The sequence below is a fragment of the Scyliorhinus torazame genome, chromosome 13 (assembly GCF_047496885.1).
Source record: "Scyliorhinus torazame isolate Kashiwa2021f chromosome 13, sScyTor2.1, whole genome shotgun sequence".
Classification (NCBI taxonomy): Eukaryota; Metazoa; Chordata; class Chondrichthyes; order Carcharhiniformes; family Scyliorhinidae; genus Scyliorhinus; species Scyliorhinus torazame.
The window spans coordinates 202708318-202780406 of NC_092719.1; positions in this window are offsets into that span (position 1 = coordinate 202708318).

Sequence of the window (72089 nt, forward strand, 5' to 3'; positions counted from 1 at the left end):
ACAAAAGATTTGAATTTATATAGTGCCATTTACATGTGCTTAATGTCTCAAAGGGCACCTTTAGGGTGGGGGTTGGGGTGGGGAGAGGAGGTGGGGGGGGGGGGGGATGCAATTTTGCAATTTAGACTGGAACAGAAGTTTCCTCCCACAGTCCAAAGAGCTAAATTGCCCCTTAGTGCCCAAAAGATTAGGTGGGGTGAGCGGGTTGCGGGGATGGGGCGGAGGTGTGGGCTTAGGTAGGGTGCTCTTTCCAAGGGCCGGTGCAGACTCGATGGGCTGAATGGCCTCCTTCTGCATTGTAAGTTCTATTATTCTTTACTCACTCGCTGAAAATGATTCAGGATGGAACAGGAGTGACAATTCGACACGGGCGCTCACCTTGCAGCTATGTGTCTGTTCATCTCTGTTTGCATTGTTGAGAGTTTAAGAATGGAGTTGAAATTGATAAGAAGTGATGATGACACACACGGTATCCTCCTCCAGTCTTTGCATGAGAAACTGCGGCAGCTGCTTTGAAAATAGAAATCGCTTCTTTGATAAGATTGCTGGTGCCAGCCCTCTCCCTCAGTCTCCTGTGATGTTGCTTGCTCTATTTGCTGATTTGATTTAAAGAGTCAGGCAACAATCTAGGGCACTGGAGCTAATTTGTGATTGCCTTTGAATTTCCCGTTGATATCTCCCTTCAACAAGTCCATTAACTTTGCTGAATCTTCATTATTTCTTTCTTACATTTTGCTGATCAATCTGGCGGGACTGTTTCTCGAGCAACGGGCGGTGCGGAGGCTGCCCTGATTCCGATCTGCACTCAGCGGAGAGCAGGCAACAACAAATTTAGTTCATTTCCGTGCTCCTCTTCTCCCTCTCTCCTCACGCAAGGTTGGGACCCGGTGCAGGGTGGATGGGGTTGGGTGCGGGGGGGCCTTTCTGTCATTGCTCCAGTCAAATGTCCGTCGCTAACATTTTTCTTTATTCGTTCGTGGGACGTGGGCGTGGCTGGGCCGGCATTTATTGCCCATCCCTAATTGTCCTTAAGGGGGTAGTTGAGAGTCAACCACATTACTGTGGGTATGGAGTCACATGTAGGCCAGACCAGGTAAGGACGGCAGATTTCCTTCCCTTAAAGGACATTAGTGAACCAGATGGGTTTTAACAACAATCGACAATGGTGTCATGGTCGTCATTAGGCTTTTAATTACGGATTTTTTTTTTACTGATGAGGTACCCTCAATAACGACGCTTAGAGTGTAAATGGTAAAGAAGGCTTTATTAGACTAAGAACTATGCTAGAGCTGAGACATGTGCTAACTGCTGTACAGCCCACAAGGCAGCCCTTTATATATGGCTCACAGATAGGCGGAGCCAGAGGCGGAGTCTCCAGGGTTCCAAGCCCGGTATTAAAGGGGACATCACCTTACATGATGATAAGGCAGTAACCGTTCATCACAACTGAATTCGAATTTCACCATCTGCAGTTGGGGGATTTGAACCCATGCCCCCAGATCATTACTCTGAGTCTCTGGTTTACTAGTCCAGTGACAACACCACGGCCTCCCCTATTTGGAAACATTGATTTGTCTATCACCGCGCTGTCATTACGGCAAACCTCACTGCCTCCTTGCACTGTGTATGTGGGGAAAGTCACTGCGACCAAACCAGATTCATCGACAATTGATCAGGTCATGGAGCTTTATATGTGGGCAGCACAGTAGCACAGTGTGATGTGTTATATACTCTGGAATAACACAGGCTGCAACTGGATGCAGCTTTAACCAAAAGATACTCCAGATCTTGAAGTTAGTTCAATCTGATTTATTGAACTAGTAGCACAGTTAGCACAGTTCTCTATGAGTTTGACTCTCTGCTAACCTAAGTGTGGTTACTCTGCCTGACTGAACCAGACTAGCTCTTAGCCACGTGCTGGAGGTGTGATACTGTACATACACCCTGACTCACTCTGTAGATGTTCATCAGTGGAAAGAGGCGGAGTGTGAGTGCCTTGTGCCTTTATAGTGAGATACCACACCTGAGTGTCCTGCCTGCTCATTGGTCATGTCCTGTTCTCTGTTTTTATTAGCTGCCTGTCTGTATATCATTATCTGCATGTCTGCATATCATGACACAGTGGTTAGCACTGTTGTTTCACGGCATCAGGGTCCCAGGTTTGATTCCCGGCTTGGGTCACTGTCGGTGTGGAGTCTGCACGTTCTCCATGTGTCTCTGCGTGGGTTTCCTCCGGGTGCTCCGGTTTCCTCCCGCAAGTCCTGAAAGACATGCTGTTAGGTGAATTGGACATTCTGAAATCTCTGTGTACCCGAACAGGCGCCGGAACGTGGCGACTGGAGGATTTTCACAGTAACTCCATTGCAATGTTAATGTAAGCCTACTTGTGACAGTAAAGATTATTATTATTATTGTGACATTTGTCACAAATCCTCCTCGTCATTCACATAGATTTAAATATCTATTAAGTATCTGTTGAGCTGCTCACAGAAAAATACTTTTCACGGTATCTTGGTACACGTGACAATAAACAAAACAAAATCCAACAAACAAAATATAATTTTCAGGCCTTTATATCTGATTATCCCAGCCCATTATTGGATTTTCCATTCATGGCAGCATGACGGCATGGCAACGTGAATCATGACAGGTTACGCCTTACCCCCAACGTGCACCTGGCGAGCAGAACCTGCATGAGGTGCACAGGTGAGTACCGTCACCGGGGGGTGGGGGGGAGGTGAGGAGGGTCAATCCTGGGTTGTACCTGGCACTGCTCCCTGGCATTGCCGTTTCCATGGTGAGGAGGTGGGGGTGGGGGGGCGGGGGGAGGGGGGAGAGAGGTTTGGGCGGCCCCTCATCTTCTTTTGCATTGAGTGCCTCGTCGTGACACTTTGCCCCCCCCCAAAAAAACAGATAATTTTGCCATGAATGCGCTTGTTTTTGTGCCTGTATCCTCGCCATTTGAATCCCCTCCACCGCTGAACAACTCTCTCCCCACCATCGCCTCCTCCCCAATTTCCATTCCTGGGTTGCATCAAGTGCGTAGCATTAAAATAGGGTCAGAACATAAAGTTTGGGAAACATTGCTCTAGTTGATCAATAGTAACAATGGTTATTGAACTTCCCACTCTTAAATATAGTCTTGCACACTTCCCTTCCCTGCTGCCCAGCCAGGTTGAAAACAAGGCTATTTGTATAGACGCAGACATTAATCAGGCCGTGTTTTAAGTGGAAATTAGTCTTTGGGCCTGATCTGCGCACTCGGTGCAAGCTCCACATGAAGCAGTTTGAGGATTGAGAGTGCCGGGGAGTCAGAGAAACGTTCCTGCACACCAGGTTCCACTGGCGAGGGGAAAATGATGCACTTTTGAGGCATCCAGTGGTCATGAAAGGCATTCTATAAACGCAGGCCTTCCTGTCTTTTATACTGGGCGCACAGAGTGAAATCCAGACTCTGGTCACATACACACACCACCTCCTCAGTTAAAAAAATTAGCAGATTGGGCGCAAGCCAGTCCTAAATTCTGTGTTTTACACCCAGAAAATGAATACTAGCTCTACCCCGCCATCTCCTTTTGGGAATTATTTTATAGTTTTTCTCTTTACAATTCTACTTAGTGATTTAATAAAGATTACTCCCCTGCTCCTCTGCATCCCTCCCTCAGCCTCAATGACATCCCAGGTGAGGCCAGATCCGAACTAATTGCCATCGCTATGAGGCCCTTTCGCCGGAGATTGCACACTCATGAGGCCGTGTCGCTGACAACTCCCAATTAAGTTCTTTGCCAGCACTGCCGGTCTTTTGACTTTGAAATCAATGTTCACTGATCCTGTAGACCTCAAGGTTGAAGATTCAAACTCCTCTCTTCTCCCGCATGCTGCCTGTGAATGCAAAAACCTATCTGTCAGCCATGGAGACAATCCCTCGTGCTGCACTTTTTAAGTCTGGAAGTGGCAAAACTGTGCCCCCCGCCTTACCACCTGTTGACGGACAAAGTCTCCTGCTTGGATCTGAAATGAAAACGTAGGGAATGACCCTGCAAGAGAAACGTGAGATGGGATCCAGGGCAGATTGGCAAACTGGATCAAAAACTGGCTGAGTGGCAGGAGTGATGGTTGAAGGCTGTTTTTGGTGACTGGAAGCCTGTGCCCAGCAGTGTTCCGCAGGGATCGGCGTTGGGTCCCTTGTTATTTGTAGTAAACATTAATGATCTGGATGTGAATGGAGGAGGTGTGATAAGTAAATTTGCAGATGAGACAAATATTGGTGGTGTGGTAAATAGTGAGGGAGCAAAGCCTTAGATTACAGGACGATATAGGCGGGCTTTTAGATGGGCAGAAGAGTGGCAAATGGAATTTAACCCATGTAAAGTGCAAGGTGATGCATTTTGGGAGGACTGACAAGGCAAGGGAATATACGATGAATGGCAGACCCTAGGAAGTGAAGAGGAACAAAGGGAACATGGTGTGCATGTTCACAGATCTCTGAAGACAGCAGGGCAGGTTGATAAGATGGTTAAGAAGACCTATGGAATTCTTGCCTTTATTAACGAGGCACTGAATACAATAGTCGACAGGTCATGCTGGAGCTGTATAAAATGCTGGTTAGGCCCCAGCTGGAGTACTGTGTGTGGTTCTGGTCACCACACTCTCTCGCAGGGCAGTGATTGCACTGGAGAGGGTGCAGAGGAGATTCACCACGATGTTGCCTGGGCTGGAGCGTTTCTGCTGTCAAGAGTGACTGGATTGGCTGGGGTTATTTTCCCTGGAGCAGAGAAGGCTGATTGAGGTGTACAAAATTATAAGGGACATAGTGTGGAGAGGAAGGTACTTTTCCCCTTAGAGGAGGTGTCAATAACCAGGAGGCATAGATTTAAGGTTATGAGGAGGAGGTTTAGAGGAGATGTGAGGAAAAACCTTTTCACCCAAAGGGTGCTGGGAATCTGGAACTCACTGCCTGAAAGGTGGTAGAGGCAGAAACCCTCACAACGTTTCAGAAATATTTAGATGAGCACTTGAAATGCTTTGGAATACAGGACTGTACAGACCCAGTGCTGGGAAACGGGGTTAGATTAGTTAGGTGCCGAAGAGCCTCTTTCCGTGCTGTAAAACTCTACTGGCGGGATTCGCTCAGCCCGGGTCGGGACGGAGAATCCCCGCGACCGGTGCGAATCGCGCCACGCCGCAGAACGGAGAATCGGCGGCGGTGTGATTGGTGCGCCGCCGGTCGGGGCACGCTCTACGTGGCCGGGCCGCCTAATCTCGACCCGGGATGGGTCGAGCGGCCGTCGTAAAAACGCGGAATCCCGCCGACGCCGTCCACACCTGCTCTCTGCCGGCGGAAACTCGGCGTGGAAGGGTCGGGGGGCCCGACCCGGGGGGGGGGGCCCTCCGATGTGGCCTGGCCCGCGATCGGGGCCCACCAATCGGCGGGCCGGCCTCTCTGGCTGGGGGCCTCGTTTCTTCCGCGCCGGCCCCTGTAGTCCTGTGCCATGTTGTGTAGGGGCCGACGCGCTGACGGAAGCCACTGCGCATGTGCGCGTAGGTGCCGGCGCCACTGCCCATGTGCTAGTTGGCGCCGGCACCACAGTTTGCGCCGCGAACAGCAGCTGCTGTGCTGTGAACCGCTCCAGTGCCGTGCTGGAAAACGGGGTTTGCGGGTCCAGAATTAGTCGTCGGTCGGCCCGTTCACACCGTCGTAAAACGCGATGGCGTTTACGACGGCGTGGACACTCTGCCGCGGGATTAGAGAATCCCGCCCTATGACTATGACTCTCTGACTAAATATGGTTGAAGGAGATGAATTTTGTTGCAGCATTTTCTGAATGTTAAAATTCAGATGTTTCAGTGTCTGAAGCAAATGTCGATGAAAAGATATGACTTCTAGCTCAAAGATTCAAATCAGGATTTTTTTTTCCAAAGTTTTGTTTCCTCGGATAGCGGTGATGGTGTAATAAACTTGCCGACCTTGAAGAGTAGCAGGCAAAACCCGAACACGGAACTCCTGCCCCCATTTCCGACTGATCCTATTTTTGCCGGTAGGGTAAAGGGAAGGGAATGTGGGAAATCCGAACTCAGCAGGGTTAATTGAACTTAGTGCTAGATTGAAACAGACCCGTGGCACAGTGGTTTGCACTGCTGCTTCACAGCGCCCGGGACACAGCTTTGATTTCCGCCTTGGGTGACTGTGCGGAGTCTGCACGTTCTCCCCGTGTCTGCGTGGGTTTCCTCCGGATTCTCCAGTTTCCTCCCACAGGCCTGAAAGTGGTGCTTGTTAGATAATTTTGACATTCTGAGTTCTCCCTCAGTGTACCCGAACAGGCACCGGAGTGTGGCGAGGAGAGGCTTTTCACAGTAACTTAATTGCAGTGTTAATATAAGCCTACTTGTGACAATAATAAAGATTATTATTATTTTGGCTGTTGCAAGGCCTTAGCCCACAGTGCAAGATTCACGTATTTATGCTGTCGGAGTAAACGCTCCTGAAGGCCAGAAGAATCCTGTTTAAGTCACATGGTCTGAAATGTTTTAAACCCAGTGTCTTTAAACTGTAAAAGAAAACTGGTTGCAGCTGTCAGTGATTGTTTAAAAAAAAACTCTGCTGGACTGCTCTGATTGACAGGTCAGTTGATTTAACATTTGTTTGAGCAGTTTCAATCGAGTTCTTTGTTGATAATTTCCTCAAGGCCTGTGTTAGTTTTGAGATGGCAGGGGGATGTGAGAAGCCATGGCAGTTTTGGAGGGGTGGAGGTGAGTGATGAGGGCCACAGGCTGCAAAACTCTGCTGGACCTCTCTGATTGACAGGCCAGTTGATTTAACATTTGTTTGAGCAGTTTCAATCGAGTTCTTTGTTGATATTTTCCTCAAGGCCTGTGTTAGTTTTGAGATGGGACAGGGATGTGAGAAGCCATGGCAGTTTTGGAGGGTGGAGGTGAGTGATGAGGGCCACAGGCTGCAAGATTTTCTAAAACAATGGGGAACCACCCTCAGAGCGAAAACCTCACGATTTGGGACCTTTTCACAGAGGCGGGTTCAGCTAGTCAGGAAATTTCCCAACTCGAGTCAGTTGCTTCAGTAGCCAAGATCCAGCCCTAAAAGGCCATTGCCCTAAACGAGCACTGTGAGAAAGAGGACCCAAGTGTGAATAAAGATGCCCATCAATGAGCCCCATTTCCTGTATGCAGCTGAAGGCCATGTCCTTCTGCCAGGGGTCAGGGGTCGAACTAGATTGAAGTGAAAGCGAATCTAAAGTAGGGGGAGAGCCAGGAGGGTTAATGACCCCTGAGTCCAGGGTCATATTGTGGAAGGCTCAAGCGATTAAGGATGGAGCACAACAAGGTTTGAAAGACTGAAATCGTGCGTCAGCCATGGCTCAGTGTGTAGCAAGTTCACCGTTAAGTCAGAAGATCGTGGGGCCTAGTCCCGCTCCAGGGGCCTGAATACAGGATCTAAAGTGACTGTTCAGGACAAGGCAAGTGTAATGTGGGAGATGCTGCTACTGGAGGTGAGATGATAGGCCCAAAGCCTGTTCAGGGGAGTACACAATGGGTTGCCGCTCCAGCATCAGTGCTGTCAGAGGTGCCATCTTTTGGGTGAGATGTTAAACCGAGGCATCTGCCCTCTCGGGTGAACGCAAGATTTCCTGTGGCGCTATTTTAAAGGAGAGCAGGGGAGTTCTCTGTGGTGTCCAGGCTAACATTTATCCCTGGTCTAACATTGCTAAAATCGGATTGTCTAATCATTATCACGTCGCAGATTACGGGATCTTGCTCAGCATAAATTGGCCGCTGCACTTTTGAAATTAGAATATGCAGTGACTATACTTCAAAATGATGTAATTGGCTGGAAAGTGCTGCAGGTTGTGCAGGGCGCTTTATAAATGCATGTTTTTCTTTCTGAGCTTCTTATATTTAATTGGTTTAGTACCCCAGTACCAGACCTTTGTTTTTATGTTAACTTAGCGCGTTTACATTAAAGCGATAAATGCTTTATCTGCACTTTGCCCGTTGTTTTCAGGTTTATAAAGAAAATCAGAACTCCATCTGCTTTCTCTTTTCAATCACACATCCAGAGATATAGCTTTAACGAAGAGGAGATGATAGGTACGCCATAAATCATGTGATGGAACAGTATGTCGCAATTAGGGAAGAGGTGGGGGGAGGTTGAGAAAAAGTAGTTTTGGGTGGATACATTGCGGTACTGGATTACAAACAGACATCTTGTCATTGTTAAGTAACATCTAAACCATGCTGGGAAATAGCTTCCAGCTGGCAACAGGAGCTCGGGGGCCATGCGAGGCTAACTTTATCCTTTTAAAACAGATTTAACCCTTGAGAAAGTGTTAGAAAACCATTCCACGGTGCTCATTTATTGCTTCAGTTTGTTGGGAGATTGACACACCTATGACACGGAACAGCCAAGCAGGAGTAGGCCTCGAGCCCATTCTGCCTTTCAGATTGACCATAGCTAATCTGGACCTTAGCTCCATTAATCCACCTTGGTCCTATAACCTTCAAAACACCTGCGTAGCAAAAATCTATCATTCTCAGTTTTGAAATTCGTAATTGACACCCCCCCCCCCCCCAACCCACACACCCACCCATTGCCCAACACCCCCACCAACCCAGTTGCGACAGCGTTTTGAGGGAGGCAGTTCCAGTCTACTGTCCTTTGATGGACAGATGGTTCACCCTAAACAACATGAAACATTAGGGAATAAATTACTTCACAATAAACAGAGGTCAGTTCAGGAGAAATAGGGTAAGTTACAGTATTACTATACACCCCAGCAGCCACTCAACACCAATCTGAGCCTAAAGATGCATCCAAAACATTGTAAAATCAACCTGCCAGGCACAGTCAAATCTAAAAGACAAACCAGTGAGGAATCTGACTATTACCTTAGAACGTCGAAACAACCCAATACTGCTCGATAGTTTGATCGTTCCTCCTCCCACCCCTCCAAGGAAACATGCATCATAAATGAAAACAGTTCTGTGATCAGATCTTCAAGACTACAGTGGGTGTCATGGGATACTGCCAAGCGCTCGATGAAAATATCGCCCATCCTCTGTATCAAAAACAGCTTACACGCCCAAGTCTTCAAGAAGCCACATAAGCAACAACCAAACATCAAGCTTGTAAAAACATGCTACACGCAAGCTCCCGAGGGCTCGTGAAATGCAGAAAGACCTGTTGGAACAGAAAAAGCTACAACAATCTAGCTTAGAGGCATGATCCATGTTTTTACAATATTCCGAATTCTGTGCATGGCCCACCCGGCACAATCTTTGCCCCTGTCCTAACAGGTGCTGGAAATACGCTCCTCTCTAAGGCAGCCAGAGTGGAAGGTGGCTTCAGCACTTCCCGAGCTCCTGAGCAGAAACTCCCACATTCTCTGCACCAAATTGAGCAGTTGGGTGAGAAAGAAACCTGCCTCTTCCTCCTTTCACTGAAGAGGTGATGGAGGCATTCAGACCAACCAAACAAGGCAAGGCACCAGGCCCGGATGGCATCCCAGCAGAGATTTGGAAGTGTAATGATACAGAGATTGTTAACAAATTTGGGAACAGGAATAAGTTCCACAGGAGCTCATGGATGCCGTCAAGATCAACATCTGGACACAGAAAGGATCCAAAAGCGTACACAGCAACTAATGGTTAAGTGTTCCCTCCATCATGTGCAAGACAGCCTCATTAAATAATGCCCTCCCAGAATCATGGAATGGTTTTAGAGCTACCCATTGGGATATGGCATTTGTAACAGGACAATTATAAGAGAGCAGAGAGCAATATCAGGGTCTATATGTGCAGCTCGTAGACTTAACTAAAGATTTTGACAGCGTAAAGCGACCTGGTTTATGGCACTTGCTCTCCAAGCTAGGATGTCCAAACAAGTTTGTCAAAATCTGGGTCTACTGCATGATGGCATGGTTGGCTGCGCAAATGCCTATGGTGAGATGATCGATGCATTGTCGTAACCAGTGGTATAAAGCCAGGATGTTTCATGGCTCCCCAACAATGAGGCATTACATGGTGCTGGGTCAACAACATGGAGAACCACCTTCCAGAAAATTCAACTTGGACAGGTGTCTTCTGCAGAACCCCCAAGTAGATTTCCTGTTGGGAGCTGTCGGAGGACAAATGACATCAGGGTGGCCAGTACAAACGACGCAAGGACGCCCCTCAAGAGCCTTAGAAAGTTCTATATTTCAGACCACCATTGGAAAACAATGCACCTAGCGGCCCTTTCGGAGGCAAGCACTGAGATTTGATACAGCATGAACCATAGAATTCCTACAGAGCAGAAGGAGGCAATTCGGCCCATCAAGTCTGCACCGACCAACTGAACCATCCCCCACCCTATTCTTGTAACCCCACTTAACCTACACATCTTTGGACACGAAGGGGTACTTTAGCATGGCCAGTCCACCTAACCTGCACATCTTCGGACTGTGGGAGGAAACCGGAGCACCCGGAGGAAATCCACGCAGTGACAGGGAGAATGTGCAAACTCCACACAGACAGTTATCCAAGGCCGGAATTGAACCGAGGACCCTGGTGCTGTGAGGCAGCAGTGCTAACCACTGTATGACCATGCTGCCCTTCAAGGGCCATTTATGTCAAACTCGCAACATCCAAAGGGCCCTGACAAAGGCCAGACTGGACATACTGAGGAATTTACCTTGACCATTTCGCTCCCGCCAGATCTTTCCAGCTCCGGCTTCAACCAAGAAACACTCATTTTGTAATGCCTCCTATTTTAGTGAATAGTAAACAAGGGGCTGTTTATTTCTGAATGAACATTCTGACTACATGAAAACAGGCCATCTAGCCCTAGACAGCACTGTCTGTGTTCATTCTTCACACAGGCAACTACTTTTAATCCTATTTACCACAGTGATCTCATATACCTCAACCCCCTTTCCTCAACCACTCAAAGCCAACGTAATCTTGAAAGCTGACAGGTGATCAGAATCTTCTGAATGTGACGGAGGTCGCGGCTGCCATCTGGAGAACCAGCGAGAACTCTACATTGCCTCCTTCCAGGGAGGTCTGCTACATTTTGTTCCATTCAGACACTTGACGGGGTGGGGCAGGTCTCACCCACCATGAGCTGTTGGCCAGCCAGAAGCCTGAAGCTCTATTGATTGGCCGCGCCATCGAGGAGGCAGTGGCTGCTGTCGATATGTCACCCACCCAAGGCCCAGGATCGCCACTGGATCTCAGGCCACAGGAGAGAATGATGGTGGGAGGGGCACAGAGGTAGTCGGGAGGCTCTCCTTCTGAATGACAAATCCTTCGAGGGACTTGAATGAGGGACCCACCTCCCAGAGGCCTACAAACAATCATGCATATGTTTGCTTGTTGTGATCCCTGGATAGTGTGCCCACCCTCGCCGAGTAATGGATTAGTGCCAGCGATGGTGGGATGAAGCCCTTAAGTGGGAATTAATTAGACACTCAAGAGCCTCAACTGGCAGCGGGGTGGGTAGGTCATCCAAAGGTCTTCACACCCTGACCTTCATTACAGTGGAGGCAGGAAGCAGTCGCGGTACCTAGCTGCCCACCTCCAGTCTGATAACATGCTCCCCCCCCGAGCATCAATCATTCTCCAGCAGAAACCCTGGAATAAATTCCAATGCATGACAACTGCTTGTGAAACAGTTTCTCTTGCTATCTGTAATCTCTTAAGTCTAATCTTGTTGCTATGGGCCTTCAGTCACAACATGTTGACAGGCTCCGCCAATTTAAAATTAAGAAAGGGTGGGCAGGGTCATCACTTCTCTTATGTTGACATGCTGGGCGGAATCCCGGTGAGAAAGGCAGGGAGAATCCTGTTGGCGCCTTCGCAGGAAAATCCGGCGTAGGTTCAGTCACTTTAACAAAATGTTTTTTCTCCACGTGATTCACATTGCGTTCGTGGCGGCTTGCCTCTGATTAGCCCGCCCGGGGAAAACTTAATCCCTGTAAATCGCTCTGGGGCGCTCCTTTGAAACTTCTCCTCAGCACTTGTTCCAAGTCCAGTCAGGGGAAATGTCTGCCAGAGCCACGATTCACAGAGGGAGCCCTCACCAAACCGCTGGGTGGTGTGGAGCAGAGGCATGACATCCTCAACCCGCGATCGGCCAGACGTCCAACAAGCGAGGTCACCAACCCCGGCTGGGAGGCTGTGGCCGTGACAGTGGGTGCCAGCTCTCTCCACAAGACGGCTGGGCTACAGTGCCCAAAGAAGATGAATGACATTTTGAATGGCCAGGGTAGGCCTGCCTCCTCATATCTGCCGCTGCACCCCTTCACACACCCTCACACCTCCGCGGTGATCTCTCACCCTGACACCTCACAGGGTCCCAATACTTATCAAGCTGCCCTCCCCATGATCTCTCTGGTAGATAATCTGCTCCTCACATCCCTGCTCTCACCCACTTCCCACGCATGCCAGACTTCATCACCATCTGACCTGGCAGGATCGTCGCCTGCCCTCTCCCCAGTTGTCTCATTACAGGACAAACCGGAGCACATTGAGTCATGCCCGAGCTCAGAACCCCAATGCCCTGAGAGAACCCTCAAGCTACCTGGCGAGCAGCAGGACTGCAGATGTGCAGAGGGCGAGGTGGGCATAACAGGGCAAAGTTACAACCCTCAACCCCTTAATGTCACAGTTCAAACCTCACGTGAATTAACTTCTCCAATCAGTCTGCCTCTGTGATGCATTAATGCCATCTCGCTTCCCTTGCAAGTCTATCGGTCGCCCAGCCCAGATCATCCCCGCTCCCTCTGGAGACCGCAGACCCGGGCGGCTCTGAGATAGAAATCGTGGCGACAAGCACGGAGGAGGCATCACAGCTGCCAACCTCACCCTCCACCAGTGCAGATACGCACACCTCAGTGGGGTTAATTAGTCGGCGGGCTTCTGGGTCACTCACTAGTGAGCACCTCACAGCTGAAGATCCACAGCAGGTGCAGGCAGGACGTCCCAGGGATCAGGGATTCGGAGGGATGCCGGAGTCCAGACCCTGCGGAGTCCCGGGCTGATAACATGTCCCTGGGTACGGTCGTCTCAGATCTGCTGGAGCGACAAAGGTAGAGTCGGGAACATCAGGAAGGGATGACAGCATCCCTCCTCGGATTGCAAGGCTAACTAGAGGTGTCCCATCGCCTTTTGTCCGAGGAGATGATGCCGTCACACCTATGCAACAAGTCCCACACTGGAAGGGTGACACAGACCTTAGCACAGGGTATGCACTCCATGGTTCAGCTCTTGACCTCGATGGCGGACGGCATGAGCTCCATGGTACAGGGCTTCAACTGCATGGTGCAGGCACTTGTGGAAATCGATGAATGTCAGAGCCAGAGGATGGTGGGGCTTCTAGATCTCACAGTAGCTGCCCCTTTATCCCACTGAGGAACCCAGGGACACCCGGGCACTGGAAGGGAAGAGGATCGGCAGGAGCACATCCTGGTGCCTTCCACCCAGGAGACCCTGGGAGTGTCCAACCACCTGACACTCCCTTCCCTGTGAGCGACACATCTCCAGCTCCGCACATCGAGGAGGGCAGCAATGCAACACCTGTGCAGCCTAAAAGTACACCTGGACCATTAGGGTCCAGGCCTCCCAAAGGACACCGGCGAAGGTTATCTCAGCCAACAGGGCATGGGAGTCAGAAGGCCCCCTCAACATCAGCTGTGGATCTTGGAAAGACACCTAGATGGAGCGGGAGGGTAAGAGTCAGAAAGGATAGGTACCTAGTGGTTATGGGTGTACCTGGGCACTAATAGAGATAAGTCACCATGGTAACAATTCACTTTGTTCACCATACGGATCCTCTACAATGTCCCCCCATCAACGTTCAGGTCTCTCCCGTCTGCCAACATTCTGTAGTTATGAGGATGTCAAGGGCTGAAAACGTGTTGGGAGTCTGTCCACCTCGTCAGCAGATGGAGCAATACACCATGACCCCTGACCTCTGAGGAGGCAGTAGCAGCTGAAATGTGTTATTCAGCCTCTCTGGGCCCCTAGCTCACCCCGTTCAATGGCAGGTCGCACTCAGCTCTCTGTTAGGCAGGAGTCAGACATTTCACAGAGAATAAGGGGAGCATCCTTCTGTCCTCACTGAAAGTTATCATCATTCTCCTGCAGCGTCTGGCCAATCACTTTAGCACCCTGCCCATGAATGGGGCGACCATCATAATGACCTCCTGCAGGCACCACAGAAGTGAAAGGATTGAAGACCCCATGGTGGGAGAGGTCTTCACACTCTAGTCCTGGTGATCCCCAAACGAGAGGTCATGAGGGCGCCCCTAGCCCTGGGTCCCAATGGAGAGCTGGCCATCACCGGAGATCCTTCCTCCCCATCCTCCGCGGGTCGCCCCTCACCGCCCTTCGTAACACTCCCCTCATCCAAGGAGATGTGACACATCTCTATATCCTCCCGGCCCAATTGCTCTGCCCACCACAGCACCAGGTTGTGCAGAGCCCAGCACGACACCATGATGGGTAACACCCTCTGGGGACTGTACTGGAGGGCTCCCCCAGACTGATCCAGGCGCCAGAACCGCATCTTGAGCAGTCCAATCACCTGCTCCACCAATGCACGCGTTGACGCATGAACCTTGTTATAGCGAGTCTCAGCGGCTGTTTGCGGCCTCCGCACTGGCGTCATCAGCCACCTCCTGAGTGGGTACCCTTTGACCCGGGAGGAGCCCTCCCCCTCCAACTGCTGCTCTCCCTTGAAAATGGCACCTGGTGAATGACATCCCTGTAAACTAAACAGGATAAGAATTGAGAGGGGCAGGAGTAGGCCACTCGGCTCCTTGACGCTGTTCCGCCATTCAATAAGATCAGGCTGATCTGTTTGTAACTTCAAACCCCACATTCCCGCCTACCCCCCGATAATTTTTGAAAGTTTCTGAGCTCACTTAGTTGGTGGTATCATGGTGTTGAGTGAAAGGTGTCCCGACCTATGGCCCTCTCAGGGATTCCCAGGGCAAATCGGTTTATTTAGGAAGGATGTAAATGCTTTGGAAGCAGTTCAGAGAAGGTGTGCTGGACTAATACCTGGAATGGATGGGTTGTCTTATGAGGAAAGGTTGGACAGGTGAGGATTGTATCCGCTGGGGTTTAGAAGTGTAAGAGGCGGACTTCCGGTTGCGGCTATGCTGAGCTAAGTCGCACGTTCGGCAGCTCCTGCCAGAAACGGACTTTTGAGCTCTTTTTAGGGGCCCCAGCGGCATTTGTTCGACGGTTCCCAGTGTGGGAAGGTGACAGTACGATTTCCCCGCACTGTATGGATTGGACCAGGAGTGGAGCGGTGAAAAAAGTAATTCTGGTGCAGCGAAAAGTGCGAGGGAGGAAAGCCAAGATGGCAGCGGGTGGAGACCAGGCAGCGTGGGCGCAGTGGGCGCAAGAGCAGCAGGAGTTTCTCAAGCACTGCTTCACGGAATTGAAAGCAGAGCTGCTGGAGCCAATGAAGGCTTCGATCGACAAGCTGGTCGAGACCCAGAAGGCCCTAGGGGCGGCGATCCGGGAGGTGCGGCAGAAGGCCTCGGAGAATGAGGACGAGATATTGGGCCTGGCGGTGAAGGTGGAGGCGCACGAGGCGCTGCATAAGAAATGGCAGGAGAAGTTCGAGGACATGGAGAATCGGTCAAGGAGGAAGAACCTGCGGATTCTGGGTCTCCTGGAGGGAGTGGAGGGGTCGGATGCTGGAGCATATGTGGTCACGATGCTGAACACGTTGGTGGGCGCGGGTGCCTTCCCGAGGCCCCTGGAGCTGGATGGGGCCCACCGAGTCATGGCGAGGAGGCCCAAGTCTAACGAGCCGTCGTGGGGCGATATTGGTGCGGTTCCACCGCTTGGTGGACAGGGAGTGTGTCCTAAGATGGGCAAAATAGGACTGGAGCACGGAGGTGGCCAAGAAGAGGGCCGGGTACAATCGGGCTAAGGCGGTTCTGCATCGGAAGGGCTGAAATTCGGGATGCTGCAGCCGGCGCGACTGTGGGTCACGTTTAAGGACCGGCACTATTACTTTGAGACGTCGGAGGAGGCGTGGACCTTTATTCAGGCCGAAAAGTTGGACACGGACTGAGAGTCGGTTGTGAGGGGAGGTTCCGGGGGCTACTGTGGTTATTGTGCTTTGGGGGATGTTCTGTTCTGTTCTGTATTGTTTCCTTGGGTGCTGGGTGGGGTAGGGTGAAATGGTTCGAAGTGGGGTTTTGTGAGAGTGTGGGCGTCGGTGGTTGGAAGGACGGGGCCCCGTTGGGGGAAGGGGAGATGGGAGGCCCGAGGTGGGGGAGCTGGGATTAGGCGGCAAAAGGGAGCTGCGCCAGAGAGAGCGGGGCCGGTTTGATGGACAGCGTGGGCTTTTTCCCGCGCTAGAGAAGGAAGGGGCCGGGCCGGGGGGGAAGGGCGGTGTTGGAGAGGAGCGCCCGCTGATCGACAGGAGGGGGGGGAGACTACCACACTGGGGGGTCGATGGAGTGGCGGGGGTGGCCGGGGTCAGCAGGACTCAGCTTACGGGAGTGCTATGAGGGGAGCAACGCGGCTAGGGGGGGACCGTGCTTGGGTGGGGCGGGGGGGGGGGGGGGGGGAGAGAACTGGGTTGCTGCTACATTGGCCAAAGGGGAGCTGGAGCTCGGAGAGAGAGTCGGGGCGGGGGTCTGCCGCTGGGGGGAATGGAGAGTGCGGGAGGTGCGGGCACGTGGCTGGCCTAGAAAAGGGGATGGCTAATCGGCAGGAGGGGGGGGGGGGGTGGGGGGGGGGGGGGTGGAGAAGCCCCCTGATCCGGCTGCTAACTTGGAATGTGAGAAGCCTGAACGGGCCGGTCAAGAGGGCCCGTGTGTTTGCGCACCTGAAGGGACTGAAGGCAGATGTGGTTATGCTCCAGGAGACGCATTTGAGGGTGTCAGATCTGGTTAGGCTGAGAAAGGGGTGGGTAGGGCAGGTTTTCCACTCGGGGTTGGACGCAAAGAATCGAGGGGTGGCGATTTTGGTGGGGAAGCGGGTGTCGTTTGAGGCGCTGAACATCGTGGCGCTGAACATCGTGGAGGTAGGTATGTGATGGTGAGTGGTAAGCTGCAGGGGGTTGGTATTAGTGAATGTATATGCCCCGAATTGGGACGATGCCGGATTTATGCGGCGCATGTTGGGCCGGATTCCGGACCTGGAGGCAGGGAGCTTGATAATGAGGGGGGGGGGGACTTCAACACGGTACTGGATCCAGCATTGGACCGCTCCAGGTCCAGGACGGGTAAGAGGCCGGCGGCGGCCAAGGTGCTGAGGGGGTTTATGGACCAGATGGGAGGAGAAGACCCATGGAGGTTTGTCAGGCCGGGGAATTTTCTTTTTTTTCCCCATACCCATAAAACCTACTCCCAGATAGACTTCTTCGTTATGAGCAGGGCACTAATCCCGAGGGTGGAGGACACGGAGTATTCGGTCATAGCCATCTCAGACCATGCCCCGCATTGGATGGAGCTAGAGCTAGGGGAGGAGAGGGACCAGCGCCCGCTGTGGCGCCTGGATGTGGGCTTGCTGGCGGATGAGGAGGTGAGCAGGTAGATCCGGGGGTGTATTGAAAGCTATCTAGCGGCTAACGATAATGGGGAGGTGCAGGTAGGGGTGGTCTGGGAGGCGCTGAAGGCGGTGATTAGGGATGAGCTAATCTCCACTAGGGCCCACAAGGAGAAGGAGAGGAGAGAGAGGGAGAGTGGTGGGGGAGATTTTAAGGGTGGATAGGGGGTATGCAGAGGTCCCCGAGGAGGGACTACACAAGGAGCGACGAAGCCTCCAGGCCGAGTTCGACCTGTTGACCACCAAGAAGGCAGAGGTGCAGTGGAGGAAAGCGCAAGAGGCGGTGTATGAGTACGGGGAGAAGTCTAGCCGGATGTTGGCACACCAGCTTCGGAAGCGGGATGCAGCGAGGGAGATTGGGGGAGTTAGGGATAAAGGGGGGAACATGGTGCGGAGTGCGGTGGGAATAAATGGGGTATTTAGAGACTTTTATGAGGGGCTGTATAGGTCTGAGCCCCCGACGGAGGAGGGGGGGATGCGTCGATTTTTGGATCGACTGAGATTCCCGAGGGTGGAGGAGGAGCAGGTGGCTGGGCATGGGGCACCGGTAGGGCTGGAGGAGCTGACTAAGGGGCTGGGGAGTATGCAGGCGGGGAAGCCACCGGGGCCAGATGGATTCCCGGTGGAATTTTACCGAAAGTACATGGACCTGCTGGGCCCTCTATTAGTGAGGACTTTCAATGAGGCGAGGGAGGGGGGGGGGGCCCTACCCCCGACGATGTCCAGGGCGCTGATCTTGAAGCGGGACAAGGGCCCATTACAGTGTGGGTCGTATAGGCCAATCTCCCTCCTCAACGTGGATGCGAAGCTGTTAGCGAAGGTGTTGGCTACCAGAATTGAGGACTGTGTCCCGGGGGTGATTCACGAGGACCAGACGGGTTTTGTGAAGACAAGGCAGCTGAATATTAATGTACGGAGGCTCCTTAACATAATCATGATGCCTGCAGTGGAGGGTGAAGCAGAGATAGTGGCAGCGATGGACGCGGAGAAGGCCTTCAATAGGGTGGAGTGGGGGTACCTCTGGGAAGTGTTGAGGAGGTTTGGATTCAGGGAGGGGTCCATTAGTTGGGTTAGGCTACTTTACGAAGCTCCGGTGGCGAGTGTGGCCACGAATCGGAGGAGGTCGGAATACTTTTGGATGTACCGAGGGACGAGGCAGGGGTGCCCCCTATCCCCCTTGATATTTGCATTGGTAATTGAGCCTTTGGCTATGGTTCTAAGGGAGTCCAGGAACTGGAGGGGGCTGGTCCAGGGGGGGGAGGAACACCGGGTTTCGTTGTATGCCGATGACAGGTTACTGTATGTGGTGGACCCAGTGGGGCGGATGCCGGAGGTGATGCGGATCCTCAGGGAGTTTGGGGACTTTTTCAGGTATAAGCTCAACGTGGGGAAGAGTGAGCTCTTCGTGGTATACCCAGGGGACCAGGGAATGGGGATAGACGAGCTTCCACTGAAGAGGGCGGAAAGAAGTTTTTGGTACCTGGGGATCCAAGTGGCCAGGAGCTGGGGGGCCCTACACAAGCCCAACTTGACGAGGCTAATGGAGCAGATGGAGGAGGAGTTTAAAAGGTGGGATATGCTGCCACTCTCCCTGGCGGGTAGGGTACAGTCGGTGAAGAAGACAGTGCTCCCGAGGTTCCTTTTTATATTCCAGTGCCTCCCCATCCTGATCCCTTAGGCCTTTTTTAAGTGGGTCAGTAGGAGCATCATGGGATTCGTGTGGGCGAAAAAGACCCCGAGGGTGAGAAGGGTGTTTCTGGAGCAGAGTAGGGACAGAGGAGGGTTAGCGTTACCTAATCTGTGTGGGTATTACTGGGCTGCCAATGTGGCGATGATAGGCAAGTGGGTAATGGAGGGGGAGGCGTGGAAGAGGCTGGAGATGGCGTCCTGTGTGGGCACGAGTCTGGGAGCGCTGGTGACAGCACCGCTGCCGCTCCCGCCGACTAGGTACACCACGAGTCCGATGGTGGCGGTGACTTTGAAAATTTGGGGGCAGTGGAGACACCACAGGGGTGAGGTAGAGGCTTCGGTTTGGTCCCCGATCCGGGAGAACCATCGGTTCGTCCCGGGGAGAATGGATGGAGGTTCCTGAGCTGGCACAGGGCAGGAATTAGAAGGATGGGGGACCTGTTTTTAGATGGGACGTTTGCGAGCCTTGGGGCGCTGGAGGAAAAATTTGGGATTATCCCCGGAAATGCCTTCAGGTACATGCCGGTAAGGGCATTTGTAAGACGGCAGGTGAGGAAGTTCCCGCTGCTGCCAGCACGCAGGATCCAGGATAGGGTGCTCTCGGGGGTGTGGGTTGGAGAGGGCAGGGTCTCGGCGATCTACCAGGAGATGCAGGAGGAGGAGGAGGCCTTGGTGGAGGAGCTAAAGGGTAAATGGGAGGAGGAGCTTGGGGAGGAGATAGACGAGGGTACGTGGGCGGACGCCCTGGATTGGGTTAATTCTTCCTCCTCTTGCGCCAGGCTTAGCCTGATACAATTTAAGGTTATTCACAGAGCGCATATGACAGGGGCGAGGCTGAGCAGGTTCTTTGGGGTGGAAGACAGATGCGGGAGGTGCTCGGGGAGCCCAGCAAATCACACCCACATGTTCTGGGTGTGCCCGGCGCTGGATGGGTTCTGGAGGGGTATTGCGAAGATGGTGTCTCAGGTGGTGAACATCCAGGTTAAGCCGAGCTGGGGGTTAGCACTATTTGGGGTATCGGATGAACCGGGAGTGCAGGAGACGAAAGAGGCCGGTATTCTGGCCTTTGCGTCCCTGGTAGCCCGGCGGAGGATTCTGCTACAGTGGAAGGATGCGAGGCCCCCGAGCGTGGAAGCCTGGATCAGCGATATGGCAGGGTTCATTAAATTCAAGAGGGTAAAATTTGCCTTGAGAGGGTCTGTGCAAAGGTTCTTCAGGCGGTGGCAACCGTTCCTAGACTTTCTAGCGGAGCGTTAGGAGGTGGTCAGCAGCAGGAGCAACCCAGAGGGGGGGAAGGGGGTGGGGGTGTACTTTGTGTTTTCTACTGTGTTTATTATGGCTTAATGGGGGGTTTGTATATTGGGGGAATTCGTGATGTAGTTGTAAGATGTTTATTTATGTGTTCTTTGTTTTTCTTTTTTTGTAAGGGGGGGGGGTGGTTTGTTGAAAATATGTAAAAATTTGAATAAAAATATTTATTTAAAAAAAAGAAGTGTAAGAGGCAACTTGATTGAAACATATAAAATCCCGGGGTACTTGACAGGGTGGGTGTGGAGAGGATGTTTCATATTGTGGAGAATCTAGAACTCAGGGTCACTGTTTCAACATAAAGGTTTGTCCATTTATACAGAGATGAGGAGAAGTGTTTTCTCTCAGAGGGTTGTGAATCTCTGGAACTCTTCCTCAAAAGGCAGTGGAAGCAGAGTCTTTCAATATTTTTAAGGCAGAGCTGCATAGATTCTTGGTGCAAGGGGGTGAAAGATTATCGGGGTAGGCGGGAATGTGAGGTTGAAGTTACAAATAGATCAGCCATGACCTTATTGAATGGTGGGAACAGGCTCGAGGGGCCGAGTGGCCTAGTGCTCCTAGTTCATACGTACTCTGTAAGAACAGTTTGGGCTAGATGTAAAACAGAGATCCTAGCACAGTGGTGTCTTCAACAACACACCTCAATGTCTTAGAAATGATATTAAAGTTTTTAATGGCAATTACATTGTTAAACATGAGGGGCTGGCTTAGCACAGTGGGCTAAACAGCTGGCTTGTGGGGCTGGTTTAGCACAGTGGGCTAAACAGCTGGCTTGTAATGCAGAACAATGCCAGCAGCGCGGGTTCAATTCCCGTACCAGCCTCCACAAACAGGCGCCGGAATGTGGCGACTAGGGGCTTTTCACAGTAACTTCATTGAAGCCCACTTGTGACAATAAGTGATTCTTCTTATTATTAAACAGGTGATGGGTAGTGTTACACCTTTAATGGGGTAGACACTGGGAGATGGAGTAGTGTTGACTGTGATACTCTCTCCAGGAAAGGAAGCTTTAATTTCACCATCTAGCGTGGGTCCAGTTAACATCACAAACATGGAAAAGTGACTCCCATGGCATTGAGTGACATTCCCAGGCCACAGCCATCCCCCTGGTGTCAATCCTCCCAGACAATTAAAGAAAACAAGTAGAGAAACAGGCAGCCACGTGAGGAAAGGTGTGGCGTTTAAAGGGCACTCTGAATGGCCTTTGGTGCATAAAGGGTTAACCAACCTTTTGGGAAAGAGATGATGTCGAAAGCAGAGATGCTACTTTTAGTCAGGAAGGGTTGCTGTGAATCTGAGCAGGTGGGGAAAAAAAGGAAAACGAGAGGCCAGCAAACGAGTGGTCATTCCCCAGACACATGAATCATTTATTATTACATATGTTGTGCGGATACATCTGGGGATATAAATCACGGAGATATCGGGGAGGCTGACACTGCAGGAGGCTGCGATCCAATCCGTCCCACCCTATCCTTTTTATTCCAGTTTCTAGCTCAGTGAAAATAACATTTTGTAATGAATAGAGGTAGAGAAGTGAAGAATGCGCGGGAAGAGAGAGAGAGGGCCCTTGGAATGGGAGCAGAAAGTGAGAGCTATGCAGGGAAAGAGCTGTAAGCAATAAGCAGTGAGAGAACAAAGAGCAGGGTGCAGCGAGCACCTCAACAGATCACTCAGAGAGGTAGGCGCAGAGTCGCTCGGGAGAGAGAGAGAGAGAGAGGAAAGAGAACGCATGCAGAGAAACCCTGGGGAATGGTACAAGTGGAGACAGAGCACGGCAACACAGGGAGAGGGAAAAGCAGAAGATGGAGCGGCTAGCGAGATGGAGGAAGGTCTGCCACATTAAACTTCGAAATGCAATGCAGCTGCAAGCTGCTTTGTTGTGAGGTTTGGGATGAAAATAAAAAGAGAAAATGTGTGGTTTATTCCAAGACTCAGCTGTTGGCTCCAGAGCTCAGTGTAGAACTGTCCCATGCAGACCCAGGAACAACACCAACTTCATCACAGTCTGCACTTTCTCATAGAGTCATGCAGCGCAGAAAAGGCCCTTCGGCCCATCTGCACCGATAATAACTACCCCTAATTTCGCGCTAATCCCACTTGAAATGAAATGAAAAAATGAAATGAAAATCGCTTATTGTCACAAGTAGGCTTCAAATTAAGTTACTGTGAAAAGCCCCTAGTCGCCGGGGCGGAGAAACCATTAGTAAACTCCTAGTATAAATAAAGCTGGCCAGTTTAGGAACCAGCAGGAAGGAGTGTGCAGCAAGGGAAGTTGCTGCTGCTGTTATATATATATGTTATTGTAAATAAATGTTATTACTTTGTATCCTTAAAACTTGTGCTGGATTCTTCATGGCCCTCACAAAACTGGTGACGAAGATGGGATGTTATAACCTGCCTACTTACCATTGGCTGGGGACTAATGACAATCCCACAATCCTGTGGGAGTATGAGCTTCCCCAATGAGGGGGGCGGAGAAACCATTAGTAAACTCCTAGTATAAATAAAGCTGGCCAGTTCAGGACCCAGCAGGAAGGAGTGTGCCGCAAGGGAAGTTGCTGCTGCTGTTATATATATATATTTTATTGTAAATAAATGTTATTACTTTGTATCCTTAAAACCCATGCTGGATTCTTCGTGGCCCTCACAAAACCAGCCTCCACTACTTTCCCAGGTAGCTCATTCCAGATTCTCAGCCCCTCGGAGTGAAATTACCTTTTCTCAAAATCACCTCGGAATCTCCTGCCCCTCACCCTAAAACTCTGCCCCCTTGTGAGTGACCCCTCAACCAAAAGGAACAGCTGCTTCCTATTTACCATGTCCAGACCCTTCATAATATTACACACCTCAATCAAATACCCCCTCAGCCTTCTCTGCTCGAAAGAAAAAAATTGAAGCCTATCCAGTCTCTCAGGCAACATCCTGGTGAATCTCCTCTGTACCCCCTCCAGTACAATCACCTCCTTTCTATAGTGAGGTGACCAGAACTGCACACAGTTTCACAGTAACTTCATTACAATGTTAATGTAATCCTACTTGTGTCACTAATAAAGATTATTATTATTACTCCAGCTGTGGCCTAACCAACATTCTATACAGCTCCAATATACAGGTCCAATATAACCTCCTTGCTCTTATGTTCTTTGCCATGACTGAGAAAGGCACATGTCCCATATGCCTTCTTAACTACCCTATTCATCTGCCCAGATGCCTTCAGGGAGCTGTGAACAAGTACCCAATATCCATCTGTTCCACTGGGCTTCCTAATGTCCTGCCATTCGTTACATACTCCCTTGTCCTGTTTCTTCTTCCAAAGTGTATCACCTCTCATGCATCAGGGTTGAACAACATCTGCCACTGCTCTGCCCATCTGACCAGTCCATCCATATCTTCCTGTAACCTACGACCCTCTTCTTCACTGTTAACCACCCTGGCAATCTTGGTGTTGTCTGCAAACTTACTTATCATTCCTCTCATATTCTCGTTGTACCATTTATATCCATAGCAAACAGTAAGGGCCCCAGCACTGATCCCTGTGGTACGTTGCTGGACCCCGGCCTCCAGTTTCTCTACCACCACCCTTTGGGTCCTATTCCTGAGCCAGTTTCGGATCCATTTTGACAGGTTTCCTTCAATTCCATGTGCTTCAACCTTCTCAGTCTCCCGTGCGGGACCTTGTTAGAGGCTTTGCGAAAATCCTTATTAACGACATCAACTGCACTTCCTTCATCCACGCACTCAGTCACCTTTTTCTATCAAATTTGTTTGGCATGACCTCCCTCTGACAAAGCCATGCTGCAAGTGGAAATTAATTATCTCCTTCAGAATTTTCTCCAATAGTTTTCCTACCACTGATGTGAAACTTACCGGTCTGTAATTCCCTGGTTTATCTCTACCACCCTTCTTGAAAAGTGGAGCATTATTAGCTGTTCTCCAGTCCTCTGGCACTTCCCCATGGCCAGGGAGGAATAAAAAACTTGCTTTAGAGCCCCTGCAATGTCCTGCTTCACCTCCCACAGCAGCCTGGAATGCAATTCATCCGGGCCTGGTGATTTGTCTATTTGTAAGCCTGTCAAAGCCTCCAATGCCTCCTCACTTCCTATTTAAACTGCTCAAGGTCCTCAGAGTCCCATTTCCTGAACTCTGTACCTATGTCCTCCTTCTCCTGAGTGAAGACGGATGAGAAGTATTCATTTAACACCCTAGCAATGTCCTGCAGCTTCACACACAGACTGTCCCCTTGGTCTCCAATGGGCCCTACTCTTTTCCTGGTTAACCTCTTCCCCTTGATGTATTTATAGAATATCTTCGGGTTCTCCCTAATCTTATTTTTAAGTACTTTTTCATGTCCCCTTTTGCTCTTTTAATTGTTTTATTAAGTTCTCTTTTGCAATTCCTATATTCCTCTATATTCCTCTAGGGCCAGAGCTGAATTTCTCCCTTTGCACTTGCTAAAAGCCTTTCTCTTCCTCTTTATCCAGTCCTGGATTGTCCGAGACATCCAGACTTCCCTGAATTTATTGCTCCTACATTTTTCCCTACAGGGAACATGTTGTCCTGCTCTCTCCCCATTTCCATCTTGAATTCCCTCCACTGCTCCACTGTAGACTTTCCTGCAAGAAGCTGTTTCCAGACAACTTTGGCCAGATCCTGCCTTAGTTTAGTAATATCTGCCTTGCCCCAATCCCAAATCGTCTTTTGCAGGGCATCTTTTTCCTTGTCCATAACAATCTCGAACTGTACCGTGTTGTGGTCGCTATCACTAAAATGCTCCCCCAAACGCTACATTGAACACTTGTCTGGCTTTGTTCCCCAGAACCAGCACTGCCCCATCTCTTGCTATACCTTCTGCATATTTCTAAACAAACTACCCTGAATACATTTCAAGAAATCCACACCCGCAAAACTCTCCACACTATGACTATCCCAATTTATGTTGGGGAAGTTGAAATCCCCTAAAATAATCACCCGATTATTATTCTTACACACCTCAATGAATTGTCTACATATAAGAACTAGGAGCAGGAGTAGGCCATCTGGCCCCTCGAGCCTGCTCCACCATTCAATGAGATCATGGCTGATCTTTTGTGGACTCAGCTCCACTTTCCGGCCCGAACACCATAACCCTTAAATCCCTTTATTCTTCAAACTATCTATCTTTATCTTAAAAACATTTAATGAAGGAGCCTCTACTGCTTCACTGGGCAAGAAATTCTATAGATTCACAACCCTTTGGGTGAAGAAGTTCCTCCTAAACTCAGTCCTAAATCTAAATCCCCTTATTTTGAGGCTATGCCCCCTAGTTCTGCTTTCACCCGCCAGTGGAAACAACCTGCCCACATCTATCCTATCTATTCCCTTCATAATTTTATATGTTTCTATAAGATCCCCCCTCATCCTTCTAAATTCCAATGAGTACAGTCCCAGTTTACTCAACCTCTCCTCGTAATACAACCCCTTCAGCCCTGGGATTAACTTAGTGAATCTCCTCTGCACACCCTCCAGTGCCAGTACGTCCTCTCTCAAGTAAGGAGACCAAAACTGAACACAATACTCCAGGTGTGGCCTCACTAATACCTTATACAATTGCAGCATAACCTCCCTAGTCTTAAACTCCATCCCTCTAGCAATGAAGGACAAAATTCCATTTGCCTTCTTAATCACCTGTTCACCTGTAAACCAACTTTTTGCGACTCATGCACTAGCACACCCAGGTCTAGGCAACGGAAGCATGTTTTAATATTTTATCATTTAAATAGTAATCCCTTTTGCTGTTATTCCTACCAAAATGGATAACCTCACATTTGTCAACATTGTATTCCATCTGCCAGACCCTAGCCCATTCACTTAGCCTATCCAAATCCCTCTGCAGACTTCCAGTATCCTCTGCACTTTTTGCTTTACCACTTATCTTAGTGTCGTCTGCAAACTTGGACATATTGCCCTTGGTCCCCAACTCCAAATCATTTATGTAAATTGTGAACAGTTGTGGGCCCAACACTGATCCCTGAGGGACACCACTAGCTACTGATTGCCAATCAGAGAAACACCCATTAATCCCCACTCTTTGCTTTCTAATTACCCAATCCTCTATCCATGCTACTACTTTCCCCTTAATGCCATGCATCTTTATCTTATGCAGCAACCTTTTGTGTGGCACCTTGTCAAAGGCTTTCTGGAAATCCAGATATACCACATCCATTGGCTCCCCATTATCTACTGCACTGGTAATGTCCTCAGAAAATCCCACTAAATTAGTTAGGCACGACCTGCCCTTTATGAACCCATGCTGCGTCTGCCCAATGGGACAATTTCCATCCAGATGCCTCGCTATTTCTTCCTTGATGATAGATTCCAGCATCTTCCCGAATACTGAAGTTAAGCTCACTGGCCTATAATTACCCGCATTCAGCCTACCTCCTTTTTTAAACAGTGGTGTCACGTTTGCTCATTTCCAATCCGCCGGGACCACCCGAGAGTCTAGTGAATTTTGGTAAATTATCACTAGTGCATTTGCAATTTCCCTAGCCATCTCTTTTAGCACTCTGGGATGCATTCCATCAGGGCTAGGAGACTTGTCTACCTTTAGCCCCATTAGCTTGCCCATCACTACCTCCTTAGTGATAACAATCCTCTCAAGGTCCTCACCTGTCATAGCCTCATTTCCATCAGTCACTGGCATGTTATTTGTGTCTTCCACTGTGAAGACCAACCCAAAAAACCTGTTCAGTTCCTCAGCCATTTCCTCATATAGACTCATAGAAGTTTACAGCATGGAAACAGGCCCTTCGGCCCAACCAGTCCATGCCGCCCAGTTTTTACCATTAAGCTAGTCCCAGTTGCCCACACTTGGCCCATAACCCTCTATACGCATCTTACCCATGTAACTATCTAAATGCTTTTTAAAAGACACAATTGTACCCGCCTCTACTACTACCTCTGGCAGCACATTCCAGACACTCACTACCCTCTGAGTGAAGAAATTGCCTCTCTGGGCCCTTCTGAATCTCTCCCCTCTCACCTTAAACCTATGCCCTCTAGTTTTAGACTCCCCTACCTTTGGGAAAAGATGTTGACTATCTACCTTATCTATGCCCCTCATTATTTTATAGACCTCTATAAGATCACCCCTAAGCCTCCTACGCTCCAGGGAAAAAAGTCCCAGTCTATCCAGCCTCTCCTTATAACTCAAACCATCAAGTCCCGGTAACATCCTAGTAAATCTTTTCTGCACTCTTTCTAGTTTAATAATATCCTTTCTATAATAGGGTGACCAGAACTGCACACAGTATTCCAAGTGTGGCCGTACCAATGTCTTGTACAACTTCAACAAGACGTCCCAACTCCTGTATTCAATGTCCTGACCAATGAAACCAAGCATGCCGAATGCCTTCTTCACCACCCTGTCCACCTGCGACGCCACCTTCAAGGAGCTATGAACCTGTACTCCTAGATCTCTTTGTTCTATAACTCTCCCCAACGCCATACCATTAACTGAGTAGGTCCTGGCCTGATTCGATCTCCCATTATTAAATCTCCCTTCTCATCCTCTAAAGGACCAATATTTACCTGAGCCACTCTTTTTTGTTTTATATATTTGTAGAAACTTTTACTTTCTGTTTTTATATTCGGAGCAAGTTTACTCTCATAATCTATCTTACTCTTTATTGCTTTTTTAGTAGCTTTCTGTTGCCCCCCCAAAAATTTCCCAGTCCTCTAGTCTCCCACTAATCTTTGCTACTTTGTATGCTTTTTCCTTCAATTTGATACTCTCCCTTATTTCCTTAGATATCCACGGTCGATATTCCCTCCTTCTACCGTCCTTCCTTTTTGTTGGTATAAACCTTTGCTAAGCAATGTGAAAAATCGCTTGGAAGGTTCTCCACTGTTCCTCAACTGTTTCACCATAAAGTCTTTGCTCCCAGTCTACCTTAGCTAGTTCTTCTCTCATCCCATTGTAATCTCTTTTGTTTAAGCACAAAACACTAGTGTTTGATTTTACCTTCTCGCCCTCCATCTGTATTTTAAATTCCACCATATTGTGATCGCTCCTTCCGAGAGGATCCCTAACTATGAGATCCTGAATCAATCCTGTCTCATTACACAGGACCAGATCTAGGACCGCTTGTTCCCTCGCAGGTTCCATTACATACTGTTCTAGGAAACTATAGCGGATACATTCTATAAACTCCTCCTCAAGGCTGCCTTGACCGACCTGATTAAACCAATCGACATGTAGATTAAAATCCCCCATGATAACTGCTGTACCATTTCTACATGAATCAGTTATTTCTTTGTTTATTGCCTGCCCCACCATAATGTTACTATTTGTTGGCCTATAGACTACTCCTATCAGTGACTTTTTCACCTTACTATTCCTGATTTCCTCCCAAATGGATTCAACCTTATCCTCCATAGCACCGATGTCATCCCTTACTATTGCTCGGATGTCATCCTTAATTAACAGAGCTACACCACCTCCCTTACCATCCACTCTGTCCTTCCGAATAGTTTGATACCCTCGGATATTTAACTCCCAGTCGTGACCATCCTTTAACCATGTTTCAGTAATGGCCACTAAATCATAGTCATTCACGATGATTTGCGCCATCAACTCATTTACCTTATTCCAAATACTATGAGCATTCAGGTAAAGTACACTTATGTTGGCTTTTTTACCTCTGTTCTGAATCTTAACACCTCGATCAGTAACCTCTCCTAAGTTATATTTCCTCTTCACTTTTCTCCTAATTTTCCTTGTCGTTGGAACCACATCTTCATGTAACAACCTGCCGTGTCGTTTACCATTAATGTTTTTACTTCCTGTTTTATTCCTTTCAGTGTTCCTGGTCCTATTCACTGACCTCCCCTCAGTCACTGTACCTTGTACTGTCGCCCCTTTTGATTTTTGACTATGGCTTCTCTGCCTTACACTTTCCCCCTTACTGCCTTTTTTTTCTGCATAGGTTCCCATCCCCCTGCCACATTAGTTTAAACTATCCCCACAGCTCTAGCAAACACCCCCCTCGGACATCGGTTCCAGTCCTGCCCAGGTGCAGACCGTCCGGTTTGTACTGGTCCCACCTCCCCCAGAACCGGTTCCAATGCCCCAGGAATTTGAATCCCTCCCTCTTGCACCATCTCTCGAGCCACGCATTCATCCTATCTATCCTGACATTCCTACTCTGACTAGCTCGTGGCACTGGTAGCAATCCTGAGATTACTACCTTTGAGGTCCTACATTTTAGTTTAACTCCTAACTCCCTGAATTCAGCTTGTAGGACCTCGTCCCGTTTTTTACCTATATCGTTGGTGCCTATGTGCACCACAACTGCTGGCTGTTCACCCTCCCTCCCCCCACCCCCAGAATGTCCTGCAGCCGCTCCGAGACATCCTTGACCCTTGCACCAGGGAGGCAACATACCATCTTGGAGTCTCGATTGCATCCGCAGAACCGCCTGTCTATTCCCCTTACGATTGAGTCCCCTATCACTATAGCCCTGCCATTCTTCTTCCTGCCCAGCTGCGCAGCAGAGCCAGCTACGGTGCCATGAACCTGGCTGCTGCTGCCTTCCCCTGGTGAGCCATCTCCCTCAACAGTATCCAAAGCGGTATATCTGTTTTGCAGAGAGATGACCGCAGGGGGCACCTGCACTGCCTTCCTACTCTTGTTCTGTCTTTTGGTCACCCATTTTCTATCTCCCTCAGTGCCTTTCACCTGCGGTGTGACCAACTCGCTAAACATGCTATCCACGATGTCCTCAGCATCGCGGACGCTCCAAAGTGAGTCCATCCGCAGCTCCAGAGCCGTGAAGCGGTCTAACAGGAGCTGCAACTGGACACACCTCTTGCACGTGAAGGAGCCAGGGACAGTGGATGTGTCCCTGAGCTCCCACATCACACACGAGGAGCATGACATGGGTCTGAGATCTCCTGCCATGTCTTAAACCTTCGGTTAACTTCAACAACTACAATTCCCCCCCCCCCCAAAAAAAACAACAAAGAAAAAATAAATAAATATACCAATGAAAAGAAAAAGAAAACAGAAAAACAACTTACCAGGGATAAAAAGCACTTCCTCCCCACCCAGCTTCGAATTCCCACCTAGATTCAAATTCCCAAACTCACTCTTTGCTGTCTCACTCTGGCTGTGCCTTCTCTGGCTCACTGGGAGAACTCACTCACTATCTGCTCCTCTATTTCCCGTTGACTCTTTGGGGGCCTATAATAGACTCCCAGTAATGTGGCTGCACCCTTTATATTCCTTAAAAAAATTTTTTTTTTAATGTACCCAATTAAGTTTTTCAAATTAAGGGGCAATTTAATCCACCTACTCTGCACATCTTTGGGTTGTGGGGGTGAAACCCATGCAAACACGGGGAGAATGTGCAAACTCCACACAGACAGTGACCCAGAGCCGGGATCGAACCTGGGACCTCGGCGCCGTGAGGCTGCAGGGCTAACCCACTGTGCCACCGTGCTGCCCACCCTTTATATTCCTAAGTTCTACCCATAAAGTCTTATTTGAAGACCCTTCCAAGATATCAGGCGCGATCTAACAGCTCCTTCCCGCCGGAATGGGAGCAGGACGTGACCAGTAGATCCCGGGAGTGACCTCCCCTGGGATTCCCGACAGCTGGTACGCCTCGGGGGATCTGGTTAGATGTTGCGATCTGGGTTCTGCCCACTTAGCCAAGGTCTCACTGGATCTAACGGCCTCGCTGAGGAGACCCCGGCTGAGTACCATTCAGTACTGGTCCCCTTTGTGGAACGGTACATGGGCAGGGTCACCCAGGCAATCGGAGACCCCTGGGTGGTTGGCCGCCTGGCAGGGTGGCACCTTGGCAACACTGGTGCCACCTGGGAACCTCGGCATTGCCAGCCTGGCATGCTGGCAGTGTCACCTTGTCACCCTGTCAGTGTCACCCAGGTGCCAGCCTGGCATTGTCAGGATGCCCAGGTGGCACTGCCGGGTGCAGTGTCCAGGTGGCACTGCCAGTGTGGCATGGGTACAGGCTGGAATTTTGTCCAAGCCAGGGAACGGGCCTGGGAGTGCCCTGCCTATGTGAGGTGGGGTGCAGGGGGTCTCAATGACTCCATTGAGGCATTGGCAGTGTCCGGGGTCAGTCACATTGGGGGGGAGGGTTGAGAGATCGGAGACATCTTTTTTTAATGGTATCCCTTGTAGGTCCTGTGCTTTCTGCTGCCTGAAGGTGAGTCATAACAAGACTTACAGAATGAGCAGTAGCGTAGGTCTTTAAAGTCTCTGGTCTATGAAGAGAGGGAAAAAGGAAATAATCCCAGGTCTCATTTCTGACCGCCAATAGAAAGCAAATTTGGATGAGAACAGGATTAGGCTGGGCAGCACCGCCTACCCATTAGTCTCCCGTTACACTGGCTCCGATATTGTCTTTCCTGCCCTCATTTCCGAGGCACTATAAAGAGGGGGAGGTGATCCATTCCATCCAGCCCTCCACTCCCTTTACACTGTCCCTGGATTCAAGGGACTATGCGAGAGAGAAGTGGATGGCGGCCTGCAGCATACCCCTGACCACTCCACTAAATCCTGGAGCTAGGGTGGGGGTCAGGGAGTAGGCAGGTGTCAGGCTGCAACCTGGTCCTCTGAATGGCTCAGACCAACACGTTTTGATGTATCTAGGCCTGGGAGGCTGAAGTATTCACTGCACAGTGCCTGGCTAAGTGACAGGGGTGCTGGTGGAAGTTGGGTGGGTAATAATATCAGTACTATAGCCTAGACTCACACAGTAGCAGAATCACAGATCTCTGAAAATTCCTCCCTAAATCTCCTTCTCTCCTCCATTGAGAAGCTCCTTAAAAACCACTGCTATCACCAGGTTTGCAGCCACCTGTCCCACTATCCTAAGCATCTCACTGTTAAATCTTGTGTGATAACACTCCTGTGAAGGGCCTCAGGACATTTTGCTACATTAAAAGGTTCTATATAAATGCAAGTTGTTGGTGTTGCTGCTGCATTGCCAGAAGGGGAGGGGTGTATAAAACTGGATGGAAAGTGTGGTGCTCACTCAATCAAGACATGAGCATTGCAAGTTGAATCATTTTGAAGCACGTTTCTTTCATGCATGTAACACTCGGAGTGAAATAACAAACAGGTCCAGACATTCATCCTCTCACACTGAGCCTGTTTGCATGGAGATGCTGGTATCGGTTTCCCAATTAGATTAAATCTATTTGATAAACATCAAAATTTCATGTTGCAATCCACTTATGCAGTTGATAATTTGCCCACAAGAAAATTAAATTTAAAAAAACTTACCTGGGCCTCTTTTGGCTGCCATTTCTGACAGGTTTGGCTTGATAGGGAAGGAACCACACCCTCAGGCTTCAGGTTAAAATGGCAGACCAGGCCCCAGTGACATCATCAGAGCCACGTCTGCATATTTAAAGAGGACCCTGCCACTGCCAGCCTGCTAGTTAAAATCGCGGTCGGTCAAATCGGGATGATGAAGTTCCCCCTACTCCATTTTAACTGGTACGGACCTTCAGCTAATATCTGACTGCTTCTGAGGTGGAAGCACTTCCATTCGGTCAAAGGCTGGCCGTGATAACCTCTTAAAGCAACAGTGTGTGCCGAGGCCTTAGGATGTCCTAACTTCTTGCTTTAAGTACATAATTTAGTAATGATTGAAGAATCATAGAATGGTTACAGCACAGAAGGAGGCTGTTTGGCCTGTCAAGACCGTGCTAGCCCTCTATAAGTAAAATCAGCTGGTCCTACTCCTCCACCTTTCCCTTTTGCTTCACATAATTGTCCAATTCTCTATTGAAAGCCACAATTGAATATGCCTCTGCCACACTCACAAGTAGTTTATTTCAGATTCTATCCGTTCACTGCAAAGAACCTTCTACCCATTGTTGTGCTCTGTGACCTTGCCGTTGCAATGATGCACACAGAACATCTGGTGACTTAACTATAATGCTGATTTATTGATGAACACGTGGAAACATAACAAACAGAATACTTTACAGACTAGGTTACTATTTGAGTTCCGTGAACTCTCCTGGAACTATCCTGTGTGTGACTGTCCTGTTGTACGCCTTACTACCAACTGGTGAGTGCCACACGCCATGTGACCGATGTCCGACGACACCAACTGGTCGGAGGTCACAATGCTAACTATGTACAGTTCTATTCGCAGGCATCTCACCACACCCATTACCCTACATTCCCAACTTGGCAGCTTAAAAGTTATCCACAGGTTCAATCAGTGACATTACATTGGGTCAATCTTTTTTTAAATATCACCCTTTGTGGGATTTGTCCCTCAAGCTCCACCTCATCCTCTGGACTATAAATCAGCAGGAATTTGGGGTGTAAGGAAACTGTTAGCAGCAAATCCATTGACTGAGAATGTGCTGGGTTGACTTTCTGTCTCCTCTCCAGCCTTGCATAGCAGAAAACCCTGAGCACTTCATCTCAATTTTCTGCTTGTGGATGGAAAATCACTGGCAGTTTGTCCACCATTTCCATATAACTGTGGTCAAGGTTTTCCACTGACAGAAAACTAGTCCAGTGGCAGAGTACACGCTTTGAAGGTTGTTGGATTAGCCGACAGCTCAAACCCACTCTGGGTAAATTGTGAATTGAATAAAGTCTGGCGACGTGTGGGCCAGCCCTGGGGGAAGGCCATGGAAGCTTCCGGATTGCAGTAAGATACCAACTGGTTCACTGATGGATGGGAATCCCTTCCTGTGCTAATTGGCTGAAGTGGCCGAGCAAACCACTCGGTTGCCAAAATGATCACTTCAAGACGGAGCCCCACCGTCACCTCTAGCTACGACTGGACAATAAAGACAGCCTTGCGCACATTCTAAGGGCTGATCAAATAAATCTTGCCAAAGAAACCTCCTATGTTGCTTCACTCAATCTCAGCCTGCAGAGAATATTGAGTTCAATGGGGTTGATGTGAAATAGGACAGCAGGCAGCAAGGATGGCTAATCTACACCCTGCCTCAATCAATCTAAAAGACTCCTCATGTAGCTCACTGACTAGATGCACTGTCCAATGAAGAGCTGAACATTAGACACCAGCCTGCTCTCAGGTTCAGACCCTGTGCTCAAATTAACTCGATCACCTCAGTCAGGGCTGCAGAAGAGGGTCCTGCATATGACATCAACACTCTAAAGCAGACGGGGAAAAAAATCAGCCCGGAATCTCCCTCCCATTGTGACAATTAACCCGTTGGAAAGGGTACTTGTGCCTAAGGAGGTGAGTTGAGGATAGGACTGGGTGCCAACACTTTGAGGACTGGCATTACCTGCGCTATCTCTCACTTATAGGAGGGATTAAAGAAGCATGGCTTTAGAACCATGCCCGGGGAAAATAGACACCTTCAGAAGGGCAAGTGAACTGATGTCCAAAAAGGAGAGAAGATAATGGCCTGGATTGGAAGATTCGCTGCATCAAAGTGTGTTTTTCTCTTTAAGTTGAGCAGTGGTCTTGCGTGTCCTTGGGGCCAAGGCCTTTGTTGACTATTCTGGTGCAGTTACTGAGAATCCTCTGTCTTCACCCATGAGGGCGTTCCAGCTTGAAGTGTGCGAGGAACAAGAGACAGATGCCAGTTTTCCCCGTATGGGGATTCCAGATGGGCAATTTGGCTTTTGGTGCCAGGCTTGTTGTGCAAACCCACTGCTAATCCCCTCACCAGGCCCGCAAGCACTTAAAGGGAAAGGACGCTCTGCGGGTATTAAAGGGGAGGGGCTCTCTACAGGTAATTTCTCTGAATGTTAAATGGTTCCCCAAGACATGTTCCAGGTGGCAGTTTTTTTCTCCTATTTTTCTAAGATTCAATTTGTTCGGAAAAAATAAGCCTCTTCGCCAGGGCCTGTTCCCCAGGGCCCAGGAGACATCCATTTCTGACAGGAAGAGTTCAACAGGACGCGCATCAGTGAAGATGACCGGGAGGACACCTGCAGAGCGTATCTGCTACCCAACATTGACCGCAGATTTAGTTGGTTTGTGTGCAGTACAAATGGGAGCTATCATTCTTTTTCTCGCTCCCTCACTGTTAACTCAGTGCTTGCCGAAGGTATGCAAGTTTGGAACATGGAACAGCAAAGCTGATTCAATTTGAACTTCGATCACATCAAGCTCTTAACACGCAGTGAATTACAGTGACCCGCATTATACACAGTAAGATCCCCCACACTCAAACTGAAGTAATCAGTTAATCTGCTTTCATTGCTATGGGCTGATGGAAGAGTGTCGGGACAGGACACAGGGAGAATCCCCTGATCTTCCTGACGTAACCCCAGGAGGTTTTTATTCCCCACCATTGGAGAAGGCAGACAGGGCCGTGGGTTAACATCTCACCCAAAGGACAGTACCTATGACCATGTAGCATCCCCTCAGCACTCAAATACTCAGTCCCAGCACTTAACATATCCAGAGGCAAATAAACATTCAGTAAGGTTAGCAAGAGCAGGATTTCAGCTCATTAGATGCTCACTGGTGTGTGTCTGTCCAATAGGCATATTCCAATAATTCTGCGATTTTAATATATTGATATCAACTGATTCAGTGCTTAAGTTAAGTATGTCAAAGGGCTTCCTTGATTGTTCATTTGGCGAACCCATTGCCTAGCACAGAACTGAACCATATTCCACAGCTAGGATATTCCAGCCTCAATCTCCACACTGTGCTCTTCCTCACCTCAGTGAGGCCGTTGTTAGGATGCTACCACCAACCGTGGCACTCCCGGGCTAGGATTCGGAGAAGTCAGCTAGGTTTCCACTCCTCACTGTGCACGTACAATGTTCATAGACTGGGCTGCACTCCCCTCCTAAGCCGCTCACTGTCCAGGATCAAGCATGAAGGTAGATGATTTGAAATTTGACCGAAGGGCTTGTGGTGTCCATGTTGAATAGTGGTAGATCTTTTGCACCCACCTGAGAGGGCAGACAGGGCCTCAGCTTAATATTAAAGAGCTTTGACAAAGAGTCGTCCAGACTCGAAATGTTAGCTCCCTTCTCTCTCCACAGATGTTGTCAGACCTGCTGAGATTGTCCCGTATTTTCTGTTTTTGTTTCAAAGGGCCTCAATTGGGATGCATCTCTCTTGGTAATAAGGTTAGAATGGCAGTTAATAATCAAGGGTGAATGGCTATTGGAGGAGAAGCATATTATAGGCAATTGGGAAGGTTCCTGAGATATTGGGCACAATCCTCCTGCCATGCTGCGGCAGGAAACAGCTCGCCTTGGCACAGCATGGCCGTTGAAAGCCGGGAGACTCCACTCCCGGGAGCTACCAGGCTCGCAATGCCTCGCAAGATTCAACGAAAGCATTACTCTAATAAGTAGATTCCCAAGCTATCTGAGGCTTTGGGATTCAATCCTGTCGGAGATCTTGAGGGAGTGCCGTTTGGTACTAGCCCCACAAACAGCGACCAGATGGAATGGCACTCATGGGGATTGGAGGCCCCCAGCTGCATGCCCGTTTGGGCAGGGTGGTGCCCTGGAACTGCTGGTGCCACCTCGGTACCCTGGCAATGCCACCCTGGAACCCTACCAGTGCAACTTGGGTGCCATCCTGGCACTCCTGAGGTGCCCAGGTGGTGCTGGCAGGAGCACTGACAAGGTGCCAAGCTGGCATTTTCTGCGCATGTGATCGGGCTGGGGTTGCCTGGTGTGGGTGTTAGGGGGGTGCCAGGAGACCCTGCCAAATTGGGTTTGGGCTGGGGGGGGGGGGAGGTCAAGGATTCTTTTGGGGGCCTCGGAGATCAAAATTCCATTTAAAAATGGTGTCCCGAACTCTCGCTACAATGCGGAGCTTCCCATTGTAAAAAACTGGGCTATGTGCGGCCTCAGCCGCACGTCTCCCGTTCAGGCCCCTTATTCAACACAAGACGCATTGAACAGCCATGTGTTTCTTGGCCTGTGAGTGCCGGGAAACACATGGGTAATTGGGCTTGCTGGGGGACTTTGTTCCTTTTTGGAAAGATTGCACCCTTACGTATGTTAATCTATAGTCAAGGAAGCTGATGGTTGCAGGCAGCCAAAAATACAGAAAGCACAATCAGAGAAGAACAAAGGTATAATTCACCAGACCCGAGAAGGAAAGGAGATAGTTACCATCTAACTTTTTCAGAAAGTGGACAGGCCAGTTTCCAGCCACCAGGCCTGAAGGCAAAGTTTCCAGCAAACAAGTTTCTAAGTTTTAGAGCCAAGGCAGTGCAGAAAACCTTCTTAACAGCAACTTTTAAATATTTTCGCTGGACCAGGAAAAAGACAGTTCCCAGATTGGAGTATCATCCCTGTATTGTGTGGTAACTATAGCTGGTTATTCAATTGGAATGTTGTTTGGGGAACAGAGGAAGTCTTACAGAGTTCGGGTATCATAGATATATTTTGAAACAAGGGGTACGTTCTATGTAAACTGTGTGTGTTTAGTAATTCATACATCTTAATTGCGTGAGAGGAAAGTTGTCCTCTTGTGGGTCTTTTCTTTACTTTAACACATAGTCTTTAATAATTGTTACACGACAACTGGGGTCTTTATTCTCACTGGAGTTGCTCCTCACACTGAAACAAACCAAAACTATACACCCCCATGAACAGGTGTCCCAAGTTGAGATACCCTCGCAAATAACATTCGTGACAGGTGTCAGCTCAGATTTCATGTACAAGTTCGAAGTGAGATTTAGGGTGGGGTTTATCTGACCCCCTCACCCCGGCAGTAATCTCCAGGCCCGTCAAAGTTGACCCCTTGAGGTGGGTTCCCCAGTGGCGGTACAGGCGAGCCTCGTAAAAGCCCATCGACTTTGACGGGACTGGAAGGTCCCACTGGCGGCCAATAGTTCACCAGATCCACTGCGGACACTACCAGCCTTAAATCCACAACCTTCTAATTTAGAAACAAGAGAGTTGCCGCTAAGCCACAGGAAAGAGCAGCCTACGAAAAAGCAATGATCCTCTCACAGCTCATCGAGGCTTTCAGAGCCCATGAATGCTTGATGTTGACCGCAAGTAACAGGAAACTGTTCCCATTATTGAGCCGTGATCCCATCTCACTGATCAGCACTGACAGAAATATGGGGAGTTCCTCCACTTTGCAATCAGATTGTGAGGGCGAGATTAAAAAGCTGTTTGTCAAATGAGTCCATTCAGATTATCGCAGGCCGGATCAGCTTCGCGTGGGCCTGTCATTCTATTTTCATTTCCAGCGACTGGCTATCAGACAGTCAGCGAAATGTCAGCTCTGAATGGCCCTCTCTCTCTGAATCCCGCACACATCAAACATGGTCAATTACACAAGAATTCCGTGAAAAGTTATTAAACTGTGCTAAACAAAAGCAACATTCAAGGAATAAAATGGTCATTTATTCCTGTTGATCTTTCAAATAGCTTTGTCTAAACAGGCTGACATCACTGAGGAGAACTGGATTGGAGATGTTTCACACTGTCAGAACTATGTCCAAAAAATGAAACGGTTCCGGAGATTGGAACACATTTGTTTCTGTAAGGTCAGGTCACTTCAAATCTATCTGTTAATAGACACTGCCGGGTTCGGAATCTACACACATCTAATCCCACGATAAAGCCATCCACAATTCACCATTAATATCATCCTTCCAGATTACCAACCCTACCCTTTCCTCCATTACATCATCTGCTTGTTTCCTGGCCTAAATCCACATTGATGCAGTCCATTCCGCTGCTGACCAGCCACTGTACAAAGAAACGCTTCCTGGTGTCTGTGCTAAATTTGCCCTTTACAACTCCCTCCCTTTGCCCTCCTGCCCTGTTGCTCTGGCAAGTCAGAAAATGCTGTTTCAGTTGACTTTCTGTGTCCTGTTCAGGTGCGCCTATAAATTTTAAAAACAAACATTTCCATAATGAGTGAAAATGGCTGGAAGCAATCATTTTAATTGTAATTCCCTGCAACTGCGTTTTATTAAACGAGGACGTTGATAAGGGGATCTCCATTTTAAGATATTTCCGTAGTATTTCAGCCCCACACAGGTCAGGAAAATCCCTCGTTTCTGCTCTGTTGGGCGCGAGTCTCCGGCCTCGTTGCACTCTCGCTCGCGCGAAACGAGGCCGGTGAATTGAGGGAGAGGCCAAAAACAAGAACTGTGCCAGGCGCCAAGACGTTAGCGATTCAAGCGGCTCACTCCCATAGGCAAAATCGGGATCTCGCCTTAGCGTGGCGAGAAACCAATTATCACCACTTAAGCCCTATTTCCATATAACGAACGAGAACCACCCCATATCCAACGGCCTCCTGTCATTCAGCGGCCTCTCCAGCAAGTGGTCGCACTGGCACCGATTGGTACTCCTTTTGAAATACATGAACCTGGCGGATGAGCTTCTGTGGGGAGCCGAGGAGGTGAACAGCCATCTTCACTCACAGGCAAAGAGCCCGGGGGTGCTCGGCTTGCTGCCTCTGTGCTCGGCGGGATGTTGAGGACCCTCGGCTGAGTGGGCTGGGGGGGCACCCACCAGAGGGGTGGGCTGCCATGGGAAGGGGGGCTCTGGCGAGCAACCGCTCGCGGAACAAGCATGCCAACCCCTGGATTGTGTGCAGCTGTTCCAGGGCAACCCTAGCCCCTGCCAGTCTGTCCACCGACCACCCGATTGCCGAGGCCTCTGGCCGTGCGGTTGAAGGCAATTGCTAATAGGGAATTGGCAATCTTGTGAGCACTTCACGAAACTTTCCCGTGGGTGGGCGGGCCATGTAGCATTTGGGAGCCATTGCCTGGCATCCCAATCATACCTTGGTGCCTGAGCACTGCTGGAGGCAACACCACACACGCAGCAGTCAACATCCGAACACCCAGCGGATGGGACGGGACACAGCTCCGGGGACATGTCCACGGCTGGGGGGTGGGTGAGTGCTACGTGGAGGGTGAGATGCCTGGAGAGGTGGGCCAAGGGTCCGAAGGTCGGGCTGCATTGTGGAATAAAATGGCAGAGGCGTCATACTGCTTGTGGTTGAGGGTATTTATTGGTTTTACAATTCCCCACTCGACTGATGCTGCCGCCCCCTCCCCATTTCCCTCACCCCCTACCTACCCCTCCACCATCTCCCCCTGTGCCCTCAGTGATCCTCGACGTGCTCTACCACTGCATCTAGGTGTTTCCCAGGATGCACGTCAGCAGTGGAGGCTGCCAGTTGCTGAGGGCTCTGGGGCTGGAGGGCCCCGGTGCACTTGTGGCACACTCAGTCACTCACACACACACTAGTACAGGCACACACTCATCTTGAGGCCAATCTCCTTGGCTCCATTGGTGTGAACTGGCTGGTATTGGCTGAGCAAGTGCAGCTTCAGTGCTGCTCGACTTTGTTAGCGAGGGGCTGGCGGTGCCAGCGAATCAGCTGGCTAGCCTTCATTTGCGGCGAGATGCTCGTGGAGCCTCATTAAGTGGACCAATTAACATTGAACGGTGTTGCCGGCCTCGCTGGGCCCGGCGGCAGGAAGCCCACACATTTCCCGCTCGCAACCACACTTAGAAACCTTTCCGCGTCCGTTGACTGACCTTCCAGCCGTGACAATGAGGGTACGGCAATTTGGTCAGCATCCACAGGTTAGGGTGGGAAAAGCCACATGGAATTCTGATCCTAATTATTGGTAGAATGGCGTGCGAGCATATGGGTGTTGGGTGATGTCAGGACCGTTTGTGATCACTGCACCCTTCAAGTTTAAATAGCCTGCTCGACATTCATCAATTCTTGGTACAAGTAGTTTGGAGTCAACGGCCTACTTTGTCATAATATCCACTCATGTATATAATGAGATGCAGACAGGCAGTGATTGACACATAGGATGACCAGTTAGCATACAACACAGCACAGCCAATCACCAGACAGGACACTACCACTATAAAGCCAGAGGGCACTAGGTTTCCCGCTCTCTCGGGACCCAGCTACTGAGACAGTCAGAGTCCACGAGCTAGCAAGCACAAACACCATGCGGTAGCTCGTAAGTCTGGTCAGGCTACTACAAGGTCACTAGTCAGATCAGTACAGTGTCGACCCACAGCTGAATATGTACAGCAGTTCGTCTAGTTGAATAAAACAGTGTTGGATCTTCTCCAGTGTTAGATGTCTGTTTCTAACTTCCCTGCATCGAGTGCAGTCCACATCGAACCAACCTGCCTAACACATCATACTTCTTATGGTCTTATGAGCCAGTTAGGACTGAGATGAGAAGCATCTTTTTCATTCACGAGCGGTGAGCTTTGTTGGCAAGGCCAGCAATTGTTGCCCATCCCTAATTGCCCTTGAAAAAGGTGGCTTGCTGCCAATAATATAACTTTAATATAATGTAACTGAGCGACTTACTGGGCTACTTAAGAGCCTCAAGTCACACGTAGGCCAAACATGAGTAACCAAGAAGGTTTTTATAACAACCGATTATAATTGTCATGGTCACCATTACTGAGACCAGCTTCATATTCCAGATGTGTTTATTTATTTATTTTTTAAATTTATAGGACCCAATTCATTTTTACCAATTAAGGGGCAACCCACCTACCCTGCACATTTTTCAATCCACCTACCCTGCACATTTTTGTGTTGTGGGGGCGAAACCCACGCAAACACGGGGAGAATGTGCAAACTCCACATGGACAGTGACCCAGAGCCGGGATCTAACCTGGGACCTCGGCGCCGTGAGGCCGCAGTGCTAACCCACTGCGCCACCGTGCCGCCCATATTCCAGATTTATTAATTGAATTTAAATTGCACCTCCTGCTAGGGTGGGAGTTGAACCCACGTTCTGAGAGGATTAGCTAGTCCAGTGACAACACTATTACACCACTGCCTCCCCATGTGACACTGCAGAGGCTGCACTAATTGCCTATCTCTACTTTCTCTGAGGCAGCGTTGGTGAGCAAACTTCTAGTAATTGTTTGTTTTATAACGGAATGGCTATCTAAACTACTTTGGTGGGTGTTAAAAGTCAACTTTGCTCAGCCACCGTTTCTGGTGCTGGCTCACAAAAGTACCAGATTTATTGAATTCAAATCTCTGGCCATGTTGGGCTCTCGCTTGAGGGCAACGCAGCCGGAGAATGTCGGGAGAGGCCTCCAGCGAGCCTCCTTTCAGGCTCCATGGCTGCCGGGATTCTCCAAAGTCCCACGGGATGTCGGAGTCAGAACCCCGCCCCAAATGGGCGGTGTCGAATTACACTTGCGGAAATCTACTTGAGGCCTCCCTGCGCGTGATCCAGCGGCCTCCCACGATTCCTCGGCCTACCCAGCGGGTGCCGATCAGTGCCGGTCCACACAAATCTAGTCCAGGCAGAACGGCACCCACGGGGTCTCCGGGGCCAGTCCAAGGGTGCCTGAGTGCCAATGCGGCATTGCCAAGGGTCAGGTGGCAAGGGGGGCCATGCCCATGAAATGAGGGTGGGGAGGTGGAGGGGGTTTGAAGGGTGGTGGCGTGTACGGCAGGTAGGTAGGGGCCTCTGGCAGATTGGGTGGGTAATGAGTGGGTGTCCTAGAAGGAAGGGGGTGCTGTAAGGGGCCTTGGGGGGCCTAAAGAGAGGGGCCCCCAGGGACCCCATAATGGGGTGTCCTCACTTGGGGGATGTGGGGCAGTGTCCATGTGTGTGTGGTGTGACATTGCCAATGAGTTGGGAGTGTGGGGGACCCACAAGCTCACTTAGAGATTGGGGCACCCTTTCAAAATGGCGGCCCGATCTCACACTGAGAAAAAAATTCGAAGTGTGGGCTAAACGTGTGAGAAACCCGTCAGAGCCCAAAAAAGTGACGAGATGTCATTGAATAGCGGTGGGGAACTCACCGGCAGAGCCGGTGGGAAGCGCCCTGAAAAACCCGCCACAAATTGGGTGGGATTCTCTCAGCCCGACGCCGGGCCGGAGCATCCCCGTGACCGGCGCAAATCGCGCCGCGCCGCCCCGATGCCAGGACGCGATTCTCCGCAGAGCAGAGAATCGGCACCACTGGCGCCGGCATTGTCGGCGCCACGCCGGCCGGGGGCCGCTCTACACGCCCCCCCGCCAGAACGGGCCAAGTTGGCCGTCGCAAAAAACCCGAGTCCCGCCGGCGCCGTTCACACCTGCTCTCAGCCGCCGGGAACTCGGCGTGGAAAGGTCCAGGGGCGGCCTGTGGTGGGGGTGGGGGGGGCATCGACCCCAGGGGGGCCTCCGATGTGGCCTGGCCCGCGATCGGGGCCCACCGATCGGCAGGCCGGCCTCTCTGGCTGGAGGCCTCCTTTCCTCTGCGCTGGCCATATTGCGTCGGGGTCGGCGCGGAGAAGGGAGCCACTGCGCGTGCGCGCGTTGGCGTCGTTGCCACTGCGCATGCGCGGACCCCGTGGCACCCAGTTGACGCCAGGATAAGCAACTGGAGCGGCGTCGGGTCACTCCAGTGTCATACCTGCCCCCTGTAGAGGCCAGAATTGCTGATCCTGAGGCCCTATTGACGCCATCGAGAAACGTGACAGCGTTTCCAACGGTGTCAACACTCAGCCTCAGGATCAGCGAATCCCGCCCAATAACTTTGACATTTTGGGGAGAATCGGGCCCTCAGTTTCCTAACTTACTCTAACTGGATTTTGAACATACAGTTCTCTAGGTTCTGAGCCCAGTCCCACAGTCAGCTGAGAAACAAATTAACTTTTCTATCATGGAAGACTCTACAACCATCACGATCACAATCTGTTAATCGCTCACTTGAAGGAACATAAAGTTGTTTTAATTCCCTTCTCTTCTGAAAAAACAACTCAAACCGTGCTCTTAATATTCCTGAGTTATTCAGCTCAGTTCCCCTTCCAAACTAAGGGTCATAAATATAAGACAGTCATAATTAAATCCACTAAAGAATTCAGGAGAAACCGCTTTAACCAGAGAATGTGGAGCTTGCTACCATGTGGAGTCGTTAAGGTGAATATCATAGAAGAACATTAGGGAAGCTGGATAAACACATCAAGGAAAAAAATAATATAATGTTGTGCTGACAGGGTTGGATGAAGCAGGGTGGAAGAAAACTCATGTCAAATATAAACACTGGCTGAGATTAATTCTACTGGACCAGATTTCTCCAACCTGCTGGCCAGAAGCAGCCCAGAAAACCACGGTTCAAAATGCCATTAGGGTGGGTAAATGAATTTGAAGACTCTCCGATCACGGGCCATCATTGGTGGGCCTGTGAGCAGCAAATAGAGAGAAACAGATTGCGATCGGAGGAGCAGTGAACGCTGGCAGTGATGAATGTTCTTTGGGGAAAAGGAAAGGTTTTTGGAGCACAGCGGTGGAGAGAGAGGGTGAGGGGGAGGGAAGCGGGGATGAGGCTGACTTTAGGGCCCTGGGGGAAGAGGCTGGCTGCGGGGCATGGTTGGTGAGGGGGGGCGGGGGGGGGGGGGGGGTGGCGATGGGGGAGGGGGTGGTGGGGGTGCAAGGTGAACAGACTCGCCGTTTCAGTTTTTTTGCGGGAGAGGGAGAGAATGTGAGCGGGTGAGGTAGAGAGAGTGTGTGCAAGAGAAAGAGGGAGAGAAAACGTGTCGGTGTGCATGAGAGGGAGAATGAGTGTGTATGAGAGCGAGGGAGAGTGCATGTGTGAGAGAGGGAGAGAAAGCGAGAGATTGGGAGAGAGAGCATGGCCGGGATTCTCCAATATCGTGGCCAAGTGTTGACGCCGGCGTCAAAACCGGCGCGAGCGACGCCGGCGTCAACAGGCCTCCAGGGCCAGTAATTCTCTTGTTCTTCAGGGGCTATTAAGGCGGCAGAGGGCTGTGCGCTGCTCCGGTGCCGAAAGCCGGCCCTGCACGGCCGCGGAGAATTGCCACGGGGGCCTATTTCTGCGGCCCCTGACAGGCAGCGCGGCGAGCGCGCGAGCCGATTGCTGCCGATTCTCGCCCTCCCCCGGCGATTCGCCGGCCCAGCGCGGGCTTGGAGAATCCCGGCCCATGTGTATGAGAAAGTCTGTGCACGTGAGAGAGTGTATGTTGTGTGTGAGACAGTGTGTGTGTGAGAGGGTGTGTGAGAGAGAAAGGGTGTGTGTGAAAGAGATCAGGCATGGCTGTGTGTGGGTGAGAGAGTGTGAACAAGAGGGAGAGAGATTGTGAGAGAGAGAGTGGGTGTGAGTATCTGACTCTCTCAGGAGTCTCAATCACCCTCACTCCTACACCCCAACACGTACTCACAACCACTCAGACAATGGGTGAGTGAGCACCCAGAGGCTGAGTGAACCACACACTCTCAGCTTCTCACACACTAATGGTCACTTTTATTAATTACTCTTTTAAAAAAATTATCAATGTATGGCTTTGACATTGCTTTACTTTTACCCAGGAAGTTGCTTCTTCTCTTTGTGCCTCAAATTTATTTCAAAATTCATGTCAAATATTGTGCCAAACCATAGCTTTTTAAAATTTACGCATTGGCCCCTTGATTCAAATTCCTAGGTGTGCACATCACCAACAATCTGTCCTGGTCCACCCACGTCGACGCTATGACCAAGAAAGCACAACAACTCCTATACGTTCTCAGGAAATTAAGGAAATTCGGCATGTCCACAATGACTCTTACCAACTTTTCAGATGCAGCATAGAAAGCATCCTATCTGGCTGCATCACAGCCTGGTATGGCAACTGCTCAGCCCAATGTCATGATATGCAGACATGCAGATAATGACATACAGACAGGCAGCTAATGAACACGGAGAACAGGACATGACCAATGAGCAGGCATGACACTCAGGGGTGGTATCTCACTATAAAAGGCACGAGGCACTCACACTCCGCCTCTTTCCACTGATTAACATCTACAGAGTGAGTCAGGGTGTGTGGACAGTATGTATGTCCACACACCCTGACTCACTCTGTAGATGTTAATCAGTGGAAAGAGGCGGAGTGTGAGTGCCTCGTGCCTTTTACAGCTCCAGCACGTGGCTAAGAGCTGGTCTGGTTCAGTCAGACAGAGTAACCACACTTAGGTTAGCAGAGAGTCGAACTCATAGAGAACTGTGCTAACTGTGCTACTGGTTCAATAAATCAGATTGAACTAACGTCAAGGTCTGGAATATCGTTTGGTTAAAGCTGCATCCAGTTACAGCCTGTGTTATTCCAGAGTACATAACATGACACCCAAGACCGCAAGAAACTTCAGAGAGTCATGAACACAGCCCAGTCCATCACACAAACTTGCCTCCTATCCATTGACTCTATCTACACCTCCCGCTGCCTTGGGAAAGCGGGCAGCATAATCAAAGATTCCCCCCACCCGACTTACGCATTCTTCCAACTTCTTCCATCGGGCAGGAGATACAAAAGTTTGAAAACACGCACAAACAGATTCAAAAACAGCTTCTTCCCCGCTGTTACCAAACTCCTGAATGATCCTCTTATGGACTGATCCGATCTCTTCACGCATCTTCTCTACTGAGTAGTGCTGCACTCCTGTTTGCTTCACCTGAGGCCTGTGTCTATGTATTTACATTGTGTATTTATGTATGTCCTGTGTTTTATTTTCATGTATCAAATGACCTGTGTGGACTGTCCGCAGAACAATACTTTTTACTGTACCTCAGTACATGTGACAATAAAGAAATCCAAATCCAAGTGTGGTCCCCAAATGCAAAAGTTTGACTAGCCTGCACTGGGCCCTGTTGCTGCGTAATGGATTCTATATAATATGTCATTTTTCAGCTCAGATTCCTTCTAATGGGCAGCACGGTAGCACAGTGGTTAGCACTGTTGCTTCACAGGGTCAGGGCCCCAGGTGCGATTCCCGGCTTGGGTCACTGTCTGTGCGGAGTCTGCATGTTCTCCCCGGGTCTGCGTGGGTTTCCTCCGGGTGCTCCGGTTTCTTCCCACAAGTCCCAAATGCGGTGCTTGTTAGGTAATGTGGACATTCTGAATTCTCTTTCTGTGTGGGTGAACAGGCGCCGGACTGTGGCGACTAGGGGCTTTTCACAGTAACTTCATTGCAATGTTAATGTAAGCCTGTTTGTGACAATAAAGATTATTATTATTATGTAAGCCTACTTGTGACAATAATAAAGATTATTATTCTAATGAGGGTCAGTTGACTTCACATCAACTCCATTCTCTAGAGTGTCACTGCCATGTCCACAGGTATGATGGTCACTGGGGGAAGTTGCTGGAGGGTGATTGGCACCCATTCACTCACCGTCCAGCAGACAGCTAAAATTCACACGGGAGAGGGGATTAAACTGGCAAGAAGGGAGGGAAACAATACTGGTCCCAATGGCAGACCCTTTCCCTCTGAGCAGTTTTGCAATATGGCATTGGGCAGCAATATTTTTCAATAACGTCCACTGATTACTTTTGCAAACTAATAAAAGCATAATGGCATAGACTTATTCGTGTTACTCTTTTTTATTGGGTGCTAGGTGTAGAATAATTGAACTTGACGAGTCACTGGTAAAAAGTAGGCATACGGTTTTGTTTAAGAAACATCAGATTTTCCTGAACATAAATAGCTTTGTGGTTCTTGGTGCAAATCGCACACTGTAGCATTTAACAAAACTTTACAATGATATTGCTGCCTCCAGCACCCTCGGACAGCGAAGGGGACTAGCACCTGGAGATCACACTCTCGGACCTCAATACCTTGAAATGGTTCACTGCAAATATAGCTCAGGGGGCAATAGATAAAGAAAAAGAAGGAAGGAGAAAGGGATTAAAGTGGATCGGAACAGGAGGGAGCTATTCCGATGGGACGGTCTTCATCTGAATCATGCTGCGTTCAGAGTCCTGGTGAACCACATAACTAGGGCTGTAGAAAGGGCTTCAAACTAAATAGTGAGGGTTGGGGGGGGGGGTTGGGTGGGGGGGGGGGTTCAGTTATATGGAAAATGTTAAAATCGAAGTTAAGAGAGAGGTAGGATTGCAGGTTAATGATGATGACTCAGGAGAGATTAGTAAAGTAATGGAATGGAGAGTGTGGGAATCGGGAGGAATGTAACTTCAGGCACAGCAGATAAGTGACTAACTATGAGAAGAGGGTCGGTGAACGCAGGACTGAGGGTGTTGTATATAAATGCGTGCAATATACAATACAAGGTAAATGAGCTTGTAGCACACATTGAAATTGGCGGGTATGCTATTGCAGGCGGGTACGCAATCTAACGCAATCTCACGAGACGCTGCGATGTAGATACCGCAAACTGTGGGCAGGTTCACTTTATGGCAAATCTGCATATTAATCGAGAGAGCTCGGCTCATTTTAATGTGCAGATTCCCGAGGTACCCGATGCATTGGGATCTATCCCCTTCACCTTGGAGACCTCGGCCAAGTGCCATTCAGTAGTGGTCTCCACAAATTGGAACCAAATAAAATGACACTTGTGGGGGTTTCCCAGGGGACTGGAGGCCCCCAGGTGCATGCCCTTTGGGAAGGGTGGTACCCTGGCACTGCTGATGGCACCTGGGCACCCTAGCACTGTCACCTGGGTGACAGTGGGGACCCCCTCCCATAGTGCGTTGGGGCTTGGAGAGGTTGGGGGTTGCTCTGGGGGCTCTTGCTACACTGAGGTGCTCCAGCCAGCCGAGACCCTCAGTGCTGAAAATGGGACTTTGTGTGGCCTCGGCCACGCGTTCCCCACTGAGGCTCATTATCTAACCCGGGTGCCGTTACATAGCGTTGTGGTTCACGGCACTGCGAGCGCCGGGAAACACGAGGCTAAACATGCTCGCTATGGGACTTTGTTCCCATTTTGTTGAAACCCGCCCATAGACTATTTTCTAAATGGCGAAAAGCTTCGGAAATCTGAAGCACAAAGGGACTTTGGAGTCCTACTTCAGGATTCTCTTAAAGTTAATGTGCAGGTTCAGTTGACTGTTCGGAAGGCAAATGGAATGTTATATTCATTTTGAGAGGGCTAGAATACCACAATAGTGATGTACTTCTGAGGCTGAATAAGGCTCTGTTTAGACCCCATTTGGAATATTGTGAGCAGGTGCGGGCCCCGTACCTAGGGAAGGATGTGCTGGCTTTGCAGGGCAGGGTCCTCCAGAGGAGGTTCACAAGAATGATGCCAGGAATGAAGGGCTTGTCATATGAGGAATGGTTGAGGACTCTGGGTCTGTACTCGATGGAGTTTAGAAGGATGAGGGGGGGATCTTATTGAAAATTACAGGATACTGAGAGGCCTGGATAGAGTGGGCGTGGAGAGCATGTTTCCACTACTAGGAGAGACTAGAATCAGAGGGCACAGCCTCAGGCTGAAGGGACGATCCTTTAAAACAGAGATGAGGAGGAATTTCTCCAGCCAGAGGGTGGTGAATCTGTGGAATTGCTGCAGAAGGGTGCGGAGGCCAATTCACTGAGTGTCTTTAAGACAGAGATAGATAGGTTCTTGATTAATGAGGAGAATCAGGGGTTACGGGGAGAAGGCAGGAGAATAGGGATGGAAACATATCAGCCATGATTGACTGGCGGAGCAGACTCAATGGCCTAATTCTGCTCCCATACCTTATGGGCCTTTGAAAGTCCAAAGAAAATAAAGGAATTAGACAGAAGATGTAAAATATGGAAGCTGCTTAAAATAACACATGGGGGCGGGGGGGGGGGGGGGGGGGGGTGGAATTGGGGCTCTTTGAGCATGGGCAGAAAATATAGGGAAAAGGGATTAATTTCATGGTATTATCCCATGCTTCAAGAATGCCTGATATAGATTTGCTGCCCTCCTAACCTCGGACAATGTTCAGGAGTCTCAGGCAATCACCTTAATCAGGCTTTGTATAAGTAAAGGAATTGCCTGGTTACGGACCACCATCCAGAAATTGGTAAGGGCTGAAGAAACAGGAGGGTGGGGAGTGGGGGCTTTTTTTGTCTACACATGCCAGTCAGCAGGAGTTGGCAGTCAGTATCACTCAGGGTGCATACAAGGATGGTTGCTATTGAAAATGCAAGAAACAAAGAAAATGTCCATGTTTGGGTGAGTTCGTTGTTGGGACAACGCATGGGAACATTATTCTGCATCTACCCTCTTCTATACAAGACTGGGACAGGGAGCAAATGTCAAACAAATTTTCCACTCCAGAACACCAAATCCTCTCAATTTGAAGTGACAAGGGGCGAGATTCTCCGACCCCCGCCGGGTCGGAGAATCGCCAGGGGCTGGCGTGAATCCCGCCCCTGCCGGTTGCCGAATTCTCCGGCGCAGGAGGGGGCACGAATCGCGCCGCGCCGGTTGGCGGGCCCCCCCCGCGATTCTCCAGCCCGGATGGGCCGAAGTCCCGCTGCTAAAATGCCTGTCCCGCCGGCGTAGATTAAACCACCTACCTTACCGGCGGGACACGGTGGCGCGGGCAGGCTCCGGGGTCCTGGGGGGGGGGGGGGGGGTGCGGGGCGATCTGGCCCCGGGGGGTGCCCCCACGGTGGCCTGGCCCGCGATCGGGGCCCACCGATCCACAGGCGGGCCTGTGCCGTGGGGGCACTCTTTCCCTTCCGCCTTCGCCACGGTCTCCACCATGGCGGAGGCGGAAGAGACTCCCTCCACTGCGCATGCGCGGGAATGCTGTCAGCGGCCGCTGACGCTCCTGCGCATGCGCCGCCCGGAGATGTAATTTCCGCGCCAGCTGGCGGGGCACCAAAGGCCTTTTCCGCCAGCTGGCGGGGCGGAAATTCGTCCAGCGCGGGCCTAGCCCCTTAAGGTTGGGGCTCAGCCTCCCAAGATGCGGAGCATTCCGCACCTTTGGGGTGGCGCGATGCCGGACTGATTTGCGCCGTTTTGGGCGCCAGTCGGCGGACATCGCGCCGATACTGGAGAATTTCGCCCATAGATCCTGAATAATATCCCCAATTGGTGAGTGGGTTGGAAAAAATCTCCTGTAATATTATTACCCAGTTTGTGCTTTTAAGAATTCTCCTACTACATCTGATGCCATCGATGTTTTATTTTTTCTCTGTTCTATAACTAACAAACTAAGATGAAATGTCTGAACTGGGGATGAGCAGCAGCTGCAACATGTAGGGTTATTAATCCTCCAGGGTTGACCCGGAAGCTCTGGGAATTGAAGATCAACTTCCAGGTCACTTCTGTGTGCAGCCCTGGAGAAAAATCATCGGGACGTTAAACAAAGTTTTTTTTTTGTCATTTTCTTTTGTGTGTTTCTCTTTACAAAATACAAAAATATTGAAAATGGGGGGCGGGGGCGGAGGGGGGGGGGGGGGAACTTTGGCTGACAGTCAATCATCATCCAATTGGGTAATGGGTCTTTTTGCTTTCCAGTTGGTGAGGGAAGGCTGTGTGTCGCAAGGATGGATGTGTTGGCCGACAAATGGCTGCAGTGAGGGGGCAGGTCATGTGATGGGACCTCCAGGAATACATTGAATCACAGTTGGCAACTCCAGCAACATGGCATCATAGGAGCAGAATTCTCAGAGCAGGCTATTCCTGGATAGCTTTGAACTTCAGTAGAAGGTTAAAGGTTGGACTCATTCCCATCAGAAAATAAAGAAACATCCTTTTTTTTCCCAGGCTCCCTCAATGACTCAGCAAGTTTGTTCAGTGAGTGGTTGAGTGATCCAGAAGGATCCATGGTTCTGATCCCCTGGCATCACAACATCAGCCTGAGCGACAATTGTCTGCAGCATCCCTGGACGGGGAAGAAAATGGCTGGTGATGTCTGCTGTGACTGTCGGGTAAAGGTAGATCCCTTTGTCTGCTGGCACCAACACTGAAATGGGAATAATGGGCCAAAGAGGGAATTTTCTAGTGGAGGCCTCGATGGACCGTAGCCAGGAGTCAACATATTCTGGAAGATGGGGGACAGGATATTGCTGCCAAGATCAAATGTTTCCCAATTCTCTTGGTGACCTTGGATTTTCTTTCCCTGGAGTGGTCATATTGTCTGGAGGTGCAAGGTGGTGGAGAACAAGTGTTTATTGATGGGCATGCCACCTGCAGTTTTACATCTTTAATGTGCCTGAGAGGAATCAGTGATGGACACTGGAAATCCTCCTCGATTTACACCCACAGGTTATCAGTTATAGGTCAGCGAATATTATTATTATATTCAACATCTCTAAAATGATTTATCTGATCATTGTCTCATTGCTGCGTGAAAGCTTACTGTGTGCAAATCAACTACCACGTCTCTTATATTGCAACAGTGACTACACTTCAAAAGTAGTTCATTGGTTGTAAAGTGCTTTGGGATTTGGCACACCCTGAAGTTGTGGAAGGCACTAGATAAATGCAATTTCTTTTTTTCACTGTGGGGTGAGTTAAGGGATATCCTAACTTTCCCCTCTTGCTTTGCCTTTGAAAAGTCTGGCACGGCCTCTCCCTTCTCCCACCCCGCCACAACTCGGAAGGGTTGGAAAGGAACACGTGGCCTGGTGTTGCTCGTTCCTTTGCCTCTCAGCTAGCTGACGGAACCAATCGCTGTGAAAGTACGGCTAACAGCAGCCAGCTATTAAGATGCGAGGTTAGCATAAATTAAACAAGAGAGACTTCAGAACTGCGAGCCTGGAGCTGTCAGGGGATATGTAGGGGATATGTCCTCAGAGGATGCAGGCTTGCTTCTAATTGCCGGCGCTAAGGGTGCAAGTCATTAAGACCAGCTCTGCAAACTGAGAACTGCTGCAGCAAAATACACCTCAGGTAATTCAAGCCTGCAGTGGAACTAATCTGCCATGCCTGCACTGTTTCTGACTACAGGTATCCTGTGTTTAGATTGTTTAAAAAAAATACAGGAACTAGCTGATTAGAAACATGTGGAAGTTCTCCATGATTAAACTCATACCTGTTTCAGATTTCAGCAATTTCAGGGCAATGTCCCTTATTTTCCCTTTTCCAATGAAGCGTACAGACTAAACAGTAAGTCGTAAAGAACATTCATTTTCTCCCTACCTCCCTCCTAAAATTACAATTTTCACGAATGTTCCATGAGGGTTTTTACCTATTCCACTCTCCCCCCCCCCCCCTCCCCACAACCCCAGCTAGTGACTCCAATCAAAATGTTTTCCCTACTTCTCCCCTGCCCTTCACCTTCAGCCAGAGACTGAGCGTGCGATCGGTGTGAGGAACAAAGTATCTTCCATCCTTTGGCACCTAAAGAGTGACTTTGTGAAATCTCTCGAGGTGGAGCTTAGACTGCAGAGGCATTCTCTCTATTGTTGAGTTCCTAGAGTTTAAAATTTTTTTTTAAAAAAAGTTTTTATTCTCCATTTTCACATTTTCCTTCAAAATTTACACCCCACCCACAAACAGTAAATGGTAACAAAATACAAAATCAATCCCTTTAACAATAACAACGATCCCATCCTCCCACCACCCCAAACAGCGGCCCACCTGTCAATATATGCATCCAATAAAACAAACCCTCCCACGGTGGAAACAAAAAACAAAGGAGAAAAAGAAAAAGGAATCCGGGACCGCCCATGGTCACCATTGACCGATAGAGTCCACTCCCCCTCCCCCTCCCACTACACTCAACGCCATCCAACCTCTGAAAGAGTATCGTACATGATACCCAAGAGTTGTAAACACCCCCCCTCCCAATCTCCAACTCCTCCCATCCGCTGCCTCTTGTAAAAGTCCTCCCCCCAACCTCGGTTCCTTCCCCCCAACTTTCCACCCCAGCTAGACCACTCGGACCCTGTTCTGTCAGGCTCCGATGGCCGCAGCCCCTCCCCCATCTCACTCCCGTTCACTAGCCGGCTTAAATGTGCCAGGTGGAGGCCCCCGCCCGGGTCGCTTTCCCCCTTGCCCGGCCCTAGGAAAGCCCAGAGATCCCCTTTTAGCACACAAACCCCACATATCCACCTACATCCCAAAGGGCCCTCATTTCGAGTGAAAGTCCCATCACTTCCCTTGTCCAAATATATACAACATTGGCTCCTTTAGTCCATACACCCACACGCAGTGAAACAAAAAAGAAGAAAATACAGTCATGAGGTTACATCGGCACATGGCCATTTCTCAATTTCTCAGTTCTGCCACAGTCCTTCTGCCTTCGCAAACTCCTCCGCTGCTTCCGCCGTTCCAAAATAAAAGTCCCTGAGCTTGTAAGTCACCCTCAGCTTCACTGGATATACAATGCCGCACTGCACCTTGCTAATGTACAGTGCCCTCTTCACCCGATTGAAGGCAGCCCGCCTCCTCGCCAGCTCCACCGTAAAGTCCTGGCATACACGTATACCAGCTCCAGCCCACTGCACCACCCGCTTCTGCTTGGCCCAGCTCAGGACCTTCTCCTTCACACTGTACCTACGGAAGCACAGAGTCACTACCCTTGGCGGCTCACTCGCCTTTGGTACAGGCCTCCACGACCGATGAGCCCGATCCAGTTCATATCGGGAGGGATCCTCCCCCACCCCAATAGTTTCGGCAGCATCGCGGCAAGATACTCAGTCGGCCTCGGTCCTTCAACTCCTTCGGGCAGCCCCACAATCCTCAAATTCTGTCGCCTGGATCTGTTTTCCAGGTCTTCCATTTTTCCTCGCAGATCCTTGTTAATGTCCATCACCTTCCGCATCTCCTTCCCCATCGAGGCAAGTTGATCACCGTGCTGCAATACCGTCTCCTCCACTTCCTTCAGTGCCTCCCCTTGCTCCCGCACCTCCGCTACTGCGCTCGCCACCGCCGTCGTCACCGGGGAAATCGCCTCCTCCACCAGCACACTCAAAACCTCTCTCATCTCCTTCCTCACTGCTCCATGTATTTTGTAAACTGCCTTTCGAATTCCGCAGCCATCACCTTAGTTATTTCTTCAGCCGTAAGCAATGCGGCCTCCCCTGGTGCTCCAGCCTCCATTTTCCTTGGTGACCCCGCGGTGACCTTTCCCCTCCCCGACGGACCTTCAGCTGTTTTCTTTACGGCCGTTTTTTTGCTCACCCTCGACATTTTTCTTTACTGTGCCTTCACTGTGCCTCGTCCCTGCTTTTGCTGCCTCTGTGGATCCTGGGACCGGGCTTAAAGCCCCGAAAATGCCGTTCTCGAACGGGAGCCCCCCATTGTACGGCTGCCTCCCGCCCGCCGTCACCGGAAGTCCCAAGTTCCTAGGGTTAGTAGTATATTTTATATACTTGATTTGTCTCGGAGCAATGCAGAGAATGTTTTCTTAAATTTAGAGTACCCAATTATTACTTTTTTTCCAATTAAGGGGCAATTTAACGTGGTCAATCCACCTAACCTGCACATCTTTGGGTTGTGGGGGTGAAACCCACGAAGACACGGGGAGAATGTGCAAACTCCACACGGACAGTGACACAGGGCCGGGATTCGAACCCGGGTCCTTAGCGCCGGGAGAAATGCAGAGATGACACCAAGTTCCTAAGTGTGCAACAGGTTTATTTACAATGCTTTATAATATCTCTGCAATCGCAAAATGTCTGGGTCCATGCTGACAGTGTTCTAACAAGTTTTCTGTTTACTTTAGCTCTGATTCATCAGCCAGGCTTAACCAATCGTGCACAGTGAGCATACATCAGTTCAAGGCTAACACAATCGAGCACAGAACAATGAAGTTATTCAGCCTAAATTTGTCCCAGCGACACATATTTGCCAAATCAAGCTTCTAGTATCTGGGAGCAGCGTTTGATAAAGACGTAAGATATGGCCACTTTACTCTGCTTCAACAGCAGAGGATGTCAAATTTTATATTCTTATAGAACATATCCTTGGACTATATCTTATGTAAGAAGTCTTACAACACCAGGTTAAAGTCTAACAGGTTTGTTTCGAATCACTAGCTTTCGGAGCGCAGCTCCTTCCTCAAGTGACCAATCGCTGTGAAAGAACGACTCACCTGAGGGTTTGACAGGGTAGATGTTGAGAGGATGTTTCCACTGGCTGGAGAGTCTAGAACCCCGGGGGTCATAGTCCCGGGATAAAGTATTGGCCATTTCAAACTGCAATGGGGGAAATTGTTTTCAATCAAGAAGGTTGTGAATCTCTATCCCGGAAGGTTATAGACGCACAGTCATTGAGTATGTTGAAGACTGAGATTGCTGGATTTTTTAACATGAGGGGGATCGAGAGACATGGGTTAACACAGGAAAGTAGCAATTGAGGTAACCTTATTGAATGGCGGAACAGGCTGTATGCCCTATTCCTGCCTCTATTTGCTTTGTTCCTATGTTCAAAGATTTACAGGCACTCGTGAAAGGAAACTTTCATTCCACGTAAGGGTTGGGTTTGAACTTAAGTCCCAGAAATGAAAGGAATAAATATTAACCCACGGTGCCCTTTCACATTCAAAGATTACAGAGAAGTATGGAATTGTAGAACAATAAATGCAAAACTATGTTTAATCTCCAATCATTGCTCTTTGGCTAGCTTCACATTACATTGAATTGTTATAATGCAGTCTATTTAGAAAAACTTGCATTATGGGAGTTACAAAGTTAGACCTTTGATGAAAAAATGCATTGTGGCTATTTTGCTCAATTAGGGTAAGCATGCAGTTTCAAATTAGTAAGAGGCAAAATTAGGACTGATGCCAGGACGTTATTTTTCAAGCAGAATGCTCAACATATGAAATAGACTTCTAGGAAGGGAAGAAGGGAGGCTTCTATGGAAGACAGGTGCCTCAGTTTGACATCTCTTGTGAAATGTCCCACAATGCAGCACTCCTCCAGAGTGTCAAAATCTTGGGCTCATGTCGTTGGAGTGGGACTGTAACCCACAACCTTCTCACTCAGTGGGCGGGCGATTAGCGGAACCACAGCTGGTGTCTTAGGCAACAAACATGGATTGAGAATGTGTAGATGGTGGGTTTTAATTAGCTAAAACCATGCAGCTTACTGGTAAAGCTGATGGGTTGGGTGTTCTGGATCACATACAGGGCACCAACACTCGAAGTAGTGCAACACTATTTAACATACTTTAACTGTGGGTAAATACGATACTAGCTTTAACTAAAGACATATGACTAGTGGGACAAATTTAGGCTGAATAACTTAATCGTTCTGTGCCTTGTCCTAACCAGTTGATGCACTCAGCACATGGTGAATGTCTGTGTTGCAGGCTGTGAGCTCTGTGCTCCTAGCTAGCTGCTACTCGAATGAACGGGAACTCTGATGCCCCCTGTCTTATACTGCATGTGCTCTCACTGGTGATTGGCTGCGGTGTTGTGTCTGTTGATTGGTCCCACTGTGTGTCCATCAGTGTGTGTCTGCACCATGATATACTGGTGTATATTATGACATCCCCCCTTTTATACAAAAAAATGTGCCTGCGTGACAATAAATAGTGTGTGGTGAATGTTCCTGACTAAGTGTGTGCGAAATATTTACAGGACTACGTACATAAAACTAAGCTATTTACATAGGAAGGTGACTGGTGCAGAAAAAACAGAGTGTCACACAAATAACGAGATGAACACTATATACAAACCACTTGAACGATTAAACGGAAGAACAGAACAGACCAGAGAGTCCATTAGTGCACAAAGTTCACAAATTAAGTTTCTGAGGTGGGTGACGAATTCTGGTTGACCGCCTCAAGGGTGGGTCAGGAGCCACCGGCTGAGGAGCGGGCTGGACTGCGTCAGAGTGAGGAGGATGCAGAGTAACCGGAATCTCCGCATAGTCCATGTCAGGGATAACAGGAGGGCGTGGCACTGGCGGAGGATCACATACTGAGCGCGGAACGGGATGAAGGGCACATCGATTACGGCGCAGAATGGAACCATCCGGTAGACGAACCAGGAATGAGCGGGGAGCCACCTGCCGAAGAACCACAGCAGTTGCAGACCAGCCACCATCCGGAAGATGGATGCAGACGCTGTCACCTAGAGCCAGAGCAGGGAGATCAGCTGCACGGGAGTCATGAGCTGCCTTGTGCTGTGCATGAGACAGTTGCATTCGTTGAAGGACCGGAATGTGGTCGAGGTCTGGTACGTGAATGGACGGCAAGTCGTCTTCAGGTGCGACCCATGAGCAGCTGGGCTGGCGACAGGCCAGTGGACAATGGGGCCGAGCGATAGGCCAGCAGGGTGAGGTAGAAGTCGGATCCCGCATCGGCAGCCTTGCAGAGGAGCCGTTTGACTATGTGGACGCCCTTCTCCGCTTTGCCGTTGGATTGGGGGTACAGGGGACTAGATGTCACATGCACAAAGTTGTACCTCCTGGCAAAGTTGGACCATTCCTGGCTTGCGAAGCAGGGGCCATTGTCCGACATCACAGTGAGAGGGATGCCGTGACGAGCAAAGGTGTCCTTACAGGCATGGATGACTGCAGACAATGTGATGTCGTGCAAACGTACCACCTCCGGGTAGTTTGAAAAAGAGTCTACAGTCAGAACATAGTCCCTGCCCAGCACGTGGAACAGGTCGATGCCGACCTTGGACTAAGGGGACGTGACCAACTCATGGGGCTGTAGGGTCTCACGTGGTTGGGCCGGCTGGAACCGTTGACAGGTCGGGCAGTTGAGCACTGTGTTGGCGATGTCATCATTGATGCCAGGCCAGTACACTGCCTCTCAGGCCGGTCGGCAGCTCTTCTCCACGCCAAGATGGCCCTTGTGTAGCTGTTCCAAGATCTGTCTAGTTGAATTTGCCAGAATCCTTTTGAGGCGTCAAGTTTGGTGAAGAGCTTGGCGCGAGCCATCTCGCATGTGATCTCTTCGCACTTGGGGATTGGGTAATGCTCCCTCATTATGTTGCGATTCAGATCCTTTGGATCAATGCAGATTCTGAGCTCACCGGAAGGCTTTTTTACGCACACCATGGAACTGACCCAGTCGGTTGGTTCCGTAACTATGGAGATCACTCCTTGGCCTTGGAGGTCCTGCAGCTGCTGCTTGAGGCGGTCCTTGAGGGGTGCTGGGACTCTGCGAGGTGCATGCACCACAGGCGTGGCATTCTGTTTGAGTAGGATCTTGTAAGTATATGGGGGTGTGCCCATGCCTTCGAAGACGTCGCGATGCTGGTCGATGATGGCGTTGAGTTGCGCCCTGAAGTCAGCATCCTGGAAGACAGACGTGTCATCATGAGAGAGAGAGAGTGAACTCTTTGAACGAGGTTTAGCAGCTTGCACGCCTGTGCACCAAGCAGAGAGTCCTTCGAGGAGCTCACGATCTCGAAAGGAAGGATGGCTTTTCGTGACTTGTGCGTCACTTCGAGTTGGCATGAGCCGGTAGCGGGAATGATGTTGCCAGTGTAATCCAATAGCTGGCAGGCCGATGGGAGAATGGTTGGTTTAACACGAAGGCTTTGGAAAACAGACCACGCCATGAGATTGGCGGAGGCACCAGTGTCCAGGCGGAATCGTATTTGGGACAGGTTGACCGTCAGGGTGACACACCACTCATCGTCTGGATCGATGCTGTATACCGACAGCGGCTGGTGTCTTTGCTTCGGGGACAGCCTGTTTTTCGTTACAACACCGTCTCGAAAAGGCGCCTTCGGGTCCTCGGTGTCACTGCTGTGTGGGAGGTCGGAATCGGATTCGGTGACCATGGGTTGAATTGCCTGGACATTCCTGCGAGGCTGGCTGAAGCGATATGAATTGGAAGGCTGAGCTGCTCAACAGCAGCAGCATAGTGGCCAAGTCTTCCACATCGGAGGCATTGTCGAGATTTTGCTGGGCATTGCCGCTTCACATGGGCGGAGCCACAGTTGCCGCAAGTCGTGACGCCAGCACGTTCGCTGCTCCACCGCACAGGCGCGGTGCAGTCATGCGTGGTGCGCGCCTGCGCATTACGTTCCTCCACGTCGCCGTCCCCTCGTTTGGTGCTTACAAGCGTCCGCGAAAAACGCACAAAATGGCCGCCATCATCCAGGCTGAGGCCCTGGAGGTGCTCAATCACTTGGATCCATTCCGCCTCGTGGGGACCTTGCCGCCCCGTTTCAGCCGCTTGTATATGGGAGTACCGACTGATGGCATTTTCATGCAGGACACAGGTCTCGATGGCGGTCGCTAGGGTGAGTAGCTTTACTTTGAGGAGCTGCTGACGTAGGGGGTCCGACTGAACACCAAAAACGATCTGGTCGCGTATCATGGAGTCGGAGGTGGGCCCGTAGCTGCAAGATTGCGCAAGGAGGCGGAGGTGCGTTAGAAAGGATTGGAAAGGTTCGTCCATACCCTGCAAACGCTGCTGGAACACGTAGCGTTCGAAACTTTCATTCACCTCTACGCTGCCGTGAGTGTCAAATTTGAGGAGAATCGTCTTGAACTTCGTCTTGTCTTCGTCATCTGCAAAGGTGAGAGAGTTGAAAATGTGGATGGCATGGTCCCCAGCCGTGGAGAGGAGAAGAGCAATCTTTCTGGTGTCCAAGGCGCCTTCCCTGTCCGTGGCTTCGAGGAAGAGCTGGAAGCGCTGTTTGAGAATCTTCCAGTTGGCCCCGAGGTTGCCGGCGATGTGGAGCGGCGGCGGCGGGCTGATGTTGTCCGTGTTGCAGGATGACGGAATGCTGGCGGAAGATGTTTCACTTGCAGGTAGGTCTAAGAAGTGCTAGTATGGAACCACTCCTGGTATCATGATGTGTTGGGTGTTCTGGATCACATGCAGGTCACCAACACTTGAAGTAGTGCAACACTATTTTATTAAAAGGTTTACTATTTAAACATACTTTAGCTGTGGGTAAATATGATATTAGCTTTAACTAAAGACCTTTGCCTTGTCCTAACCAGTTGATGCACTCAGCACGTGGTGAATGTCTGTGTTGCAGGCTGTGAGCTCTGTGCTCCTAGCTAGCTGCTACTCGAATGAACGGGAACTCTGATGCCCCCTGTCTTAATAATGCGTGTGCTGTCATTGGTGATTGACTGCAGTGTTGTGTATGTTGATTGGTCCCACTATGTGTCCATCAGTGTGTGTCTGCACCATGATATACTGGTGTATATTATGACAAAAGCTTCCTTCTGCATGCTCAGTTAGTGCTCCCTGCCCTGGTCAGGCACTCAATTGTAAGGTTACCCAAGAAGCCTACAATTCTTACCTGGTCTGGCTTACTTGTGACTCCAGACCCACAGCAAGGTGGTCGACTCTTAACTGCCCACTGAAATGGTCCAGCCAAGCCACTCAGTTCAAGAGGAAATTAGGGATGGGCAACAAACAATGGCCTCATCAGTGACACCCTAACCCATGAAAGAATAAATGAGCCCGACTGCCTGGCCAACCGTGTGGACTGGCTTGACTGAGCCTTGTGGGTTCCAACAGGGGATTGTCACAAGGTGGTCAAGAACTAATAATGGTGAGTTTGTGCTATTATAGGAAGGCTGCAGCTACCAGGAGCTCCTCAAAAATAGCATGCTAAAAAACAACACAACTCATTATCAAAGTTATAATGCTTTGAACCACATCATACCCAATCACCTATGAAGCGCAGAATAAATGATTGAGAACTGTTAAGACACCCTTGTACGGTGATTTATCATGTGACAAGTTTAATGGAATGAAGCAGCACGGTGGCACAGAGATTGGCACTGCTGCCTCACAGCACCAGTTACTCACGTTCAATTGCGACCGCAGGTGACTGTCTGTGTGGAGTCTGCACGTTCTCCCCGTGTCTGCGTGGGTTTCTTCCTGGTGCTCCGGTTTCCTCCCACAGTCCAATGATATGCAAGTTAGGTGGATTAGCCATGCTAAATAAATTGCACCTTGGGACGGAATTCTCTGTGAACCAGCGCAGCGGGCCACTCCAGCGCCAGGGAGTGGCGTGAACCACTCTGGTGTGGGCCGCCCCGAAGGTGCGGAATCCTCCGCACCTTCAGGGGCTAGGCCGGCGCCGGAGTGTTTGGCGCCACGCCAGCCGGTGCGGAAGGGCATGGCGCCACGCCAACCAGCACCGACGGGCGCGAGCTGGCGCATGCGCGGGAATGCCAGCCTGTGCTGGCATCAACCCAGCGCATGCGCAGGGGGGATCTTCTCCGCACCGGCCATGGCGGAGGTTGTCAGCGACCCGTGCGGAGGGAAAGAGAGCCCCCACGGCACAGGCCCGCTCGCGGATCGGTGGGCCCCGATCGCGGGGCAGGCCACCGTTGGGGCACCTCCCGGGGCCAGATCCCCCCACCCCCCCCGAGGACTCTGCAGGTCGCCCGTGGAGCCAGTTCCCGCCGGTAAGGACCTGTTGTGATTTACGCAGCGGGACCCGCCAAAGACAGGCGGCCACTTGTCCCATCGCAGGCTGGAGAATCGCCGGGGGGGGCGCTGCCAGCGTCGGCGACTGGCGCGATTCCCGCCCCCGCCTAAATCCCGGCCGGGCGAGATTCACGCCGTCCCCTGGCGATTCTCCGACCCTGCGGTGGGTCAGAGAATCCCGCCCTTAGTGTCCAAAATTGTGCTGGATTTACGGGGATAGGACGGGGGATTGGGACTAGGTAGGGTGCTCTTTCAGAGAGGGTCAATGCAGACCCGATTGGCTGAATGGCCTCCTTCTGCACCCTAGGGGTTCCATGGATTCTGTAGAGGTCTATGTTAGTCCAGCTTCATAATAAGGATTTTTAAAAAAATCTGTGTGTTAACAACATTTTGGAAATGTTTTCTGAAAACGTACAGTTAAAAATATGATCAGTTTGCGTTGCACTAGGGAATGGTGTGAAGCAGCCTAATTAAAGGACACCATCGCTACACCTTTCCTTCAGTCAAACCTTCCCATTGATCTTCAGTCCCCCAGTTCCCTAATTCGACAGTAAAGAGCGGCAGCTCTCTTCCGCTGCTGCCTGCACAGGGACCAAATCTACTTTGGGACGTTGGCAGCGTATTTGAGATGCAGTTCACACACTTAGGCTGCTCTCATCGAAGCGTTCAGCAACAAAGAGGGGAGGGAAGAAGCACACTGTCACCCCAGTTTAATGAACACAGTCATTCACGCTCGAACAGCTAAACCCTGAACATAGCCAGCGGCAGGAATTGATGAGGTGGGACAGATCTCATTAACTGCTGGGCTGGGGCGGGGGGGGAGGGCGCTGCCCTCTGAATACAGAGAGGAGCAGGCCTTGCCAGCAGCCTTCTGTAATTGCCTTAAATCAGCTGTGAGTCGACTTCATTTGAAGGCATTTATGACCAGGTTTTGACACAAACAACTCAAGGAACCACGGGTTGGTGTTACAGGTGCCGGGACTTTGACACTGGTGAGTCCTGTGGATGTAAGACTTTGATCAGGAGAAGATGAAACGAAAGAGAAAATGCTGGAAAATCTCAGCAAGTCTGGCAGCATCTGTAGGGAGAGAAAAGAGCTAATGTTTCGAGTCCGATGACTCTTTGTCAAATTCACAAAGGATGAATTCACTAATTACTCATTCCCCGTGGCTCACATACAGGATGTAGCTTGGATGACTACACTCGAGTGCCGATTCTCTGGCCTTTACTCCCTTGGACTGCACTGAATCCTCGTCATTACATCCGACCAGTTCTTTGCATTTGTCCTTCCTCACATTTTTCTCACTCTGTCTCCTCACATTTTCATGCCACCAACTCCTCACTTACTCATTATGCCAGAGCTTCATGTTTATATATGACAGAGATAGATAGGTTCCTGATTAATAAGGGGATCAGGGGTTATGGGGAGAAGGCAGGAGAATGGGGATGAGAAAATATCAGCCATGATTGAATGGCTGAGCAGACTCAATGGGCCGAGTGGCCTAATTCTGCTCCTATGTCTTATGGTTTTATATCATGGGCCAAATCTTCCAAAAATTGCAGAATGCTGGATCGGGATGTATTAACCTTTTATGGTTTCACAGTTGCCTTTTCCAGCCAGATCAAACAGCACTCTGTGTAATTTCTAAGTGCTGGCGAAGATCTCCTAGCCAGCTGGGAGGGTCGTAACTTAAACCCGATCACAAAGCTGGGCTTCAGAGAAAGAGCACCTCCATCTCAAAGTGAAGTCAAAGGCCCCCCAACTCCCAGATAGCGGGACGCCCGGCAAGCAAGGGGAATACCCCCAACACAGAGGGCCAACTTCCCCACCACCACTCAATGATCGGGTCACCCCCCCCCCCCCTCACACCACACAAGCATCAGGGTGACCTGACCCCTGACTCCATCTTTGCTGTCTTTATGGTGCCCCGCCATTCTAGGTCTCCACCATTTCTTTCCCTCCCCCTCACCATGCAGGCACAATTCCCCCCCCCTCCCCTCTGCACTATCACCCGCCCACATAATGTGAACCCCTAATGGGCTTCCCTAGAGGCATGCTCCTGGCCCTGCCTCCTGGCATTTCCCCCCCAGCAGTGCTCTCTGGCAGTGCCAACCCATGTTCACAGTGCCAGGAGACTGCTGATGTCTTAACTCTCTATCTCCATCCACAAGCTAAGGAAACAAACAGTGAAGAGGCCAACACTATCAAACATAGATCAGTCAAGCTGTTGAACACTACGGGCAGGATTCAATTCACTGGTATCCGGAGGTCGGGCCTTACTGGTGCCAAAGAGTGGTGCGAGCCACTCCGGCGTCAGGCTGCCCAGAAGGTGTGGAATCCTCCGCACCTTTGGGGGCTAGGCCGGCACTGGAGTGATTGGTGCCGTGCCAACCGGCGCTGAAGGGCCTCTGCCGGCCGGCGCGAGTTGGCGCATGCGCAGGAGCGCCAGTGTGTTCCCAAAACCGCTGGCGTGATACCTGTGCATGCGCAGCGGGTATCTTCTCCGCGCCGGCCATGGCGGAGCTTTACAGTGGCTGGCGCGGAGGGAAAGAGTGCCCCTACAGCACAGGCCTGCCCGCAGATTGTTGGGCCCCAATCCCGGGCCAGGCCACCGTGGGGGCCCCCCCAGTGGCAGATGCCCCCAAGCCCCCCCGAGGACTCTGCAGGCCGCCCGCAGAGCCAGGTCCCGCCGGTAAAAACCTTGTGTAATTTATGCCAGCGGGACTGGCCGAAAACGGGCGGCCGCTCAGCTCATCGCGGAGCGTAGAATCGCCGGGGGGGGGGGGGCGCTGCCAATGGCCCCCGATCGGCGCAAACCGATTCCCGCCCCCGCCAAAAAACCGGCGGCGGAGAATCCGGGGGGGGGGGGGGGTCGGAGAATCTCGCCCTACATCTTTCTCCCTTTGACAGATACATTTATACATCAAGTCATTTCTTAGAGTTCAACTTCTTTGTTTTCTCTAAGTACAAAAACAGTTTTGAGATATGAAGGTCTCTTTGATCTGCGATTAGATCTATGAATTTGATTCAGTGTGATCAAGTTGAAGAGGTGGATGATCAACATCATTCAAAGGAAAAGAAAATATCCTTCTAATCACTGTCCTCAAAATATCCTGGTCTGCTCGCATTCCACTTGGTGTTGTCATCGAAAAGATGAGCATTGGTTCCCAGCAACCAGTTGTTCTGTTTTGGACCTTGACAGAGATGGTACAATTCTGTGCTCACAATTTGGCTGTTTGATTCAAAACCCAATCTCCAAACTTAAATCGTTCCCTTGGGCCTGTTTGTATGTCAAAGTATGCTGTTGCCGTATCTCATCACTTTGCAAATTCATCTGAGTTTTCTCGGACATTCTCATCAACTGGAGTTGAAAGTTTAAGAATGGTCACTGGCGAAAGTTACAACCGGTCATGAAGCTGGCTGGCGTCTTTCCAGTCAGAGAGTGTAGGCTGGATCAATATGGGCAAATTAGGGAGTGAATGAATTGTTTGAATGTTTTCACGTCTGATATAATGGGTTAGATTCTCCATTTTGCGACGCCAGAAGCGAGAATCGTGATTGGGCGGAGAATGGCGCAAAATGGAAAAGATCCATTTTGCGCCCAGCGCCGATTCCGACGCCATGCTCTGGTCCCTCACTGGTGGCGATATTGAAGTTTGAGCCCCACGCCTGCAAGTTCATACAGTAACGTCATGGATTTCAATATCGTTTACGACTTGGACATTTCTTGCTCCACCTCTCACGATGCTCCATTCCCTTTAGGCGAAGGTCTTGTGGGTGCGAATTAGTGCAAGTATTTACAAGTGGGGACTGGATGCCATGGCTGCGGAGGGGGAGCACGAGGCTGACGGTACTCTGAGAAAGCCCCCAAGATTGTCGAGCTTGCTCGGGGTTGGCGGTCCGGGCCGGGGCAGTATCGGGGAACGACTTGATGCCAAGCCCATGGACTCAGGGTTTCCCCCTCAGTCTCGGGATAGCTTGGCTCAGACCACCATTACTGCAGTATGTTATTTAAACACATTCCTCTGGTGCCACTTACAGGCTCCTGGCTGCTCACACTGCTGACTGCTCACTGTGCCCTGTGAATGCTCAGTGAGCCTCTGGTCATTTGGGTGCTCACCCAGGCCACCCTTCTGGAAACCCCCATGCCCCAGCAAGGGGATGGGCACGGCCAAGCTCAGTCAGTGGCCCACCAGGAGTTGGCACTCCACAGAAGTGCTGCCTCATTGCAGAGGAAGCAGGGGATTAGCAGATCTCCCCACAACCAGAGGACACCTGCATTATGGTCTTTGGAACCCTCCCTGGTTCTCTGCCCCTCTCAAGGCAGAGACCTCATCAGTGACCGCCACCCCTCAGGATCACCAACTGTGTCCTCCTGGTCAGGCTGACAGCGCTGACTGCCTCTGCCACCACCTCCCAGGTGCTGTTCAGGAGGGTGGGCTTGTATCTGCAGCCCACCCTGAGTAAGAGGGTGTCCCTCCTCTCCTCACTATCATGGAGCTGTGGGTCCAGCTCGGACTCCCGAACCTGGGGGCAGGTCTTTTCTGAGGCATCTTGGTGACTGCAGCGAGTGTGTGGTAAGTGGAGCTGAAAAACAGCTCCACTGTCAGGCTCATTGACGCTAATTCCAGCTCCGGCATTTACAATGCCCACTGCACTGCCTCATCATTCTTCCTGCCATAATGGACAATCTCACATTGGACCATGTTATACTGCATTTACCAGGTCTTTGCCCACTTACTTAACGTATCTATATCTTTTTGTAGCCTCCTTATGTCCTACCTATCTTAGGCTCTTCAGCAAATTTATAAACCATCCCTTCAATTCATTCTCCTACATCATTTATATAAATTGTTAATCAGTTGAGGTCCCCAGCACCAATCCCTTTGGCAGACCACTCATTACATTTTGCCATCTGAAAAAGAACCACTAATGCCTCTTCTCTACTTCCTATTGGCCAGCCAATCTTCTATCATGGCAATATGTTCCCCCCATACCATGATCTTTAATCTTAAGAAATAATCTTTGATGTGGCACCTTATCAAATGACTTCTGGAAATCTCAGTACATGAAATGAAATGAAAATCGCTTATTGTCACAAGTAGGCTTCAAATGAAGTTACTGTGAAAAGCCCCTAGTCGCCACATTCCGGCGCCTGTTCGGGAAGGCTGGTCCGGGAATTGAACCGTGCTGCTGGCCTGCCTTGGTCTGCTTTGAAAGCCAGCTATTTAGCCCAGTGTGCAAAACCATCCTCCAGTTCCCCATTTTCCACAGCTGATGTGATTCCTTCAAAGAACTCCAATAAATTGGTTAAATGTGATTTCCTTTTCACAACACCATGTTGACTCTGCCTGATTACCTTGAGCTCATCCAAACACCCTGCTATAACTTTTTTAATAATAGTTTCGAACATTTTCTCTCTGACAGATATGAGGTTAACTGGCCTGTAGTTTCCCACTTTCTGTTTCCCTCCCTTTTTGAATAAAGGAATTACATTTGCTGGGTGGGATTTTCACAGCAGTTTTCGTAGCGGCAGGAGGCAGCCCGCCAGAGGATCCTGCCACCGTCAACAGGGTTTCCCGCTACATGCACCCTCACCGCTGGGAAACCCACGGTGGGGGTTCGGCGTTGGCAGGACAGGAAGATCCCGCCGGTGAGATCGGCCGAAAAATTCCAGCCCCTAGCTCCCAGTCTAATGAGACCTTCCCTGAATCTCGGGAGTTTTGGAAAACCAGTGATCGTGTTCTGCTTTGTCCCTTCCATGGGGAACATCATCAAGTAGATTGAGCTGACCAGACTGAGAAATGATCTTGTAGAATACACTAGGTGTGGGATACTTTTGCGCCCCCCTGCGGTGTGTTTTCTGGCAGCGACTCGCATTTGTCCTCCAGCGGGATCTTCCAGTCCCACTGATATTGATACCGTTTTGCATGGCTCAGCCGTCCCACCGCTGAGGAACCTGTCGCGGGGGGGTGGGGGGGGGGGGGTGAGGGGGGGCCTTCAGCGGGACTGGCAGATCCCACCAGCGGGAGGGCTGGATGCTGAACTTAGAACGAATGGTCATGGATATAGGTTGAGAGGCGGTAGATGTAGAACTGAGACGAGGAGGAACTACCTCTCGCAGAGGGTGGTGAATTTGTAGAACTCGCTGCCCCATAGTGCAGTGGAATCTGAGCCATTAAACGGTTGCAAGAAAGTGGTAGATATATTTTTGATTTAAAAAACGGGTTAATGGGGTACGGGCACGAGTTGGCAAGGTGGATTTGAGACCAGGAAGAGATCAGCCATTATCTGATTGAATGGCGGAGCGGGCTTGAAGGACTGAATCTCTGCTCCTAATTCATATGCTCCTATGTTAGCCCAGAGGGAGTTATCTGCATAACTGAAACCCAGTGAAACTGAGTAATATAAGCTTTAAAATTTCAGCTTCTCTCTTCCAGAAAGTAACTCTGTAGCTTGTTGAGCTTAGTGAAGATCGAGGCGTCGTGAAATGATGCTGACAGTTTGTGGATTGTAGAAAGTGGATTCTTGTCTTGCTTTGTTGACCACCTTAAGGTTGACGCACAGTCTAAAGTTCGCCATGTTTTCATTGTGGGATGAGGTTTGAAATCCACAGTGATCAGTTGATTCATTCATTGATACTGCTTCTAGTCGTAAGTTTCAGCTTTAACATGAATGGCAAGTGGCAACCATCCCAAACTTTGTTAGACTGGTGTAACTGATGTGTCAAGATGAGAAGCATCTCCCCAAACCCAGTAAGTCAGGAAGGACACCCAGTGTTTATAATCTGCGGCATCATTCACTTTAACGTGTGCTCCACTGGGGTCTCCATGTTTGAATCCGAGTCTATTGAAGATTTTACTCCCAGAAGGCTGCTGCCTTCAGCTACGTAGGAAGTGAACCTGCCTAGGGTGACGTTTCTGCAGTGGACCAGAAATGTGACCGTTCCCAAAACTGGACTGATAATATCATTTGAAGAGTGACTGTCGCAAGAGTGAGAGAGAATTGTGAAAAATACCGATGGCAGGGTTTGTAACTTGATATGGATATTTTCACGCCAATATTGATCAGAGGTGGCATCGCCTGTGATCTCAACTGATTGCTCCTTAGAACAAGCTGGTGCTGTACATTTTGTGATTGTACATATATGTGTATTGATCATATTGCCTCCTGTTCATTTTTGTTTTTATCATTCCTGAAATTTCGTGTTCCTTTATAATGAGCAACATCCCAATGAACCGTTGTGCTATCCTTTTGAAAACTACAATATCCTTCCTATTTTGTAGAGCTCAATACTGTACACAGTACTATAATTGAGTATAAGGTTTTATATGGGCCCCTCATTATTCATGCAGTTTATATTCAACTTCTCTTGTAATAAAACCTCCAATTCCCATAGATTCTGGAACAGACCCAGTGAATTGGAAGGTAGTAAATGTAACACCGCCACAAGAAGGGAGTGAGAAAGCAGGGAATTACAACCAGTCAATTCTCGAGAAAATGCTGGAATTCACTATTAAGAAAGGTGTAGCAGGGAACTTTGAAACATCATAACTGAATTAGGCAGATAGGTTTTATGAAAGGGAAATCATGCTTTGCAGTTTTTTGAGGTTGTTACTATCAGGATAGATAAAGGGAGCCAGTGAATGTAGTATATTTGGATTTTCTACAGGGGTCATTCATTTTAAATGCTCATGAAATTAATATATTAACAAAGAGGGAGGATTGACAGAAATCGGATGATCAATTGCAAGTTAACAGCTTATTACTATTGTGAGCACCTCAAAGATCAGTGCTGAGGCCTCGGCTATTTACCATCTGTACCAATGACTTAGATGAGGGGACTCTGAGTACTGTAACCTAGCTTGCTGACAGTGCAAAGCTAGGTAGGAAACAAAATGTGAAGAAGATGCAGAGTCTTCAATGGGATGTATTTACATTGAGTGAATGGGTAAGAAGGTGACAGATGGAGCACAATGTTGGGATAAATGTAAGGCTATTTACATTGACAGGGTGAATGGGGAAACTTTTTTTTCATCATGAGAAACTATGAAATGTTCATGTTCAGTTGCATTTTGGTGTCCTTGTGCAAGTGTCATGAGAATGTCACTGTAAGAAATGTTTGTCTGCTCAAGTTTCTGCAGTGATGTCAGAATGTGGGTGGAGCTGAGCTCTGGCTCTGTTTATTAGTTTCACTTTGAGAAAAGCTTGGGTCTGTCTGTGGTTTTTGGTTTCGTTTTAGAGTGTTGGAGCTGCAGCCAGTCAAAGAAGGTGTAATGCTGTTCTCTCTGCCATGTAAAGACTATCTCTTGATCATCTGGTGAATTCAGAGTGATAACTGTTCTCAGTAGTGAATTTAAACCTGATGTGTTTCTGTTAAAAGTTTTTTTAAATGTCTTATGGGTGTTAAAAGGAAAGTGTAAGGATTACTTAGTGTTGTATTCTTTGGGGATTATATTTGAATTGATGGATGCTAAAATGTTTACTGTATGTTTTAAAAAGGTTAACTTGAGTTCATAGAATAAACATTGTTTTGCTTAAAAAAATACTTTTCAATCTCTGCTGTACCACACCTGTAGAGTGGGCCGTGTGCTCCCCATACCACAATCCCCTGGCCCGTAACAGCAAGAATCACAGAAAGTTAACAAACAGACACAACAGACAATTAGAAAGGCACATTCCCCTTTCTTGCTGCATTTATATAGGGTTGTTGTGAGACACAGCTGGAATACAGTGTGCTGTCTTCGTCTCCATATCTAAGTGTTACGATCCCAGTTGTTGTTATAACTGGATGGGAAGACTCCAGAATGGAACGCTGGCTCAAAATAAATAACTTTATTTTTTGAAAGGACATGGAGAAACAGTCACAGGACCATTAATTAGTTTGAACAACAAAGAAAGAAACATTTACTAAACATGGAAAAAAATTAGATTATAATACAATACTCCTTCTTTTAACCCCCTTAGTATAACAAATGCACACAGATTTAAAGATTGACATGGATTACATCTGCAATGGCCTCATTAACACAAAAAGTCCCTTTTAAGTACACAAGATGACTGCGGTCAAATACACTCTCCACTCTGATCCCACGTTAGTCTCTGAGGTTTCCTCCTCAGATTCTCCCCAGATGATTGTTACATGAAAGTTTCCAAATTCCATTCCCAGAAACACACTTTAAAATGTTCTATCATAATAATGTTTTCCCTCGGCGATTTGCATTCGACCAGGTTTTACAAATGCCACTTTCAAACAAAGCTTCTGCCCTGCTTTAAACTGCTTGTCCAGTCCAGGATTTCACACCAACCCCTTTAGAATTTTTTGGTCTTAACTGCTGTGCAAACTGCTCATAATTGCTTTAACTCTCAATTCCTAGATTTTATTAAAGTGACAAGTATGTTTCATTAACCTCTAAAGTCTGCTGTCCCAATTTAAACCTAGTTACTGCAATTGTCTCTAAATCAGAACACTTTGTTTACTCTTCCACGAATTCTTCTGAACAATACCTTGGT